At 42.3% G+C, this 53510-nt stretch overlaps 2 protein-coding genes and 2 long non-coding RNA genes across 9 annotated transcripts in view; 1 reads left to right on the forward strand and 3 right to left on the reverse strand.

Moving 5' to 3' along the window:
• Positions 1–5599: 5599 nt before the first annotated feature.
• On the reverse strand, positions 5600–13697 carry LOC109892336 (uncharacterized). Of its 2 annotated transcripts, XR_002255599.2 has the most exons (3): positions 12841–13697; positions 10286–10351; positions 5600–8783 (listed from the first exon to the last, which is right to left on the reverse strand). It is a non-coding gene; the product is annotated as an uncharacterized LOC109892336 (long non-coding RNA). The 2 variants fall into 2 exon arrangements; XR_002255602.2 differs by lacking the exons at positions 10286–10351; positions 12841–13697 and adding an exon at positions 9169–9290.
• A 7328-nt stretch (positions 13698–21025) lies between these two features.
• LOC109892337 (uncharacterized) lies at positions 21026–36036 on the reverse strand. Of its 5 annotated transcripts, none has more exons than XR_004210187.1 (5): positions 35479–36036; positions 34791–35018; positions 29195–33769; positions 28752–28966; positions 21026–21523 (listed from the first exon to the last, which is right to left on the reverse strand). It is a non-coding gene; the product is annotated as an uncharacterized LOC109892337 (long non-coding RNA). The 5 variants fall into 5 exon arrangements; XR_002255606.2 differs by lacking the exon at positions 21026–21523 and having other exon boundaries at positions 28546–28966; positions 29195–29367; positions 33596–33769; positions 35479–36019; XR_004210186.1 differs by having other exon boundaries at positions 28752–33769.
• Positions 36037–37469: 1433 nt separating this feature from the next.
• Positions 37470–48749, forward strand: LOC109892338 (GTP:AMP phosphotransferase AK3, mitochondrial-like). Its single transcript, XM_020484812.2, has 5 exons — positions 37470–37984; positions 41337–41456; positions 44643–44815; positions 46725–46843; positions 47592–48749. The coding sequence occupies exons 1-5, from the start codon at positions 37837–37839 to the stop codon at positions 47710–47712; spliced, it is 681 nt and encodes a 226-aa protein (XP_020340401.1). The 5' UTR covers positions 37470–37836; the 3' UTR covers positions 47713–48749.
• Positions 48750–50548: 1799 nt separating this feature from the next.
• The window catches only part of LOC109892343 (hsp90 co-chaperone Cdc37-like 1), a 52040-nt gene continuing 49078 nt past the window's right edge, over positions 50549–53510 (reverse strand). Inside the window, exon 8 of the mRNA XM_020484820.2 lies at positions 50549–52202. Coding sequence (XP_020340409.1) covers positions 52083–52202 — 120 coding nt within the window. The 3' untranslated portion in view covers positions 50549–52082. The remainder of the gene's footprint in view (positions 52203–53510) is intronic.

Raw genomic sequence — 53510 nt, forward strand, 5'->3', positions numbered from 1 at the left:
CCCCCTTGGGTTGTGCCGTGGCGGAGATCTTTGTGGGCTATACTCAGCCTTGTCTCAGGATGGTAAGTTGGTGGTTGAAGATATCCCTCTAGTGGTGTGGGGGCTGTGCTTTGGCAAAGTGGGTGGGGTTATATCCTTCCTGTTTGGCCCTGTCCGGGGGTGTCCTCGGATGGGGCCACAGTGTCTCCTGACCCCTCCTGTCTCAGCCTCCAGTATTTATGCTGCAGTAGTTTGTGTCGGGGGGCTGGGGTCAGTTTGTTATATCTAGAGTACTTCTCCTGTCCTATTCGGTGTCCTGTGTGAATCTAAGTGTGCGTTCTCTAATTCTCTCCTTCTCTCTTTCTTTCTCTCTCTCGGAGGACCTGAGCCCTAGGACCATGCCCCAGGACTACCTGACATGATGACTCCTTGCTGTCCCCAGTCCACCTGGCCATGCTGCTGTTCCAGTTTCAACTGACCTGAGCCCTAGGACCATGCCCCAGGACTACCTGACATGATGACTCCTTGCTGTCCCCAGTCCACCTGGCCATGCTGCTGCTCCAGTTTCAACTTCCACCTGACTGTGCTGCTGCTCCAGTTTCAACTGTTCTGCCTTATTATTATTCGACCATGCTGGTCATTTATGAACATTTGAACATCTTGGCCATGTTCTGTTATAATCTCCACCCGGCACAGCCAGAAGAGGACTGGCCACCCCACATAGCCTGGTTCCTCTCTAGGTTTCTTCCTAGGTATTGGCCTTTCTAGGGAGTTTTTCCTAGCCACCGTGCTTCTACACCTGCATTGCTTGCTGTTTGGGGTTTTAGGCTGGGTTTCTGTACAGCACTTTGAGATATCAGCTGATGTACGAAGGGCTATATAAATAAATTTGATTTGATTTGATCAAAGTCAAAGGAAATGAATAATAGAAATAAACTCAGCAAAAAAAGAAACGTCATCTCACTGTCAACTGCGTTTATTTTCAGCAAACTTAATGTGTAAATATTTGTATGAACATAATAAGATTAAACAACTGAGACAAACTGAACAGGTTCCACAGACATGTGACTGACAGAAATTGAATAATGTGTCCCTGAACAAAGGGGGGGGGGGGGGGGGGGTCAAAATCAAAAGTAACAGTCAGTATCTGGTGTGGCCACCAGCTGCATTAAGTGCAGTGCATCTCCTCCACATGTTACCACACTCTTCCACCAAGGCCCCTGCCATTTCTGGGGGGAATGGTCCCAGCCCTCACCCTCCGATCCATCAGGTCCCATGGGATTGAGATCTGGGCTCTTCGCTGGCCATGGCAAAACACTGACTTTCCTGTCTTGCAGGAAATCACGCACAGAACGAGCAGTATGGCTGGTGGCATTGTCATGCTGGAGGGTCATGTCAGGATGAGCCTGCAGGAAGGGTACCACATGAGGGAGGAGGATGTCTTCCCAGTAACACACAGCATTGAGATTGCCTGCAATGACAACAAGCTCAGCCCGATAATGCTGTGACACACCGCCCAAGACCATGACCGACCCTCCACCTCGATCCTGCTCCAGAGTACAGGCCTCGGTGTAACGCTCATTCCATGGTCAATAAACGCGAATCTGACCATCACCCCTGGTGAGACAAAACCCCAGTGAAGAGCACTTTTTGCCAGTCCTGTCTGATCCAGCGACAGTGGGTTTGTGCCCATAGGCGACATTGTTGCCGGAGATGTCTGGTGAGGACCTGCCTTACAACAGGTCCTCAGTCCAGCCTCTCTCAGCCTATTGCGGACAGTCTGAGCACTGAAAGAGAGATTGTGCGTTCCTGGTGTAACTCGGGCAGTTGTTGTTGCCATCCTGTACCTGTCCCGCAGGTGTGATGTTCGGATGTACCGATCCTGTGCAGGTTTTGTTACACATGGTCTGCCCCCGCGAGGACGATCAGCTGTCCGTCCTGTCTCCCTGTAGAGCTGTCTTAGACATCTCACAGTATGGACATTGCAATTTATTGCCCTGGCCACATCTGCAGTCGTCATGCCTCCTTGCAGCATGCCTAAGGCACGTTCATGCAGATGAGCTGGGCATATTTCTTTTGGTGTTTTTCTTTATTTAAAAAAAAAATCTTTTTTAAAATTTTACCCCCTTTTTCTCCCCAATTTCGTGGTATCCAATTGTTTAGCAGCTACTATCTTGTCTCATCCGTACAACTCCCGTACGGGCTCGGGAGAGACGAAGGTTGAAAGTCATGCGTCCTCCGATACACAACCCAACCAAGCCGCACTGCTTCTTAACACAGCACGCATCCAACCCGGAAGCCAGCCACACCAATGTGTCGGACGAAACACCGTGCACCTGGCAACCTTGGTTGGCGCGCTCTGCGCCCGGCCCACCACAGGAGTCGCTGGTGCGCGATGAGACAAGGATATCCCTACCGGCCAAGCCCTCCCTAACCCGGACGACGCTATGCCAATTGTGCGTCGCCCCACGGACCTCCCGGTCGCGGCCGGTTACGACAGAGCCTGGGCGCGAACCAAGAGTCTCTGGTGGCACAGCTGGCGCTGCAGTACAGCGCCCTTAACCACTGCGCCACCCGGGAGGCTTCTTTTGGTGTTTTTCAGAGTCAGTAGAAAGGCCTCTTTAGCGTCCTAAGTTTTCATAACTGTGACCTTAATTGCCTACCGCCTAAGCTGTTAGTGTCTTAACGACCATTCCACAGGTGCATGTTCATGAATTGTTTATGGTTCATTGAACAAGCATGGGAAACAGTGTTTAAACCCTTTACAATGAAGATCTGTGAAGTTATTTGGACTTTCACAAATTATCTTTGAAAGACAGGGTCCTGAAAATGGAACGCTTCTTTTTTTGCTTTGTTTATGTAGTGGGTATACTTTCCAAGTTACAGTATTTTATTTGTAACATTTTTTATGAAATCACAAAATAACAAATACAATGACATTAGTGTTCAATAGATCGCCTCTGACCATTCCCCATGCTCTACATTAGAAATATTGATTCAGTATTCGCTTTTGAATGTGTTAGAGTTTCAGCAGGAAAAGGTCTTGAGATAAAGCACAATCCTTTGGTGAATTTAGAGAGCACAGGCCTGGATCTTCTCTATTGATTTACAACAGGACGTGAGAGTCAAGATCCACTAGTTATTTCATCCCCCCTCTATGGGTGAAAGGGGTTCTGATTGAAGTTATTCATTGCAAACCTGATCTGACCTATTTGGATTCTCGTGGTCAGTCATGACACAGTTCATATGAGGAAATCAGTCAATTGAAATAAATTCCTTAGGCCCTAATCTATGGATTTCACATGACTGGGAATACAGATATACCTCTGTTGGTCACAGATATCTTTAAAAAACAATGGGACTCACAATGTGCCTCAGGATCTCGTCATGGTATTTTTGGACCGCGTTGTCCCATGGTGTTTATACTTGTGTTCTATTGTTTGTACAGATGAACGTGGTACATTCAGGCGTTTAGAAATTGCTCCCAAGGTTGAACCAGACTTGTGGAAGTCAACAATATTTTTTCTGAGGTCTTGGCTGATTTCTTTTGATTTTCCTTTCAATATCTGATAGTGTTTTTAAAAATGTGTTTAATAAAGATGAATGCATACTTGAATAAATTAAATGTAATCTCAACAAAAGAACAATAAAATAAGATGAATTGGTCTACGGCGTTATGATGCTGAGCAGGATGTTGTAGCCTACTACTTATAGACTTATTCTCATTTAGACAAAGGTCCATCCTCTGCCCTCTTCTCCGTGACTCAGAAACTGATAGAGATGTCAATTGGTTAGTAGGTGAACGGAAGAGTCCTCCCCTCCTCGATAGCCACCTTTCATCGAGGATAGTCATGTGTATCATAACGGAGTCCTTCCGAGAAGAGTTTTGAAATCAGCCACACCCCCCTTTGAATCCACTTTTTTTTAGTCTGTGGAGAAAAGCACACACGTGTTTAAAAACAATATGCTACTTATCATTTTATCTATTAAATGTCTTGCGCAGCTGATTCCATTTGTTTTTGTCATCCACCCCTGTATATGTCATTCACAAGTGGAGAAAGAAAGTCTACATTACCTCTCCTCGATTACCTTTGACCTTTTTCAAAAGTAGGTGAGAGAGGACAGAGGAAATCACTGAAGCTGGAGACTTATACAGTTGAAGTCAGAAGCTGACATATGCTGTCGTGGAATACACTGTTTACATACTCTGTTTACATACGCTGTCTTGGAACTTCTAATCAATAATGAGGGGAGACAAGTATAAACACCATGGGACCACGCAGCCATCATACCGCTCAGGAAGGAGACGCGTTCTGTCTCCTAGAGATGAACGTACTTTGGTGCGAAAAGTGCAAATCAATCCCAGAACAACAGCAAAGGATCTTGTGAAGATGCTGGAGGAAACAGATACAAAAGTATCTATATCCACAGTAAAACGAGTCCTATATCGACATAACCTGAAAGGACGCTCAGCAAGGAAGAACCCACTGCTCCAAAACCACCATAAAAAAGCCAGACTACGGTTTGCAACTGCACATAGGGACAAAGATCGTACTTTTTGGAGAAATATCCTCTGGTCTGATGAAACTGTTTGGCCATAATGACCATCGTTATGTTTGGAGGAAAAAGGGGGAGGCTTGCAAGCCGAAGAACACCATCCCAACCGTGAAGCACAGGGGTGGCAGCATCAGGTTGTGGGGTGCTTTGCTGCAGGAGGGACTGGTACACTTCACAAAATAGATGGCTTCATGTGGAGGAAAAATTATGGGGATATATTGAAGCAACAGCTCAAGACATCAGCTAAGTTAAAGCTTGGTTGAAAATGGGTCTTCCAAATGGACAATGACCCCAAGCATACTTCCAAAGTTGTGGCAAAATGGCTTAAGGACAACAAAGTCAAGATATTGGAGAGGCCATCACAATGCCCTGACCTCAATCCCATAGAAAATCCGTGGGCAGAACTGAAAAAGTGTGTGCGACCAAGGAGGCCTACAAACCTGACTCAGTTACACCAGCTCTGTCCGGAGGAATGGGCCAACATTCATCCAACTTATTGTGGGAAGCTTGTGGAAGGCTACCCAAAACGTTTGACCCAAGTTAAACAATTTAAAGACAATGCTACCAAATACTAATTGAGTGTATGTAAACTTCTGACCCACTGGAAATGTGATGAAAGAAATAAAAGCTGAAAGAAATCATTCTCTCTACTATTATTCTGACATTTCACATTCTTAAAATAAAGTGGTGATCCTAACTGACCTAAGACAGGGAATTGTTACTAGGATTAAATGTCAGGAATTGTGAAAAACTGAGTTAAGGTATTTGGCTAAGTTGTATGTAAACTTCTGACTTCAACTGTTGCTGTGGTGTGGTTTTTATATCAGCCATTGGGCTTCCAACCTGCAAACCGTTTTGATCTGTATTCGTTTTGATCTGTATTGTATTTGATCACTTATTTTCTTTGGTGCAAATAAATTAAACCTAAAACATTAAAATACTTGTTTCCAGTATGGTCTTCTGTTGAGCTGCCAGGCAAAAAACATCACAACCCACCCAGAAACCTCATGTTTTACACCAAGTGACCAGATCACAACAACAAAAAAGTGTGAACATCACACACTTATATTTCACAAATCAGAGAAACTTTATAAATGGCTAGTTACATATAACTAACTATAGGTTACAGTTTCATACCGTGCCACTGTATATCTTAACATGTTTACATACAACTACACAGTACAGTACCAGAGGACTGTTAGACAAATAGCTAGCTCCACCCTGTGGCTGTTGAAGCAGCCCTGTGTGGATACTGAAGGCATACAAGGTTTCTTCTTTCAGCACATTGACGACTACAGCTGGTCTCAATTCAATCTCTACCTACCCCTTCCCCTTGGCCCTAATATGGACATGTTTGCCGATCTGAAGGGTCTGGATAGATATTAGCAGTGTAGAGGTGAAGCTTCCGCCATACAGATCTGCAAACATCAAAGGTTAGGTCCATGGGAAGTAGGTGGAGGGAGGCCTTTTCTGAGCCACTGGGGCATTCTGATGCTGCTGCAGGGCACTGTTGGCTATGTAGAACAGCTACTGTAGCTGACAGCCTGTCACCATGGGCGGGCACCATAGACATATATATTAACTCTGGGCAGGCACCATAGACATATATATTAACTCTGGGCAGGCACCATAGACATATATATTAACCCTGGGGAGGCACCATAGACATACATATTAACCCTGGGAGGGCACCATAGACATACATATTAACCCTGGGAGGGCACCATAGACATACATATTAACCCTGTGCAGGCACCATAGAGAAACATATTAACCCTGGGCAGGCACCATAGAGAAACATATTAACCCTGGGCAGGCACCATAGACATACATGTTAACCCTGGGCGGGCACCATAGACATACATGTTAACCCTGGGCGGGCACCATAGACATACATATTAACCCTGGGCAGGCACCATAGACATACATATTGTGCTTCTACACCTGCATTGCTTGCTGTTTGGGGTTTTAGGCTGGGTTTCTGTACAGCACTTTGAGATATCAGCTGATGTAAGAAGGGCTTTATGAATACATTTGATTTGATATTAACCATGGCTGTGCGCCTCAGGGAGTCAGTGAAAGGGACTCCAAACGAACCCTGATTACAGTATCACAGGGCATACGGTATGCACATACCCATCTATTGACCCTGCTGAATTACTGAAATGGATCCTACGGAGGAAGGGATGTTCATTTAATGTTCTATAGCAGGAGAGAATCCAGATGATGAAAACTGGAAGGATCATTATCGGCAACATAACTAAATAAATATGAACACAACTAGTAACAACAATGAAAGGCACATTAAGGTACAAGTAAGAATCAAGACTCAATGCAATTTTGGAGGAGGGTCAGAGAGAGAACACTCCAACAACATAGCCTACAGACAGGTATCTTGGCATACCAAAGTGCCTCGGAGAAACGGGTGAGAGAGCCACAGAATCATACATGGTTCATTCTTGAATTGTGGTGGCATGTGTCCCTTTGCAACCATGAAAAACTGACAAATAGTTAGACAATAATAAAACAATTTGTATTTATTATGTATCCCCATTAGCTGCTGCCAAGGCAGTTCATACAACATAAAAAGCATTACATTCACAGACTGTGTGCCCTCAGGTCCCCTACTCCACCATATATACCGTACAAAATCCATGTGTGCGTGAGTGTATAGTGCGTATGCTATCGTGTGTTTATGCTCCAATGTTTGTATTGATTCACAGTCCCCGCTGTTCGATAAGGTGTTTAAAAGATTTAAAAATATATATATTTTTGTATCTAATTTTACTGCTTGCATGAGTTACGAGATGTGGAATAGAGTTCCATGTAGTCATGGCTCTATTTAGTACTGTGCGCTTTCCATAGTCTGTTCTGGACTTGGGGACTGTGAAGAGACCTCTTGTGGCATGTCTTGTGGGATATGCCTGGGTGTCCGAGCTGTGTCCTAGGAGTTCAAACAGACAGCTCGGTGCATTCAAAACGTCAATACCTCTCATAAATACAAGCAATGATGGAGTCAATCTCTCCTCCATTTTGAACCAGGAGAGATTGACATACATATTATTAATATTAGCTCTCTGTGTACATCCAAGGGCCAGCCGCCCTGCCCTGTTCTGAAACAAATGCAATTTTCCAAAGTCCTTTTTTGTGGCACCTGACCACACGACTGAACAGTCGTAGGCCTGTAGGACCTGCCTTGTTGACAGTGCTGTCAAGAAGGTAGAGCAGCGTCTTATCATAGACATACGTCGCCACCTCTTAGCTACTGTAATGCAAGTCCATTAAACAATGTATTAACAGAAAGTTTTGCAGTATAACGTACTTAGGGCAAGTAATCACATTGGCTTGTCCCAGTAGTGACGTGTGAAGTTGTAGTGACATTTTGGGGATTTAGAGCTAAATATTATTTTGAATGTTAGAAGATGAAAAAGGTATTTAATATATTGTTTAGATCAATGAAAACAAAGGCTATAAAAAATATATATTTTTTTTACTACTATATCTGTCCCTCAGTTTTATTTCCTTGGAGTTACCGCCTGAAAAACCACTCATTACAAAAATATACAAGGACCTCGACCATTCCCTCCAGTGGAAAACATCGGGGGAGAGGTCTTTATTAAAGAAAATTGTTAGCTAATCACACTTTTTTATTTTGTCATACATTTGAGGATTCCATCTAAATCCAGTGTCACTTGGGGTTAGTCCATTTAAAAAGGGAAATAACATTATGAGCTCAATTATTAATCATATCCCTTTAGTCAACTATTTTATGGGTTAATGATCTTAGATTTAAGTATCGGTGGCCTCCATTTAAGAAAATCCTCAATAAACAAAATTCTCATTGGTGTTACGACTCCTACTGGTGGCACAATGTTATCCTAATGGTCAATACATTACAATAAATACAAATCTAGAAAGCATGTTGTTTTTAATTACGCCATACCCAAATGCCACCGTAATTCAAGAACGACTCTGGTATAAAAATATTGATTTGCTGATGTTGGTAAAGCCGGCTCTCAACACAGGTCATCGGTTTCCTCCTTCTCTCTTGTCCTCCGATGATTTTTTTGATGTTACCTTTATTTAACTAGGCAAGTCAGTTAAGAACAAATTCTTATTTACAATGACGGCCTAGGAACAGTGGGTTAACTGCCTTGTTCAGGGGCAGAACGACAGATTTGATGATGTCGGAGTCTCCATCTTAAACCTCATCAGGAAGAAGTCTGTCGTGTCTGAGTATGTCAAACCTGGGAATGAGTGAGAAAGTGAGACCATTTCAGGTGGGTGGCTTGGCAACTCAAATACAGCAGTGCAACCAGCTAGCTCACAAAGAGATTATTTGTTATTTTACAACACAGTCAAATACAAAACACTAGAGCATCCTACAAACAGGCCGTGAAGGCCAGAGGGGAAGTCAAACACAATGGAATACTGAGAAGCACTGTGACCTCTGCCCCTGTGTGATGTCAGAGATGACCCAGGACAGTGTGTGCTTTGGGATGCCTTCAAAGAACTAAATAGCAGCTCAAAGGTCTCCATGATCCCCCATAGACAACAAAATATACACATCAGGGAAATTCTAAATAGGACAAAATCATTACTGAGAATTCAGAATCAGAAAACAGATAATACCTATAGTAGATTCTAGAATGTTGATAGTCAGAATTGAAAGAAACCAGTGATCTTTAGGCCTGGCTGCCTCAGAAGGTTGCACAGAGAACCACTGCGATGGCACTGCCAATCTTCAGTTATCATAGTACTGTACTTGACAGGCACACAGCACCGGTACCATGATAACTGAAAATGGACAGTTCATAGTCTGAGGTCTAACTCTGAGAGGATTGATGATCCCACTGTCCTCCTGACTGAGACACCTGATGAGAAACTACAAGGTATAACATGTCAACACACACACATAGAAATATCAATCTAACTGAAAACGGACCGTTCATAGTCGGAAGTCTGGCAGAGGAGTGATGTACTCCTCCTGAATGAGGGGATACAATGTAAATACATGTAGAAACACACACCAACATTCATATAGTCCTCTCTGTAGCTCAGTTGGACCAGCAGTACGTGAAATGTATGCACGCATTAGATAAAAGCATCTGCTAAATGGCATATATTATTATATATTATGTACAAATGTAAACACACACCAACTTACAGTATATGTAGAAACACACCAATACTCAAGTAGATTTGTTAAACAGAAGGTTACAAGCTATTTACCATTGTGGCTTGGTCTTAATTTATTAACATTAATATTAGGATATTAATTGGTTAGTTTACATTTCAAAATTTTCTCGCAAGATAATTAAATTCAAAATTAAAACAAAATGTGCTCTAAATATGAGTTATTTTTCAATATTTTGTAAAATGGCATTGTTGGTTAAGGATTGTAAGTAAGCATATCACTGTAATGTGAACATGTTGTTTTCCGTGCATTTTAATAAAACTATATTTTGAAGTTCGTAGAAGAATCCAAAGTATTCACCCTAAATGTTTTGCACAAACCGACCACCAAATGATTCTACAAAAATGCGACCAAATGTTTATCGGAAATGACAGAAAATATATTTGTTTGTGTTCCACCTTCAAGTTAGTCCCTGTTTTTTTGTTATGCTTTCAGCAGTTCCTGCTACAGGAGAGAACTTTGGATCGGACATCCTGCCAAGCCGACTGTGAAAAAAAAAAAAAAAAACGTACGTGTATGGAGAGAGAGGTGGCCGTGCAGCGCTTTACATACATGTTCTTGGCCCAGGGTCATGTCCATGAGTGCCAGGCTCTGAATGGTTGAGTCGATACAGCCGACCTGAAAGACAGAGTAAAGTGGTGGGGTGTTAGTGTATCAGAAACAACCGCACAACACACAAATGTCACAAGGGGAGCGACTTGATGTCCTCTAAGTGAAAGGCACCGCATGTGGCATTGTGGTCAAGCAGATTAGACTGATCATTTAGTGTTATACTGGTATTCAAAATTCAACATTGACATAACCCAACTAGGAATACTTACAATATTAGTGCTAGTGACACAACAAGTACAGACAGACAGGGTTTCCAGACAGACAGACAGACAGACAGACAGACAGACAGACAGACAGACAGACAGACAGACAGACAGACAGACAGACAGACAGTTTCCAGACAGACAGGGTTTTCAGACAGACAGACAGTGTTTCCAGACAGACAGACAGGGTTTCCAGACAGACAGACAGGGTTTCCAGACAGACAGTGTTTCCAGACAGACAGGGTTTCCAGACAGACAGACAGGTTTTCCAGACAGACAGACAGGTTTTCCAGACAGACAGAGAGACAGACAGGTTTTCCAGACAGACAGAGAGACAGACAGGTTTTCCAGACAGACAGACAGGGTTTCTAGACAGACAGACAGGGTTTCCAGACAGACAGACCGGGTTTCCAGACAGACAGACAGACAGACAGACAAGGTTTCCAGACAGACAGACAGGGTTTCCAGACAGACAGACAGACAGGTTTTCCAGACAGACAGACAGGGTTTCCAGACAGACAGACAGGTTTTCCAGAAAGAGAGACAGACAGGTTTTCCAGACAGACAGAGAGACAGACAGGTTTTCCAGACAGACAGACAGGGTTTCCAGACAGACAGACAGGGTTTCCAGACAGACAGACAGGGTTTCCAGACAGACAGACAGGGTTTCTAGACAGACAGACAGACAGGGTTTCTAGACAGACAGACAGGGTTTCCAGACAGACAGACCGGGTTTCCAGACAGACAGACAGACAGGGTTTCCAGACAGACAGACAGGGTTTCCAGACAGACAGACAGGGTTTCCAGACAGACAGACAGGGTTTCCAGACTGACAGACAGACTTTTTGGGGGTTTTTAGTCTGGAAGACACAGAGGGTGGGTAATCTGGAAGACACAGAGGGCAGGTAGTCTGGAAGGCACAGAGGGTGGGTAGTCTGGAAGACACAGAGGGTGGGTAGTCTGGAAGACACAGAGGGTGGGTAGTCTGGAAGACACAGAGGGTGGGTAGTCTGGAAGACACCGAGGGTGGGTAGTCTGGAAGACACAGAGGGTAGTCTGGCTGTGTGCATCACATGCCATGTCAGCATGCAGTGTCAGTGACTGTGGCCTTTATGCCTAAAATCTGGTCTTCAGCTTGAATATGATTCAATTACTTAACCACTTTATCTAAGAACTAAGGCAACATTGTCTCAAGTCATTCCGTGTTCCATGAGACTACTGGGATTCCAAACTCAGTTTTTTTGTCAGAACCAAATATCTAGGAAAGGTCTGTCCTGATGAAAACGTAACAGAATCAGGACATAAGAGCTACATTGAAAATCATATTATAAAAACACACAGTCTAGACCGAGCATTTACAATGGTCATTTTCAAACCGTAACATTGCATAAGGAGATCTTCACTCATGACAAGGTATCCCTCTCCCACTTCAACCAGTCTACAAACCTCCTAATGGGAGCCTAAGCAACTGCAGTCACGGGGCTTGGAAACAGCTGCTTTAGGTTAGAACCTCAAGCCTCATCATTGAATCATATCAGATTTTCAACTAAAGCCATCAACATAGATAAATAACCCTGACATCTGCTTCCATACGTGTAAACAAACACTACACAATATCAGTTTTAGCGTGAGGTTTTTGAGGTCGCTCTCATTAAACATGGCCCTGTTCTCAACTGTCATTGGGTGAGGCCTGAGGGGAAATGCCTAGAATCCACAACTCCAATGTGTTTTCAGTTGCAGCCATTCTAGCCTTTCAAATGATCAGACCCTGTGACCTAGACATCACACACTACAATGAGTGAGTGGAAAGACAGGGGGGAATGTTCTCAATTCAAGCCATTGACATTATATTTGGCATCTCCTGACCTGGCCGATATGAAATTGTAAAATTGAATTAGTTCACATTGGAAGCCATTAATTTGATAAATAATTAAGCCAAGAAATGAGGAAGCCAAGGGAGTGGTATAATCCCATGCCCAAGAAGCGAAGTTGTCTCTGAACAACAAGGAATATATATATATATATTTTTTTAAAGTATTCCACTATGTTGGTCTGTCATCATGCATAGAAAAATCATCAGAAGCGCAAGGAGACATATGACATAAGGTAACATATGGTCAATTACTGGATGGAACAAACTTGCAATCGGTCTTCAACCAGACATATAACAAACATGCAGATACTGTCAAATCATTTCAAACCGAAAAGTTCAAGCTCGCATACTTCATATCATATTTAACAATTTGCTAAATCAACTGAATTGAGTCAACTTTCAACAGATAAATAACTCACAAAAATAGTCCACCACTACGTACATCAGCTCTCCTCACCGGGCGCTCCTAAATGCAGAAGGTAACATAGCTCCCGTTTACTACGACCACTAAGCTAGCTGCCCGCCTGCCTGCCTGCCTGCTGCCAGTTCTACTCATTAGCCACTGAACAAACACACAGAGGCCTCAAAAATAAACCTTATATGCTTCAAATATTAACCATTCCCAGGAGACCCCAGTGACTCCTCTATCGCCCAGTCTTCTCCTTCCCTCCTCTCGGCCAATGAGCAGTCTCTCTCCACGGGCCTAGTTTAGTAGAAAAGAGAACAACAATACTGGGCATTCAAAATGATTCATCAAATTCTCCTGGCTAACTGGACTCACATGCTCTTATGAAGGGGGTGACCAGTGGGAGTCAGGAGGAGTAAATTGGTGTCAGACTCAGTAGCTAATTTAATACTTTTTTTATAAAGTGCATTTTGACTCTTTTAAAAGAGGAGAGTTCTGCATCACATTCACATCGTTATCATATCGCCATATAGATACAGTGACTTAACTTTCAATTCTAATTATAAAAATGCGAAATAGGCATTGGTCAGAAGCGGGAAAAAACGAAGGAAATTCACATGAGCACCACAATGCCTACTCCAGCCATGCTCTACCAAGGGTTTCCACCACACAGCTTTCACCTACTACAGTAGCTGTGTTACTTCAAACAATGTGTAGGCAGGATTCAAACCTTCACAAAAGCCTAATTCATACTCTTGGACGAGGTGCTCCCACAATAATGTGATTTGTGCCTCATTCAAGTATTGTAATCTTCACACACACCACACTAATCCCATTACACTACCTTTTCAAACTTTTTATTTTTTGAAAACAATATTTGCTTTTATACTTACAAGATGCTTGATTGATTGAGCTGTTTTGTATTTTAGTAATGTGGTGCCTGCCTGTATTTCCCTAAAACTTTATTTAGCAATTCATGTCATTGATAAAATAAAAGTCTAAATGTTTTTGGGGACTTTTTTATTTAACTAGGCAAGGGGTCAATAGCTACCCAACATAACCCCAACTCCATATCCACATACTATACCTCAATCAGCCTGACTAACCAGTGTCTGTATGTAGCCTCGCTACTATTATAGCCTCGCTACTATTATAGCCTCGCTACTATTATAGCCTCGCGACTGTATATAGCCTGTCTTTTTACTGTTGTTTTATTTCTTTACTTACCTATTGTTCACCTAACACCTTTTTTGCACTATTGGTTAGAGCCTGTAAGTAAGCATTTCACTACACCTGTTGTATTAGGCGCACGTGACAAATAAACTTTGATTTGATGTGGATGGAGTGTGTTGGACACAGTAACTCATACAGTGCCTTAACACCACCTTTCCAACATGTTGTTGTGTTAAAGCCTGAATTTAAAATGGATTAAATTGAAATTGTGTCACTGGCCTACACTTCATAATGTCAAAGTGGTATTATGTTTACAAATGAATAAAACATTTAAAAGCTGAACATGTCAAGTCAATAAGTATTCAACTCCTTTGTTACAGCAAGCCTAAATACATTCAGGAATAAACATGTGTTTAACAGGCAGACGAAGGCAGTCTTGACTGACGGGATCCATTGGCACCTGTCAATATCCGCTGTTCAGATCCAGATGACTGAAAATAGTTGCTCCAGCCAGAGATTCCTGTATGACATTGATGTTCGGTAGAGGAAAGACATCGCTTGAGCCTGAAATCAGTGCATTTCCAGGTTGAAGGGTCAGAGCGCAGCCAATGGGATGGTTCTGACATCGAAACCGATCAGTGCAATGAAGAACATAAAGTCCAGGCCAAGGACCACAGCAAATGCAAAAGCCGGGATCTGGAATTAGTCACAGGAAGGGTGATAATCTCCTCATGCAGCTTTATCTCCATATCAATCCAGCCCTAGGGATTGGTCGGTTCTCCATTGGCCAAGGACAATGGTCTTTCCTCCCAGGTTCGAAGCTCCTCATGCAGTAATACCATCTTTCTCTAGAGGGGCTCCTGCATCAGGGTGTAAGTTAACCCTGTGTCCATTATGGCTTTCCCTCTCCAGTTCCTAACAGTCAAGGGGACCAACAGTTGTTGAGGAATAGGAATAAGACAGCCAGGGGTCTGAAGGCTTCATGGATGGCATTGAGGCCGACCCAATTGAATGAAAGCCACCATGCCTGTCGGTCTTCTGTCCTTTGAACATTTTCTGTATCCTGACGCTGGCCATAGAGAGGGCAGGAACCTGGAGGATGTTGGATCTTACACCTCCAGCACATTACTGGACTCTTGTCTTGATTCTTGGGCACAAACTGTTGAGACGGTTTAGCCCCAGGAAATTTGTTGGGATACCGGGATGAGCGAACAAGATTGAGTTTAGAGGTGGGGCTTCCAGTCCTTCTCAAACTGGGTCCCAAGACACACCAGATCCTCCACATTCTGCACACGTACGTGAAGTTGGCTGACAAGGTGGGGAGATTCCTCAATCATAAATCGCATTTCCCCTGTGAGAGAGTTTTTCCATGTCATCTTTCAGGTGAGCACACACTTCTTTCACAAGAGGCCAACGCCTTTGCTTTTTGTTCCCCCTCAAGACAAGTCATGACTAAATGATGGTTAGTTTGAGTGTTTTGAAACTTAGCATTTTCCCTTGAACATCCTGTTTAAGAGAGTCTTGCTCATTATTCTGTCTCTGAACATTTTGTTAACCTCAGCCACACATCTTTCTGATGGGCCTCCACACTTCCACTAAGTTTTGCAAATGGCATTCTTCTGCATTATAAAACTATACTGAACAAAAATATAAACACAACATGTAAGTCCCATGTTTCATGAGTTGAAATAAAAGATCACAGAAATGTCCATACGCATCAAAAAAAGCTTATTTCTCTCAAATGTTGTGCTCACATTAGTTTATATCCCTGTTATTGAGCATGACAGGTGTGGAAAATCAAGAAGCTGATTAAACAGCATGAGCATTACACAGGTGCACCTTGTGCTAGGGACAATAACATGCCACTGAAATGTGCAGTTTTGTTACACAACACAATGTCTCAAGTTAAGGGAGTGTGCAATTGGCATGCTGACTGCAAGAATGTCTACCAGAACTGTTGCCAAAGAATTGAATGTTAATTTCTCTACCATAGGCCACCTCAAACATTGTTTTTATAAAATTTGGCAGTATGTCCAACTTGCCTCACAACCACAGACCATGTGTAACCATGCCAGCCCAGGACCTCCACATCTGGCTTTTTCACCTGTGGGATCGTCTGAAACTAGCCACCCAGACAGCTGATGAAACTGTGGGTTTGCACGACCAAAGAACTTCTGCACAAACTGTCAGAAACCGTCTCAGGGAAGCTCATCTGTGTGCTTGTCATCCTCACCAGGGTCTCGACCTGACTTCAGTTCAGCGTCGTAACCGACTTCAGTGGCAAAATGCTCACCTTCGATGGCCACTGGCACTGTACCGGGCAGATAGCGTGTATAGCATTGTGTGGGCAAGCGGTTTGCTGATGTCAACGTTGTGAATAGAGTGCCCCATGGTGGCAGTGGGGTTATGGGATGGGCAGGCATAAGATACAAGTGGAACAACACAATTGCATTTTATTGATGGCAATTTGAATGCACAGAGATACCATGATGAGATCCTGAGGCCCATTGTTGTGCCATTCATCCGCTGCCATCACCTCATGTTTCAGCATGATAATGCACAGCCCCATGTCGCAAGGATCTGTACAAAATTCCTGGAAGCTGAAAATGTCCCAGTTCTTCCAAGGTCTGCATACTGACCAGACCTGTCAGCCATTGAGCATGTTTGGGAAGCTCTGGATCGACGTGTACGACAATATCCAGCAACTTAGTACAGCTATTGAAGAGGAGAGGAACAACATTACTAGGCCACAATCAGCAGCCTGATCAACTCTATGCGAAGGAGATGTTGCGCCTCATGAGGCAAATGGGGGTCACACTTGATACGGACTGGTTTTCTGATCCCTACCTTTAAGGTATATGTGACCAACAGATGCATATCTGTATTCCCAGTCATGTGAAATCCATAGATTAGGGCTTAATTTATTTCAATTAAGCGATTTCCTTATATGAACTGTAACTCTTTGAAATAGTTGCATTTATATTTTTGTTCAGTGTATTAATGGTGTGTCCATTGTTGTTCCACTTGTTCAGTGAGCACAGAGACACCTCTCCCAGTCTGTCTGGGCGGAGTAACAGGAAGAGGTTGAGGGGAGGGTAACCTTGGAGAGGTTATATGCGATCCAGAAGCCTGGGGATAAGGGAGAATTCTCTCCAACTCCTGAATCCTGGTCAGAATTTCCATTGGGCATGTCCACATTGACACTGTATGGGGTTCCAGTAAAACACACAATTCAACAATATTGTGTGTATGTTGTGTGTTCATAGGTGCTTTTCTCCAAAGCTGTTTGGGCGCCAGTTGTGTAGCGGTGTTAGAGATGGGCGCTAGTTCTGTAGCGGTGTTAGAGATGGGCGCTAGTTCTGTAGCGGTGTTAGAGATTGCCGCTAGTTCTGTAGCGGTGTTGTTAGAGATTGCCGCTAGTTCTGTAGCGGTGTTAGAGATTGCCGCTAGTTCTGTAGCGGTGTTGTTAGAGATTGCCGCTAGTTCTGTAGCGGTGTTGTTAGAGATTGCCGCTAGTTCTGTAGCGGTGTTGTTAGAGATTGCCGCTAGTTCTGTAGCGGTGTTGTTAGAGATTGCCGCTAGTTCTGTAGCGGTGTTGTTAGAGATTGCCGCTAGTTCTGTAGCGGTGTTGTTAGAGATTGCCGCTAGTTCTGTAGCGGTGTTGTTAGAGATTGCCGCTAGTTCTGTAGCGGTGTTAGAGATTGCCGCTAGTTCTGTAGTGGTGTTAGAGATTGCCGCTAGTTCTGTAGCGGTGTTAGAGATTGCCGCTAGTTCTGTAGCGGTGTTGTTAGAGATTGCCGCTAGTTCTGTAGCGGTGTTAGAGATTGCCGCTAGTTCTGTAGCGGTGTTGTTAGAGATTGCCGCTAGTTCTGTAGCAGTGTTGTTAGAGATTGCCGCTAGTTCTGTAGCGGTGTTGTTAGAGATTGCCGCTAGTTCTGTAGCGGTGTTAGAGATTGCCGCTAGAGATGGGCACCATGCAGGTATTTACCCTACCGATATGAAAAGAGTAGGAGAGAAAGTACCGGTACACACCACACACCCACACACCCACGAGACTGGCTAGAGTGTAGCCTGTTTGCTAAATATCCTGTCTCTCCATTGGCTAAGACACACCATATGAGCATAAGTACACAGCACAGAAGGAAACCAATCAACAACACCTCATACAATAATAGAACAACTCACAGGTGACTTCATAGAGGCAACTGACAACAAAGAACCCAGACATCAGCAGCTGAGAATTTGAAATAATCGGTATTATTTCCAGAGGGATGAGTGAGTGGGACATGAATGTGTGTGTCTGCCTGCGTAGACCAAAACAAAACAGGCCTTAAAATGTCCGAAAGTGTCCGTGGCCAAATCACAAAATTCCCACTTAAACTCAATCCAGTTGAAACAATAACAAACTTAATAACAACCTCCTCCCTTAAACACAATGGTCAATAAATTCTGCAGTGCAAAACCAGAAAAACGGGGAGAAAGAGTGCAAGAGAGAGAGTTTGGCTACTCCAGTGTTGAAGTTATATTCGTCCCTCTGACACACGCTTTGGTTTGTTTGAATGTCTCCCAGAAGCTTCACAACAATGTTGCTAATCATCCATGAGATCTATGGAAAGAGCAGTCCCAACAGGTTTCAGTAACACTGGCGACCTGGTTTAAAACTTAAAAAATAAAGAATACTTCTGTAAGAGTTGTATCCAGAGTCAAAACTGCCGCGCCAACCCCGGGAGCTATCACACAGAAACGAAAGAGAGATACTTATGTCATCCTTCCTGACAACTGGTGCACTTTTAAAGCGGCAGCGCATGGTGAAGGCTCCGTGCAGGATTTTGCCATAAAGTCACATACAGTAGCAAGAAAAAGTATGTGAACCCTTTGGAATTATGTGGATTTCTGCGCATAAATTGGTCATAACATTCTATATGATCTTAATCTAAGTCAAAACAATAGACAAACACAGTGTGCTTAAACTAATAACACACACATTATTGTATTTCTCTTGTCTATATTGAATACATAATTTAAACATTCACAGTGTAGGTTGGAAAAAGTATGTGAACCCCTAGGCTAATGACTTCTCCAAAAGCTAATTGGAGTCAGGAGTCAGCTAATCTGGAGTACAATCACTGAGATGAGATTGGAGATCTTGGTTAGAGCTGCCCTGCCCTATCAAAAACACTCACAAAATTTGAGTTTGCTATTCACAAGAAGCATTGCTTGATGTGAACCATGACTTGAACAAAAGAGATCTCAGAAGACCTAAGATTAAGAATAGTTGACGTGGATGAAGCTGGAAAGTGTTACAAAAGTATCTCTAAAAGCCTTGATGTTCATCAGTCCACGGTAAGACAAATTGTCTATAAATGGAGAAAGTTCAGCACTGTTGCTTCTCTCCCTAGGAGTGGCCGTCCTGCAAAGATGACTGCAAGAGCACAGTGCAGAATGCTCAATGGGATTAAGGAGAATCCTAGAGTGTCAGCTACAGAAAGACTTACAGAAATCTCTGGCACATGCTACCATCTCTGTTGACAAGTCTACAAAATGTAAAACACTAAAACAAGAATGACGTTCATGGGAGGGCATCACAGAAGAAGCCACTGCTGTCCAAAGAAAAACATTGCTGCACGTCAGAAGTTGTTCCACAGCGCTACTGGCAGAATATTCTGTGGACAGATGATACTAAAGTTGAGTTGTTTGGAAGGAACACACAACACTATGTGTGGAGAAAAAAAGACAAAGCACACCAACATCCAAACCTCATCTCAACTGTAAACTATGGTGGAGGGAGCATCATGGTTTGGGGCTGCTTTGCTGCCTCAGGGCCTGGACAGCTTGCTATCATCGACAGATTTCCCAAGTTTGTCAAGACATTTTGCAGGAGAATGTAAGGCTATCTGTCCGCCGATTGAAGCTCAACAGGACATCACCCAGAAGTTGGGTGATGCAACAGGATAATGACCCAAAACACAGAATAGCATGAACAGAAGAAAATACGCCTTCTGGAGTGGCTCAGTCAGAGTCCTGACCTTCTGGAGTGGCCCAGTCAGAGTCCTGACCTTCTGGAGTGGCCCAGTCAGAGTTCTGACCTTCTGGAGTGGCCCAGTCAGAGTCCTGACCTTCTGGAGTGGCTCAGTCAGAGTCCTGACCTTCTGGAGTGGCCCAGTCAGAGTCCTGACCTTCTGGAGTGGCCCAGTCAGAGTCCTGACCTCAACCTGATTGAGATGCTGTTGCATGACCTCAAGAGGGCAGTTCACACCAGACATCCCAAGAATATTGCTGAACTGAAACAGTTTTGTAAAGAGGAATGGTCCAAAATTCCTCCTGACCGTTGTGCAGGTCTGATCCGCAACTACAGAAAACATTTCGTTGAGGTTATTGCTGCCAAAGGAGGGTCAACCAGTTATTAAATCCAAGGGTTCACATACTTTTCCCACCCTGCACTATGAATGTTTACACGGTGTGTTCAATAAAGACATGAAAACATATAATTGTTTGTGTTATTAGTTTAAGCAGACTGTGTTTGTCGATTGTTATGAATTAGATGATCAGATCAAATTGTATGACCAATTTATGCAGAAATACAGGTAATTCCAAAGGGTTCACATACTTTTTCTTGCCACTGTAAGTTTCATGGACTCACTCTTAGTGCAATAATAGTGTTTAAAAAGAAAAAAATATATATATATTTTAGATTCTTCAAAGTAGCAACCCTTTGCCTTGATGACAGCTTTGCAGAATCTAAAATATATTTTGATTTGTTTAACACTTTTTTGGTTATTACATGATTCCATGTGTTATTTCATAGTTTTGATGTCTTCACTATAAGTAAAATAGTAAAAATAAAATAAAAAACTTGAAGGAACAGGTGTCCAACCTTTTTTATATATATATATAATTTTAATAGCAGGACACTGTAAAGTCCATTATCCCACCGAGGAGTATAAATCAGGCTGTTTGAGAAGGTTTGAATTCTAAGCAAACTGAATACACTTTGTTTGAAATACAATAGACGAACATAGCTGCTGTAGTAGGATACTGTGCCTATACGTATTTTGTCTGGTGATAATGGGGATACCATGGTAACATGTCAGAGTCGTCATACCTTCCTGTCTGGTGGTAATGGGGCTACCTTATCAAACATGTCAGTGGTCATACCTTCCTGTCTGGTGGTAATGGGACTACGTTATCATACCATCCTGTCTGGTGGTAATGGGACTACGTTATCATACATGTCAGTGGTCATAACTTCCTGTCTGGTGGTAATGGGACCATGTTATCATACATGTCAGTGGTCATACCTTCCTGTGTGGTTTCCTACATACAACAAGAGTTCCCTGATCCTGGTGCAAATACACAGGATTTACCACTCCTCATACTGACTGATAAATTTAATAATTTAAAAAAAAGACAATACAGGTAAAAGTTGTCTAGTAAAATTTTAATGCCGAGTACCAGGTCTCTCTCCATTCAAAGACATCAGTATCAAGTCCGTCTGTCTCCATGTGCTGGCTCTAAACATGTTTCTGTGAACACACACACACACACACACACACACACACACACACAGTCACTGTTCTATTACCAAAGGCAGTTATGACCTATCCTATCTGACACACAAACAGGTACAATGTTGACATTTGAACAGGTCCTAATTCTGTTCTCATCGATGACCATTGGTGAGTAGGCAAGAGGTGAGGCTGGAGGTGAGGTCTTTGCCAGAGCCCCATTGATGGGAATAGCAGCATAGATAAGCTCCTGGCCCCCCATCAAAGATACTGGTTGGTTGATCACACACACACACACACACACACACAGATTACATTATCAATGGTGGTTATGATTAGCCTGGTGAAACCAACCTGATCGATGTGTTCACCTTTCTATTTAATTTCAGATATCTTAAAATGTAACATGAAATAGAATAGAGAACACAGGGATCAGGCTAGGTTCTTCCAGGCTAGATTATGACCTGGCCATTACAGTGCTTTCGGAAAGTATTCACACCCCTGGACTTTGTACACATTGTTGTGTTACAGCCTGAATTTAACATGTGTTAGATGTATATTTTGCATCACTGGACTACACACAGTACCCTATAATGTCAAAGTGGAATTATGTTGAGACATTTTAACAAATCAAAAATGAAAAGCTGAAATGTCCTGAGTCAATAAGTATTCAACCCCTTTGTTAAGGCAAGCCTAAATAAGTTCAGGAGTAAAAATGTGTTTAACAAGTCACATAATAAGTTGTATGGACTCACTCTGTGGGCAATAATAGTGTTTAAAATAATATTTGAATGAGTCTCATCTCTTTACCCCACACATACAATTATCTGTAAGGTCCCTTAGTCGAGCAGTGAATTTTAAACACAGATTCAACCACAAAGACCAGGGAGGTTTTCCAATGCCTCGCAAAGAAGGGCACCTATTGGTAGATGGGTAAAAATGTAAAAAGCAGACATTTAATGTCCCTTTGATCATGGTTAAGTTATTAATTACACTTTGGATGTTGTATTGATACAACAAGTCACAATGATACAGGCGTCCTTCCTAACTAAGTTGCTGGAGAGAACAGAAACCGCTCAGGGATTTCACCATGAGGCCAATGGTGACTTTAAAACAGTTACCAAGTTTAATAGCCGCGATGGGAGAACATTGAGGATAGATCAACAAAATTGTAGTTACTCCACAATACTAACCTAACTGACAAAGTGAAAAGAAGGAAGCCTGTGCGGAATAAAATTATTCCAAAACATGCGTCCTGTTTGCAATAAGGCACTAAAGTAAAACGGCTAAATAATTAACTTTGTCCTGAATACAAAGTGTTATGTTTGGGGCAAATCGAACACACCACATCACTGAGTACCACTCTTCATATTTCCAAGCATAGTGGAGGCTGCATCATGTTTTGGATATGCTTGTCATTGGAAAGGACTAGGGATTTTTAGGGGATAAAAATAAATGGAATAGAGCTAAGCACAGGCAAAATCCTAGAGGAAAACTTGGTTCAGTCTGCTTTCCAACAGACACTGAGATTAGATGATTGTCCTGTTGAAAGGTTCATTAGAACACAAGGCCAAATAGAGATAGGGTGCAGCCTGCCAGCTTAGTGGAGACTGCCACTAGCACAATCAGTGTAGTCAGCTCCGCTATCCCCACTGAGACCGTGTCTGTGCCTCGATCTAGGTTGGGCAAAACTAAATATGGCGGTGTTCACCTTAGCAATCTCACTGAACTAAAGACCTCCTCCATTCCTGTCATTATTGAAAGAGATTGTGATATCTCACATCTCAAAATAGGGCTACTTAATGTTAGATCCCTCACTTCCAAGGCAGTTATAGTCAATGAACTAATCACTGATCATAATCTTGATGTGATTGGCCTAACTGAACTATGGCTTAAGCCTGATGAATTTACTGTGTTAAATGAGACCTCTCCTCCTGATTACACTGGTGACCATATCCCCCGCGCATCCCGCAAAGGCGGATGTATTGCTAACATTTACGATGCCAAATTTCAATTTACGCAAAAAAATGACTGCGTTTGTCTTTTGAGCTTCTAGTCATGAAATCTATCCAAGCCTACTCAATCACTTTTTTTATAGCTACTGTTACAGGCCTTCTGGGCCATATACAGCGTTCCTCACTAAGTTCCCTGCATTCCTATTGGACCTTGTAGTCATGGCAGATAATATTCTAATTTTTGGTGACTTTAATAATCACATGGAAAAGTCCACAGACCCACTCCAAAAGGCTTTTGGAGCCATCATTGACTCAGTGGGTGTTCTGGACATGTTAGTTATTTAGCACCCCCTAGTGGCAGTTTAAGTTCAGCAGGCTAGAATTTACCTGTTTGTGTCATGTGACAGGAAGCAGTTTCAGAAGTAAAGCAATGCGTAAGATGTGCATGAGGGTAGTTACAATCCATCTTTATAAATTTCGTATGATGCAATGTCTGTAAGTACATTTGTTTATTATCACAAGATAAATATTTATCACATAATTTTCATGTTTCTGTAAAAGATGAGTAATTGAGTTAGCTAATGCAAAGTGGCTTCAATGCTATATCTCCCTAGGGATATCTAACTGAGTAATATCAAGCATACCGTTGCATTCTGGTAACTTTAATATATATATATATATTTGGCTCTAGATTGAGTACTCTTATTCCTTATTTCATACATTTAGGGCAGTTATTGTGGAAGACATTCTTTATGTTTGACAGAGAAATTTCCATTAAAGAAAATCTTTTGAGTTCTATTAGATAGCTCTGAATCCACGATGTTGCAGAGGTTGAAAAGCCATAACACATGCGTTTTTTCAACAGGTTATGGTCAATAATGTCAAAGGCTGCACTGAAATCTAACAGTACAGCTCCCACAATCTTATCAATTTATTTTAATCAGTCAGTCATTTGTGCCAATGCAGTACATGTTGGGTGCCCTTCTCTATAAGCATGCTGTAAGTCTGTTAATTTGTTTACAGAGAAATAGCGTTGTATTTGGAATACAGAAGATAGCCCTATTTAGTAAAAGACCAAGTCCATATTATGGCAACAGCAGCTCAAATAAGAAAAGAGGAATGACAGTCCATCATTACTTTAAGACATGAAGGTCAGTCAATCCAGAACATTAAGAACATTGAAAGTTTCTTCAAGTGCAGTCACAAAAACCATCGATCGCTATGATGAAACTGGCTCTCATGAGGACCGCCACTAGAAAGGAAGACCCAGAGTTACCTCTGCTGCAGAGTATAAATTCATTAGTTACCAGCCTCAGAAATTGCAGCCCAAATAAATGCTTCACAGAGTTCAAGTAACAGACACATCTCAACATCAACTGTTCAGAGGAGACTGTAAATCAAATTGCTGCAAAGAAACTACTAATAAAGCACACCAATAAGACGAAGAGAGTTGCTTGGGCCAAGAAACACGAGCAATGGACATTAGACAGGTGGAAATGTGCTCTTTGGTCTGATTTTTTGTTTCAACCGCCATGTCTTTGTGAGATGGAGAACGGATGATCTCCGCATGTGTGGTTCCCATCGTGAAGTATGGAGGTGGTGGTGTGATGGTGCTTTGCTGGTAACACAGTCAGTGATTTATTTAAAATTCAAGGCACACTTAACCAGCATGGCTACCACAGCATTCTGCAGCGAAACACCATCCCATCAAGTTTGCGCTTAGTGGGACTATCATTTGTTTTTCAACAGGACAATGACCCAACACACCTCCAGGCTGTGTAAGGGCAATTTGACCAAGGAGAGTAATGGAGCGCTGCATCAGATGACCTGGACTCCAATCACCCGACCTCAACCCAACTGTGATGGTTTGGAACCAGAGTGAAGGAAAGGCAGCCAACAACTGCCCAGCATATGTTCTTCAAGACTGTTGGAAAAGCATTCCAGGTGAAGCAGGTTGAGAGAATTAAAAAAAATATTTACATTTCACCTTTATTTAACCAGGTAGGCCAGTTGAGAACAAGTTCTCCTTTACAACTGCGACCTGGCCAAGATAAAGCAGAGCAACGCGACAAAAACAACAGAGTTACACATGGGATAAAGAAACATACAGTCAATAACACAATATAAAACTCTGTATAGAGTGTTTGCAAATTAAGGAGGTAAGGCAATAAATAGGCCAATAGTGGCGAAGTAGTTACAATTTAGCCATTTACACTGGAGTGGTAGATGTGCAGATGAGGATGTGCAAGTAGAAATATTAGTGTGCAAAAGAGCAGAAAAACAAAAATGGGGATGAGGTAGGTAGTTGGTTGGATGGGCTGTGTTCAGCTGCAGCGATCGGTAAGCTGCTCTGACAGCTGACGCTTAAAGTTAGGTGAGGGAGATAAGTCTCCAACTTCAGTGGTTTTTGCTATTTTGTAAATGACATCGCCGAAGTCAAGGATCGGTGGGATAGTCAGTTTTACGAGGGTATGTTTGGCAGCATGAGTGAAGGATGCTTTGTTGCGAAATAGGAGGCCAATTCTAGATTTCATTTTGGATTGGAGATGCTTAATGTGAGTCTGGAAGGAGAGTTTACAGTCTAGCCAGACACCGAGGAATTTGTAGTTGTCCACATATTCTAAGTCAGAACCGTCCAGAGTAGTGATGCTAGTCGGGCGGGCGGGTAGCGATCGGTTGAAGAGCATGCGTGTAGTTTTACTAGCATTTAAGAGCAGTTGGAGGCTACGGAAGGAGTGTTATGGCGTTGAAGCTCGTCTGGAGGTTTATCAACACAGTGTCCAAAGAAGGGCCAGATGTATACAGAATGGTGTTATTTGCGTAAAGGTGGATCAAAGAATCACCTGCAGCAAGAGCGATATAATTTATGTATACAGAGAAAAGAGTCGTCCTGAGAATTGAACCCAGTGGCACCCCCATAAAGACTGACAGAGGTCCGGACAACAGGCCCTCCGATTTGACAAACTGAACTCTATCAGAGAAGTAGTTGGTGAACCAGGCGAGGCAGTCATTAGAGAAACCAAGGCTGTTGAGTCTGCCGATAAAAATACGGTGATTGACAAGAGTCGAAAGCCTTGGCCAGGTCGATGAGGACGGCTGCACAGTACTCTCTTTTATCAATGGCAGTTATGATATCGTTTAGGATCTTGAGTGTGGCTGAGGTGCACCCGTGACCAGCTCAGAAACCGGATTGCATAGCGGAGAAGTTACGAATGCCAAGAGAGTGCAAAGCTGTCAAGGCAAAGGGTGACTACTTTAAAGAATCGCAAATATATTTTGGATTTGTTTAACACTTTTTTGGCTACTACAGACGTGGCCAAAAGTTGAATGACACAAATATTAATTTTCAGTCTGCTGCCTCAGTGTCATTAGATATTTGTCAGATGTTACTATGGAATACTGAAGTATAATTACATGCATGTTATAAGTGTCAAAGGCTTTTATTGACAATTACATTAAGTTGATGCAAAGAGTCAACATTTGCAGTTTTGAACCTTCTTTTTCAAGACCTCTGCAATCCGCCCCCTGGCATTCTGTCAATTAACTTCTGGGCCACATCCTGACTGATGGCAGCCCATTCTTGCATAATCAATGCTTGGAGTTTGTCAGAATTTGTGGGGTTTTGTTTGTCCACCTGCCTCTTGAGGATTGAGCACAAGTTCTCAATGGGATTAAGGTCTGGGGAGTTTCCTGGCCATGGACCTAAAATATAAATGTTTTGTTTGCCGAGCCACTTAGTTCTCTTTTGCCTTTTGGCAAGGTGCTCCATCATGCTGGAAAAGGCATTGTTCATCAAACTGTTCCTGGATGGTTGAGAGAAGTTGCTCTCGGAGGATGTGTTGGTACCATTCTTTATTCATGGCTGTGTTCTTAGGCAAAAGTGTGAGTGAGTCCACTCCCTTGGCTGAGAAGCAACCCCACACATGAATGGTCTCAGGGAGCTTTACTGTTGGCATGACACAGGAAAATGACTTTACCCCAGTCCTCAGCAGTCCAATCCCTGTACCTTTTGCAGAATATCAGTCTGTCCCTGATGTTTTTCCTGGAGAGAAGTGGCTTCTTTGCTGACCTTCTTGACACCAGGCCATCCTCCAAAAGTCTTTGCCTCACTGTACATGCAGATGCACTCACACCTACCTGCTGACATTCCTGAGCAAGCTCTGTACTGGTGGTGCCCCGATCCCGCAGCTGAATCAACTTTAGGAGATGTTCCTGGCGCTTGCTGGACTTTCTTGGGCGCCCTGAAGCCTTCTACACAACAATTGAGCCACTCTCTTTGAAGTTCTTGATGTTCCGATAAATGGTTGATTTAGGTACAATCTTACTGGCAGCAATATCCTTGCCTGTGAAGCCCTTTTTGTGCAAAGCAATGATGACGGCACATGTTTCCTTGCAGATGACCATGGTTGACAGAGGAAGAACAATGATTCCAAGCACCACCCTCCTTTTGAAGCTTCCAGTCTGTCATTCAAACTCAATCAGCATGACAGAGTGATCTCCAGCCTGGTCCTCGTCAATACTCACACCTGTGTTAACGAGAGAATCACTGACATGTCAGCTGGTCCTTTTGTGGCAGGGCTGAAATGCAGTGGAAATGTTTTTGGGGATTCAGTTCATTTGCATGGCAAAGAGGGACTTTGCAATTAATCGGATCACTCTTCATAACATTCTGGAGTATATGCAAATTGCCATCATACAAACGGAGGCAGCAGACTGAAAATATATATTTGCGTCATTCTCAAAACTTTTGGCCATGACTGTACATGATGTGTTATTTCATAGTTTTGATGTCTTCACTATTATTCTACAATGTAGAAAATAGTGAAAAGAAAAGAAAATCCCTTGAATGAGTAGGTGTGTCCAAACATGACTGGTACTGTATGTAAATTACATTCATTATGGGGTATTGTGTGCAAAAAACAATATTGGCTTTGAATTTTTTATTAATTTTAAATTCAGGCTGTAACACAACATTTTATTTTTTAATTTCACCTTTATTTAACCAGGTAGGCCAGTTGAGAACAAGTTCACATTTACAACCGAGACCTGGCCAAGATAAAGCAAAGCAGTGCGACAAAACACAGAGTTACACATGGAATAAACAAACGTACAGTCAATAACACAATAGAAAGTCTATATACAGTGTGTGGAATAAGTCAAGGGGTATGAATACATTCTGAAGGCACATTATACGCATCTAAGTAGAAAACAAGTAACAAATAATGCCAGTTTATATACATTATGTTTCACTACTGGGTTTTCAAGTGTATCAAAGTAATGAAGTGTTTTACCTTCTGTATTTGTACAAATGATGAGCCTGTGAAAGCTGTTGTCGATGACAGGTTTGTCTAACCGGATACTTGCCAACATGTGGCTGACTGATCCATTCATAGTTATGCTCACAGTGAAGTCAAGTCTTCACTATGCTGCATGTTCTGCTGCCATCTGTACATCTCTCCAACAACTGCAACAGGCAATCTGATGAGGTGGTGTTGGCTGGGAGGGCCTGTGACAGGGTGATATAATAGACAGCCAAGTGGTAAATTGCATTTTTTTTTTCTAGAGAAAGGACAAAGCTTTCTGCTAGTGCACTTCACAACCAAAATCACTCTACTAGCTATATCTGATTGGCTGGGGAATTAGCCTACTAGTTCATCAAGCCAGGTATTTTTGAATGCAACTTTTCAAACATACATAACCAGATGTCTATTGCTCTAGCTACCGGTATACTCACCACCACTGCACTGGGGACCAATGAACTCCAACCACCTATTCTGCATGATAGGGTCCTTCGGAAGAGCATGCAAACCATAGTTGGTCAATCCGTATAGGGATTTTCAGTCTCAAAATGGCTCTGAACGCGTTGGGGCGATGGAAGGGATTAGTTGGTTTTTAGGGGCAGTCACTCTTAAAAACAAAAGGTATATTATTCAACATTTCCACATGCAAAAAATGATTTTTGGGGGGGGAGAAAGCAAAAGTCTGTAATTGTCAGTCTTATTGGAACCTTTAATTCGGCCTCTGCCAAAACGTCTGTGCCTTAATGGCACAGGTGATGTGCTTGCATAACTGCAAACTGGCTTCCCTTGACTCTTTTCTTTGGTGCGCAAGGACCATTCACAGCTGAGCTCACGCAGTATAGCTGTTATTTTAGAATTATTTATCAAGGGAAGACAATTGCTTGCTGGCTTCCCTTGCATTCAATGCCATGTTCGCTCGGATGCTTTCTCCAGTGAGATATATTTAGCCTCTTGCGAATTGAAGGACATTTATGAAACACAGAGATGAAAGATAAAATACATGTTTTCCCTCGGCACCCATGAATACACGCCAATGTACGGTAGCAGCGTGGCAATTTGCCCAAAGCTGATGTTGGTTTTGAACTGATGTACATTAGCTAGCTAGCTATGTTTTGTGGAATGTAGGACTAGCATTTGGATGTGAGCTAGCTAACATTGGCTAGCTGTTGTGTTCTGGCTCTATCTAGCTAGCTAGCGAATGACTGAAGTAATCTGTGTAAAAACTTCCCATAACCAAATATAGCTAGCTACATTTCTTACCCTGTTCAGTAGCTAGCTAGCTTTTAGCTGACTGATGTTACCTAGCTACAGAGGCTAGCTGTTGGACAAGCCAGCTAACATTACTTAGCTAATCAAAATATCTGTTTGCATTTATTGATTAACATCAGCTTGAATACCACATATACATATAGTAGCCTAGGTCTGTTCCATACACTTCTGATTGGCAGCCTGGTGCAAGCAGTGGTGTTGTTGCAACAGAGTTGATCGACACGGTGTTAGAACTCTGAGCATTGGCAAAAAAAAAAAATAAAAAAAAAATAAGTTAGCATTGTCAGAAATGATACAAAAAAAAAAGGTAGCACATCATTGGTTCTTAATGGACAGAAATTAGCATGTGAGAGCGATAAATTAGACATTTAATCAAAACTATTGCCCCTAAAAGGGTCTAATGGTCACTTTATGGATGCTGTAGTCTCGTTCTTATCTGACGCCTAGATGTTGAGCTAGAATTTTCTCTCTCCCCTAATGCTAACAACCCTGTTAAAAATCAAGTATGTGGTTCTCTAATGGCCGGACGGCTCACAAGAGGCAGGGAGTGTATTGTGTACCTCCAATCAAGATGATTTGAACATTTTCATCGACATTGGTGTCATATTGGCTTAGATATCATGGTAGGGAGACTTTAATTGAACATTGAGCTTCAATGCAAATTATTGGTCAGCGCAACAATAACATAAATTCATGGTCTTTTTAAACCAACCACTTAGCTAACCAACATTAACACTTATTGCATTCCACTGGTGATTAAAGACGTGGAACACATTTCTTCACACGTTAAATCACAAACCTACAGTGCCTTGCGAAAATATTCAGACCCCTTGGATTTCTTCACATTTTATTGTGTTACAAAGTGGGATTCAAATTGATTTGTCATTTTTTGTCAACAATCTACACAAAATCCTCTGTCAAAGTGTAAGAAAAATTCTAACACTTTGTAAAAGATTAATAAAAAAAGGATATTAACTCAAATATAGTCGTATTCAGCTCCCTGAGTCAATACCTGTTAGAAACCCTTTGGGCATTGAGTCTATGAGAGGCTTTGCACACCAGGATTGTGCAATAATTGCCCATTTTACTCCTGAACTAATTTAGGCTTGCCTAAACAAAAAAGGGGCGGAATACTTAGTTATTCATAAATTATATCTATTTTTAAAGATAAATAAAATATCTTCCACTATGAGTGTGTCCATATAATGAGATGAGTGTGTCCATATAATGTGATGAGTGTGTCCATATAAATGTATGAGTGTGTCCCAAAAAAAAAAAATATATATTTTTTTTAATCCCACTTTGTAACACAAACAAATGTGAAGAAATCCAAGGGGTCTGAATGCTTTTGCACTCTCGTATAAACTTTAATGAACACTCCATAGAACATGCAGTGTAATGTGTCCCTAGATTGGTAGTCACTATAGTCTAGACTGACATCCTAACATAGTCTTAACATTTCTCACACCACAAGGCTTATATGGACATGGGGGGAGGGGGGGGGGGGGGGGGAAGAGACACTGATTCTAGATCAGCATTCCTACTTTGACAAGCTTCGTAAATACCGTCCCAGATGTCCGCAGCACATAAGGGTCTCTAACACAGTTGAGGGCCTGACTCAATCACAACATGTAAAACACAGCATCCAGCCTGTTTATCTGTATCTGAGGGACAGCTGTCTGTCTGTTTCTGTCTGATGGTACATACCACACACTGAGAATGGCAAACATTTGTTTTATACATAAACAGATGGAGATTTAAAACGTGTGAATTAAGGAGTCCAAGTAAAGCCGCACTGTGCCTGGCATGCAGTGTACTGTACACAACAGCTGTAATGAGTCATACATAGTCCAGGGCCCATGTCCACAAAGCATCTTTGAGTAAGAGTGCTGATCTAGTATCAGTTTAGCCTTTTAGATCATAATGAATAAGATTATATGGACAGATCCTAGATCCCAGATCCTAGATCCTAGCGCTCCTACTCTGAGATGCTTTGTGGATACGGGCCTGGGAAAAGAAGTCTTCTGACCTCTATGGGACATCATGGCTAAATAAATAGTCCTTTCACCAACAATAAGAGCTTAAACATGACTTAAAAGAGCTACAAACGAAGAGACAGTTTTGTTGCTATTCTTAAAACAAAATTTTCAAGCAAATATTCTATAATCTCCACAAAAACAACATGCACATTTTCCCACCAGAGGTGTTTCCATCAAACCGACTTGTTGTGGATAAAAGGCTGTGAGTGATGGCGTAGTGCACAAAAAAAAATATTTTGTTGGATGACGCTGGGACAATTGGCCCCATGGGTCTCCTGGTCGTGTCCGGCAGAGACCGAGCCTGGACTCGAACCCAGAATCTCTAATGGCACAGCTAGCACTGCGATGCAGTGTCTTAGACCACTGTGCCACTCAGGAGGCCCCTACATGCTTTTTAAGCAAATAGTGGCTAACCAGGGATGGGATAATGTAGTAGCCAGGAACTTTATTTTTATGACAGTTTGCAATGGAACACGTGAAAAATGCATGTACTTTCAGAATTGATTAGCGAGATGCTCATTGGTGGGCTACCTGTTGGAGACCCATGGGCTAAAGCCAGCAACAGGTCAGTGGAGCAGGCAGTGCGCTCGCGCTATAAGGAGACATCTGTTGGGCTGATAAGACTTGATCTTCTCTCAATCAGTAGACCGACGTCAGTTCAATTACTTGAATTCTATTTCATGAATTTTTTTGATTTCAGTGAGCTCAATGTGCAGTTTCTGTAGAGATAAATTAGATCAAGCCTGAACTGTGCGATGTAGTAGGGAGCTGTATTTTCACAGTTTAGCGCAGAAAACGTGGTAATTAAAATAAGATTTTATCCAAGGTCTACCATTTTCCATTTGTAGAAGTGGGAGATTACGTTGTAGTTTACTCTCACATGACCACGTGGTCTAGAATGGAATACAATTGCAGCCCACAGGTGTAAAATGGGAGGACACATTCAACATGTCAAATCGTAAGTATTGTTCCTAGAGATAAAATTATTTATTTGTATTAATTAAAGGGAAACCAGTTAAAAACAAATTCTTATTGACAATGATGGACTACCCTCCCCCAGGCAAATCCTCCCCTATGCCAGACAACCCTGGGCCAATTGTGGGCCGCCCTATGTGACTCCCGATCACGGCCGGTTGTGACAAAGCCTGGGAACAAACCAGGGTCTGTAGTGACATCTAGCATTGCCTTAGACCGCTGCGCCACTTGGGTATGCCTCTGTTGACTGGAAACGTTATTTTGGTGATACCGAACAGTTTAGATATGGTTGATCAAGGACACCAGGCTACAGAAGTTTCCGCAACGAATCATCTCTAAACAATTTTTTTGTTGCGGGACAGAGCAAAAATAATAGCTGCAGTCCAATTCTCTACGAGTGCACACTTCTGAGAGAAGAGAAGGGGGAAGAATTGGAACATAACCAATATCATCCTTTCAGCAGGCAGATATAATCAATCTATTTATAAAGACATTTTTACGGCAGCAGTTTTCACAAAGTACTTTTAAGGTAGGAAAGGGACATGGTCTCACCGAGAAGTCAATGGGATCGTTGGTGATCCCCTTCAGCACAGCCTTCAAAGGGTGCTTCATGAAGTGAGCCCACATGAGCAGGGAAACCAGGTAATAACCCAGAGAGCGCTGGGTGTTAGTCATGTTCCACCACAACGCCATACAGCAGGCCTGGCTGGTAGAACAGCACCGTTCCTACAGGGGCAGAATCAGGATACGGTTGTGTTCAGTAGGGACAACATTTTTTTGAAACAGGGAGTTTCCACTTCAACTTAATCTGTGTCCACAGACGCAACTAGCATGTGCCTTGCAAATGCTGTGTTTCAACATCTATGACAATGTGAGGGGGTCCAAGGCCTCCAAAATAGATTGGAAACATTTCCCAACTTAAAATACAGTCAAGAGCTGGCGGGCAACATTCATGTTACAAGGAGAGATCATTACTGATAATCAATAATATTACAGGGCCAGGGTTACAAATGATTATGCATGTTTTAGTAATAGCAATATGAGCACATGATGAGTTCATGTGTGTGACACTGAAGTGTGAACTGCCATGGACAGTTTGATATACATGCATGCATTCACAGGTATGTGGCTGCAGAGTACAAACAACACCAATGACAGTCTTTTGGGGGTGTGATATGCACTGGCTGTAGCCATTCATCCAGTGTTGCCAATTTAGCGACTTTGTCGCTATATTTAGCGAGTATTCAGACCCCTCTAGTGACACATTTTCAAAAAAAGCGACAAGTCTAGCAACTTTTTCTGGTGTTATTGGAGACTTTTGGAGACTGACGTGAAAGAACATATCGTTCTTACTCTTCTCAACGAACAGCGGGTGCTGCCGTGGGCCCACCCCCGTCCCAAAGCACTCACAGGCGGCCCAGTCAGAGCAGGAGATGTTCACCCCTCCGCATCCAGACTGCAAATGAATCACGCATGCGGGAAGCCGCCGCTTCCTGATCCCGCCCTTGTTTACATTTTTTAAAATCTATTAACCTGAATTAGGGCCAGACTAGTTATAATTCTCAAAATGCCATTGCCCCCAAAAATTATTAAATTAAACACTAAGTAACTCCGCCAGAGCGTCTCTTTTGCCGGTCCCAAGCCCGGATGAAGGAGGGTTGGAATTGTGACATAAAAAAAAAAAAATCAAGAATCGACAGAAGTTCATTTGCAGTTCTAAACATATTTCGGGTGTTTTTTTACTCACCTTTTGTCTCTCCACGACGTTATTCCTACAGCATCCATACTACGTCCATCACAATTACATGCACATGGCCAATTATGCAAATTGGGCGATGACGTCATTTAGGACAGCCAATAGCTACTTTCCTTACTGAGGAGTTGGCAACACTGCATTCATCCTCTCATGACTTGATTTCAAGTTTGGTCCCTTAGGTTACCTTGTCCAGAAGCCTGATGAAGATGGCTACAAAATCTAGAAGATAAGAGTCATTACAATCAGTCAATAAAGGTTTAGCTCCACCCCAGAGACAACCACATCTTGTCTATGGCATATGCAGCATTAAATGGACTGTGCGTCTACAAATAACTATGGGCTAATTTGCAGGATGAAATGTGTATGTGGTGATAAAAGCATATTCTACAAAAGAGCATTGACATCGTTAGTCTTTGGTTGAACACAAACAAAACAGATTATAAACTAGAGTACAAATGACATGTCATCAAAAAGGATCACATACATATGTATTATTATGTTTATTCATCCTGCATACGATGTTGTTCAATAACTTGTCCGGTTGACTAATGTCCATGTTTTTTGTGCCAACAAGCAACAATTCAGTCTACTTGGGCGTGCTGGCATGGGTGAACTTGTAACTGCGTAGTAACAGCTAGCTATCGTGTAATACTGCGACGATATTTTGTAGCCCACTTACCTCGGAGTCCTGGGTTATCCTTTTCAGATCGTACGTTTTGCTTTTGCAATTTAGCGTTGATAACACTGGTGTTTGTCTGAAAAGATTACAACCATCGTAGGTGAGCTCTCGGCTCGCCGTGTTGTTATTTCCACACATGTTGATAGTCGTCACTAGTTACCACAACTACAAAGGCATAATTGGCTAACCCCCGCCAACTTCGACATTTTATCTTAAAATAAGACTTTAAACCAAACCCTAACCACACTGCTAACCTTATGCCTAACATTAAATTAAGACCAGAAACCATTATTTGTAATAATTCATTTTTACGATATATACTTTTAATTTCGTGGCTGTGGTAACGAGTGACAACCCAAAAGCAAGACGAAGCAGTATTTCTCCAGGTGGCGCTCCAACACTTCTTTCTTTTCATTATGTTATACGACCATAGGCAGGCTATATCAAACTGCGTAGCGCACAAGGTTCAGTAAGAGAGAGTCAACGCTGCCACAGTGACAGAAATGCTTTCTCACAATATTGACAAACCTGTTGACCGTGCAAGGGGTAAAAAAAATAAAAAAATATATATATATATATATCAGCAATTTGTTCATTCACTTATGTAGCCTAAATCATTGGGCGCGTTCGAGCGGATCACTTTTGTCAAGTCCTCAAAGTGTGTTGCATTATGGTTATAAAAATCTTCCCCCTGGGGACTAGGATACTGCCGCGTTCAAGACAACTTGGAAATCTCTGACTTCCGACTTCACTGCGTTCAATTTTTAAAAAATAAGCTCAGACTGGGAAAATCGTTTTGAATGGTCATTCAACTCAGAATTCCAAGTCAGAAACGCGGACTAGCAACACCCACTCTTTTCTGTACTTCTGGCTGTACAATTTTGATTGAGACATATTGATTGAAGTAAGTTCTGTTCAAGATCAAACATTCGTGAGCAACTATATTCATTGGGTTTGGCTCGTCGAAGCCGTACTACTGCTGCAGTCAGCCATCAATGATCTGCAATTTACTGAAATTCCTGCTGGCCTGCTGCTGTCCGTGCACGAGCTGAGCGCTTGCTGTTGACGTCACTCAATGCCAGGCACGTGTGTTGTGACTGAGTGTGTGACAGAGAAAATCGTTTTTGTGTCATTTAGAGGGAAAATGCGTGCATTTTAGCGTTTGAGTCACTTTTCAAAAGTTGCTAAAAGTTCCAAATACATTTTTAAAAGTAGCTACATTTGTTAGTTGCTGTTTGAAAAAAAAGTTGCCAGGGTAGTCTGAAAAGTTGCTAAATCTAGCAACAAAATTGCTAAATTGGCATCACTGGATGCACCTCCCCCGACTTCACTCGCTGACTTAAACATACCTACATATCTGATAACAAGTTGTCTCTTGTTGAATGACAAAAATAACAATCATTGACAAAGGGGAATACACTTCGGCTCCGGAACTTCGGTTTGCCATGAGAAAAAATTTTGTGTGACAGAACATCCGAAAAAACCCTTACCGAAGTCCAAAACGAACAAAAACTTATTCTGACGTGTTTCTACTGGGAAGCATATGGACATCGCTTGAACCTACCCATTATCTCTCCACATGGTATTTTATGTTATTGTGATTTTTATTCGTATCCTCGGTAGCTGAAGCAGCAGCTATTCATCCTGGGGTCCACACACAACATGACAAAATAAAGAACACTAATGGACCAGAACAGCAACACAAATTTAAACTAGGAACACTATGACTAAAGAACAATAGGCCTACGACTATTTTGGTCTAAATAAAAGGCCATAAATCCACACAAAAAAAACATGTCCTTATTTAGAAAACACCAAACAACAGAAAATAATGTGGTGCATATCTAGGGCAAAGGGTATTATTAATTTAATTCCTACAGAGTAGGCAATAAATTGTGTTATACAATTCACAGGACAACTTCGAAATTTGACCTTTGAGAAACATGGGTGAACGTCTAATTCTGATGTAAAACTGTGAGCGATGGTAAAGCAGCCGGCGAAACAGTGGATGTCAGACCCAAAGACCGCCAGAGTGCGCTATTATTCCTGACGTCGTTAGATTGGGGCTGTGTGGATGCGAGCGTCCTCACCGAGTAGCGAGACAAAGCAGTTTTCTTGTTATGAACTTCTTCCTCCTCTATCCGCGTCAAGGTCTTCGAAAAAAGAGCTCATTTCAAGAGCCAAACTAGAACTGCTACAGGAGTCGTCCGCAGTAGGCGATTGCACTTTTGCACACAGTGGATAGACTTGGCCACCAATGGTGCATGGAGAATTCTGATCGAACAGAAGTTCTCGTCTAAACGCACAAATTACAGTTTTATGGGAAGGACGTGCTGATTACAACAATAACATTGGAAAATGGTTCAACAAAGGATATTCCGGGCGGTTATCATGGGACCTCCAGGTTCAGGGAAGGGCACAGTGTCGGGGCGCATAGTAAAACGTTTCGGATTATCGCATCTTTCAAGTGGAGACCTTTTGAGAGCCAACATTAAAGCCCAAACAGGTAAGATTAGACCATGGTGCAGTTCTAAACCTCTCCACATAAAGCAGATAATGGAAATGGCTGCTATGGCTGATGAAAATAAGCAGAATGTGAAGTAAACCATAACCTAGTCAGTTTTCTCCAAGTAGTCAGATTGTTCCCACTTGCTTGTGTTAGGTGTTTCTCATGCATGAACAGCAGCAGTTGACACATTAGATAGCGTAGATGTTGCTACCATGTTCAGACTCACTGGACACGGACGTAAATTCAACGTCTATTCCACGTTGGTTCAACAAATTACGTGGAAAACAACGTTGATTCAACCAGTGTGTGCCCAGTGGGTAAATTGTAGGTGTGATATTAATACTTGTAAAAAAGAATCATTCATAAACTAAAATGAATATGAAAATATCGGATGCAATCAGATTCTTTTGGATGTTATGCACAAAATGTAAACATTGTTATCCACAAGGTGATGCAATGAAGCATGCGATGTCTTGAAAACAACGATGGTGGTTGGTCATTATCCGACTCCCCTTGGGAGAAAGATAAAGATCAAGAGTTTATTTTTATTTCTTTAAATCAAAGATTACAGAGATGGTAATATACCGATACATTGCAAACAAAATTCTCCCCAGCAGTAACAAAAAAAGTGTTGTTCTGGTCTGGCTATGATAAGAGAAACAGTTCAAGTCCAGTTCCACAATCAAATTCTTATCTTGCTGCAAAATGCTCGAGTCTGACTGGAGAGCAGACAAGACCCCAATCTTATATTATTGAGTGGAAAGAAGAGTTGTTAAAAAAAAAAGATTTCTACAGCAGATCTACAGCTATAGTAGACCTGTGCACAGGTAACCTGATATCTGAACTACCTGCCACCTGAGCTTTCTACAGTGAAGGTCATGTGGTCCGGTATGTAACTGCAACTTATTATCACGCTGCTCTAGCTCTTATCTTGACTGAAGTCCCATCAGATGTGAGGACCATCATAAACTGAGGAGTAGCCTATAGCAGACCACTGACTTTCAAGGACTTTGTTCCCACACCCCCTTGCTCCCTTTCCCCCACACTGGAATGAAATGAAACCCATAAAGGACTATAGAGTTCTTTCAGAACACCCACATTTAAAACATGACAAAAGACTTTGTTTTATTGCCCATACAATCTGTGATCTAGTTATCAGTTTAATAGTACATTTAAAAAAGTACACACACACTTGGCACACAGCAAGCCATGTGCCAAGTCCTCAAAGAATGTAATAGTTCAAAGAATGCAAGCCTGATTTTGTTTCAGTGTGGTGTGTAGCTTCTTTGTTCAAGCCTGAGATGAGCTCCACTGTGCACAGTAGGCTAGCATTCTATGCTGCTCCTTATATGGCCCAGGCCTGCAAAACCTCCTCCCCCGACTGTTACAGAAATTATTTTCTGCATTATAGTCAGACAAAGACTCAAACTTTTTTGGGGCCGGGGACCGCTTTTATGATAGCAAATGAATCAAGGACCCCCTCATAATCAGAACACAACTCGAGTGAGATGAAAAAATAGCATACAAGGAGGTATGACTTCGGCAGTGCATTGCCCTCGGGCCCTGGGAATTAACATTTTAAAGGCCCGCCTCTTGGCATTGGAGAGAACATTTTGTACTTTTCAAGCTAATTTCCTGCAGTTCTGCACATTTTTACATGAGGCAGAGAGAACTTTGCAATTTTAATCATTTATTGTATTTTTTATTTAACCTTTTATTTAACTAGGCAAGTCAGTTAAGAACAAATTCTTATTTACAATGACGGCCTAACCCGGACGACGCTGGGCCAATTGTGCACTGCCCTATGGGACTCCCAATCACGGCCAGTTGTGATACAGCCTGGAATCGAACCAGGGTGTCTGTAGTGATGTCTCTAGCACTGAGATGCTGTGCGTTAGACCGCTGCGTCACTCGGGAGCCCCCAAAGCTAATTTAAAGCTTAAATTACAGTGCATTTATGTAAAAAAAAATCGAACACATTGGAGAATACATCAAGTATTCAGTTTAAAAAGATACAATTGGTGGAGTACTGTGGATACCAATATTCATGTGAGCCTCCCAGAACATAAATTGTGGATTCATAATATTACATTGTATTGTATTACACTCTAAACTTATTCCACAGATCGCTTGGCCAAAACATTTAAAGTTGTTGTTAGTCATATTCATTGAAAAAGATTAAGGAAAAGTATTATTCAAAATATATATATTTTTTGAGACCTGGCTGGGGACCGCCTGCAATTTGGGCGGCAGGTAGGTCAGTGGTTACAGCGTTGGGCCAATAACCGAAAGGTTGCTAGATCGAATCCCCAAGCTGCCAAGGAAAAAAACTGGCATTCTGCCCCTGAACAAGGCAGTTAACCCACTTTGTTCTTAACTGACTTGCCTAGTTAACTAAAGAGGAAAAAAATAAATACCTCAGACCCCACTGTGAACCCCTGAATTACGGGGAAAAAGGCCAAGGAGAAAAATAATTCTGACCTGGAAAAAATCGACTAAAGTTTTTATAAACCTATCAGAAGTATAGTTCATTTGAGTTCATATCATCCATTGGGGTGATTTTGTCAGTCTTTTCTTGACTTGGTAAAGATACAGGATATTTTTGTCTTTAATGTACATGTTATATAAGAAACTATATTCTGGACTGGATAAGATTTGGTAGAATATGTTCTCACTAGAGAATGCATAATTAAGATGACAGAGCTGAGCTCTTTGTGTTCCTGTATCTCTTCTTCAGGCAGAGCAGGAAAATATATATGACAGCTTTATATGACAGCTTTGTGCAATCCTTTCAGAACGGGGTCTTCTGAGATAATAAAAAGTTCAGATCACAGATCTGATCCTTGTGTTATTCTGCATCCTCTCCTGGCAGACCTAGGTCTTAGCTTTATGTTGCTCTGTGTATCTCCTCTCCTGGCAGACCTAGGTCTTAGCTTTATGTTGCTCTGTGTATCTCCTCTCCTGGCAGACCTAGGTCTTAGCTTTATGTTGCTCTGTGTATCTCCTCTCCTGGCAGACCTAGGTCTTAGCTTTATGTTGCTCTGTGTATCTCCTCTCCTGGCAGACCTAGGTCTTAGCTTTATGTTGCTCTGTGTATCTCCTCTCCTGGCAGACCTAGGTCTTAGCTTTATGTTGCTCTGTGTATCTCCTCTCCTGGCAGACCTAGGTCTTAGCTTTATGTTGCTCTGTGTATCTCCTCTCCTGGCAGAGCTAGGTCTTAGCTTTATGTTGCTCTGTGTATCTCCTCTCCTGGCAGAGCTAGGTCTTCTGATGAAGTGCATAATGTGTACATGTTTAAATACTAAAGATGACAGCTCTGATCTTTATGTTCCACCGTGAATTCTTGCAGAGCTGGGTCTTCTGATGAAGTCATGCATCGATCAGGGTCAGCTGGTACCTGATGACGTCATCTCCCGTCTCGTTCTGACAGAGATGAGGAGCATAGAGCAGAGCAGCTGGCTGCTGGACGGTAAGCAGTAAGCACCTGCACCACACGCATTTCGCCAACAGCGAGCGAGAGGGAGGATGACAATGGGGAAAGATAAAGGTTGTATCAAAGGGCAATATAGGTCGGACTTAAACAATGAAGTGTGTCGGAGGCTGCAGCATTAGCGCTAGACCAGCCAGGCCACCCGTTACTCAGATTTAGACACATCAACATAGACAAGGCAATAGGTATATGTTTTAAAAAGGCATTCCGTACACTCCAGACACCTTCAAGTGAGTAGGAATATGCTTTGGATTTGTTTCTAAGAAACATTTACATTATTTGAACAGCTTGCTGCTGAACAGTAAGCAGCACCTGCACTCGTTAAGCTATTCTTGATAATGGTGCCAGAAGGGATGGCTGTCAGTTTTACGGGCACCTAACCAACTGTGCTATTTATTTATTTTTTTGCATTGTTTGCAGCTTATTTTGTACACAAATTTGCTGCTACCGTCTCTTATGACCGAAAAGAGCGTCTGGACATCAGAACAGCGATTACTCACCACGAACTGGACAAAGATTTTTTTCTTTAATAAGTCCGACACAAAGGATATGCTGCTTTCCGGAGAACAGGCCCAAATCTCCATCATTAGCGTGAAGAAAGGGGCGGAGATACCGAGGGAGAAGGTCGGGGTGCCTTGTTAGGATTTGTAGGCGAGTGAGTAAATTTACATTACCATTGCCATTACAATTATTGGCCAACGTGAAATCACTGGAACGTGAAATCACTGAAAACAAACTTGATGATCTACGGTCGAGCTTATCCTATCTACGGGACATAAAATCTGTAATATCTTGTGTTTCACTGAGTTGTGGCTGAACAACGACACAGATAATATAGAGGTGGCTGGGTTTTCCATACATCGGTAGGACAAAGCAGATACGTCTGGTAGAAGAGGAGCTGGGGTGTGTATCTATTTGTCAATAACTGCTGGTGTGCGATGTCTAATGTTAAAGAAGTTTCTAGGTATTGCTCGTCTGAGGTAGATTACCTCATGATAAGCTCTACCAAGAGAGAACTCATCTATATTATTCATAGCCGTCTATTTACCACCACAAACTGATGCTGGCACTAAGACCACCTCAGTCACCAGCTTCATCATTAAGTGTATTGACGACATCGTCCCCACAGTGACCAATACGTACAAATCCCAGTAGCCATGGATTACAGCCAACATCTGCACCGAGCCTGTCGAGCCCGCAGAGGCATGGGAGCCTGTCGAGCCCGCAGAGGCATGGGAGCCTGTCGAGCCCGCAGAGGCATGGGAGCCTGTCGAGCCCCCTGAGGCATGGGAGCCTGTCGAGCCCCCTGAGGCATGGGAGCCTGTCGAGCCCCCTGAGGCATGGGAGCCTGTCGAGCCCCCTGAGGCATGGGAGCCTGTCGAGCCCCCTGAGGCATGGGAGCCTGTCGAGCCCCCTGAGGCATGGGAGCCTGTCGAGCCCCCTGAGGCATGGGAGCCTGTCGAGCCCCCTGAGGCATGGGAGCCTGTCGAGCCCCCTGAGGCATGGCAGCCTGTCGAGCCCCCTGAGGCATGGGAGCCTGTCGAGCCCCCTGAGGCATGGGAGCCTGTCGAGCCCCCTGAGGCATGGCAGCTTGTCGAGCCCCCTGAGGCCTCCCAGGTATCACCGGTTCTGACACCCGGACCCGACATCACCTCCAACACCAAAACAAACAAACATTCCCTGATGCTTCCCTTTGTGGAGTCGTCATTCTGTAACGATGTACGCTGAGAGTCAGGAAGCAAGTTCAGGGAGTGACTACATAAATAAATGAACAAAACTCCACAGAGGAACTCTAGTCAGTGACGATTGGGTTCTTGGTCAACCCCCTGACAAAGGCCCTTCCCCCCGATTGCTCAGTTCGGCTGGGCGGCCAGCTTTAGGAAGAGTTTTGGTGGTTCCAAACTTCTTCCATTTTAAGAATAATGGAAGCCATTGTGGTCTTTGGGGACCTTCAATGCTGCAGACATGTTTTGGTACCCTTCCCCAGATCTGTGCCTCGACACAATCCTGTCTTGGAACTTTACGGACAATTCCTTCGACCTCATGGCTTGGTTTTTGCTCTGACATGCACTGTCAACTGTGGGACCTTATATAGACAGGTGTGTGTCTTTCCAAATCATATCCAATCAATTGAATGCTCCACAGGTGGACTCCAATCAAGTTGTAGAAACATCTCAAGGATGGTCAATGGAAACAGGATGCACCTGTGGTCAAATTCAATTCTCATAGCAAAGGGTCTGAATACTTATATTAAGGTATTTTCTTTTCTTATATATTTGCAAAATGTTCTTTTGTCATTATGGGGTATTGTGTGTGTGTGTGTGTGTGTCTGTATATTGCTGAGGATTTAAAAATAGAATAAGGCTGTAACGTAACAAAATGTGGAAAAAGTCAAGGGGTCTGAATACTTTCTGAAGGCACTGTAAGTAGGGGTAAAGTGACTATGCATAGATAATAAACAGCGAATAACATTAGAATAATTGTTCTGCAGTCTCATGGCTTGGGGGTGGAAGCTGTTTAGGAGCCTTTTGGACCTTGACTTGGCTCTTTGGTACCACTTGCCTAAGTAGTCTAAGTTGACTGGAGTCTTTGGCAATTTTTGGGCCTTCCTCTGACACCACCTAGTATATAGGTCCTGTATGGCAGGAAGCTTGGCCCCAGTGATGTACTGGGCCCTACGCACTATCCTTTGTAGTTGCCATACCAGGCGGTGATGCAACCGGTCAGGATGCTCTAGATGGTGCAGCTGTAGAACTTTTTGAGGTTCTGGGGACCCATGCCAAATCTTTTCAGTCTCCTGAGGGTGAAAAGGCGTTGTCGTGCCTTCTTCACGACTGTCTTGGTGTGTTTTGTGACAGTTTGTTGGTGATGTGGACACCAAGGAACTTGAAATGCATTGAAGAAGAAGGTACGAGGGAAGGGACCTTGGACCTTTTCCACCTATACGGTTAAGGAGGAGGCGAGAAGAGATGAGAGGAATCGCAGAAAGATTAACTGGAAAAGAGCCATGTCTCTGGGCCTCTACTTTCCTGTCAGGGTTCCCCCTTGGGAAGATTGTGAACATAAAACTCTAGAATGGACATTCTCAAGCTATGAAGGTTTATAACATCAACCACTAGTGTATTATATATCTCTGTGCTTACACTGGTCTCTCCTGTCTGGAAGGTTTCCCCCGCACCGTGACTCAGGCGGAGACTCTAGACGGCGTGTGCAGTGTGGACACAGTCATCAACATGGACGTTCCTTTCCAGACCATCAAACAGAGACTGACCTCTCGCTGGCTCCACCTGCCTAGCGGACGCGTCTACAACATTGACTTCAACCCACCCAAGATCTCTGTAAGTATAGTCTGAGTCACAGATGTATTTGACGGATACATACTACTGAGCTATATTGAAGCTTCTGCTCCAAATGTATGTGGCCAAGTTTTAACACACAGGCCTTATTACAACATAATTAAAATGATTACACATGTAATAACCATGCAACAGGATAGTAAAAACACACGTATACACAAATAAAAACTATTTGATAAGACCTTTTTTTTTTTTATTGTTCCATCTCTCCCACCACACAGTTGCTCTTGTCGTTAGCTAGCTTTAGCTGAATATCAAGCTGCTCTTTCACCATGCAACCACCTGACAGCGCCTGGCCCACTTACAAGTCATGCTTTCTAAATATGGGTATTAAAATAAAATAAAACAATCCTTAAACGTTAAAGTAGGGCACAGACTGCGTGTACCTGCGGCATGGAGAGATTTAGAGGAGAAAGAGAGACAGATGGCGGAAGAAGGGATTAGACAGATAAAACGACTGTACATCCCAAATGACACCCTATTCCCTATATAGTGCACTACTTTAGACCAGAGCCCTATGGCCTATACAGGGAATAGGGTGCCATTTCCGAACGCATCCAGGGTGGCATTTGTTTGCTGTGGCAATCCAAGTGGGGACCTTTTGCTCTCGTCCATGCATTTTAAACTGGAGCAAACAAGCCATTGTCACCACACCTGGATTCAAATAGTATTTGGAATCATTTCATATACTTGAGCTGTGTTTGATTGAACTTGCCTGGCGCAATGAAACCAATAGAAAAGTCCTAAAATTGCAAACCCTGCCCACCTGGCACTCCAATCAGGCTAAAGCCCGTGCTCAAAGCATTACGATTTCAAATAGGTGGTTGTATGGTGAATTAGGAGCTTTTAAAAGAGCAGCTTGATATTTAGCTAAAGCTAGCTAATGACAAGAGCAACTGTTCTTAACCATGAAAAGAACACTGATTGAAATCTCCTTCACCTCTCCCAGCAGCTTTCTGTATTCTGCTCTTCAGAGCCTGTGCATTGTGAGCCTGTGCATTATACCTGTGTTAGTGTTGCTTTTTTGCAATTACAAACATGCTGGTAGGAGGTTGAATGCAATTTGAATAGTAAGACTTTCAGGTTAAACACTTATCTACAGTAGTGTTTGTATTCCAACGTGTTGAGTCTGAGAGGACTAATACTTCATACAATAGAGGTGCAAATGTAGTCAAAAAAGCAGTGTTTCATGTGAATTGTGCAAACAGGATGAAACTTCAGTAGAAGACAGCCTCTTACTAATCTTTGCACTTCAGAGGCTGCTGGATCTGGGAGGGAGGTGTATATGGTCTCCTCTCTCTTTCTCAAGGGTCTGTTCAAGTTTGCTTTCTGCGCCACCTAAGGCAAGGTCGTCAGGTTTTCTTTTTCTTCAACTAACCATACAGGTTTCTGCATGAATGTTCACTTCCCCCTCCATGCAGTTCTTAAAACAGGCAGTACTGGCTTAGGCTGTGTGGTTTACACTTTACGTACCACTATGTCAGTATGTTGGACTACTAAATCGTACAATATATATATATTTTTTAAATTTAATCTTTGTTTAACTAGGCAAGTCAGTTAAGAACTAATTCTTATTTACAATGACGGCCTAGGAACAGTGGGTTAACTGCATTTTTCAGGGGCAGAACAACATATTTTTTACTTTGTCAGCTCTGGGATTTGATCTAGCAACCTTTCGGTTACTGGCCCAACGCTCTAACCACTAGGCTATATACCTCAGTGTAGCTCAGTTTGTGTAAGATGCTAGCAACGCCAGGACCGTTTGATTCCTGCTTGGGCCCCCTATATGAAAATGTATGCACGCACCATTGTAAATTGCTTTGGATAAAAGTATCTGTTAAATGGCATATCTTAACATGCTCACTGTTTGGGTTGGTCCTCCTGGCTACAGGGCCTTGATGATGTCACTGGAGAGCCTCTGATTCAGAGAGACGATGACACACCAGAGACCATCACCAGGAGGCTGAGGTCTTACGAAAACCAGACACAACCCGTGTTGGAGTACTACAGGTAATGTCCCAAATCTTATCTATCTATCTATCTATCTATCTATCTATCTATCTATCTATCTATCTATCTATCTATCTATCTATCTATCTATCTATCTATCTATCTATCTATCTATCATTACATTATATCAACTGTAACTGTGTAATAACGTTGCAGTTTATCTTCTTACATCATAGGCTTTAAGGCTTATATCTGCCCTTTCAGAGTTGGGACATAACAAATGGACATTCATCTCATTTAGACATCATTGTGAATGACTGAATGTCATGATTGATTCATATCACATCTATTTCTGTGGCCAATTAAAGAAGGAAAACATTAGTCCATAGCTCCTGTGTACATAAGATGGCTTCTGGGGCTCTTTGTCACTGGTAACTGGACAACGGGAAGAGAACTCTGAATTAACCCTACTACAGGGGCCAGTCGGAGAACTGAAACAGCTTGGGACTGTAAACAAAGGATTCAGGCTCAGACAGGAGATCAGACAGTGAATTCAATCCAGTCTTTTCTTTCCCTTTGTTAAACAGGGAATCTTTGTTGGTAACCTTGAAAGCATTATGTAGTTGAGTACTAGGTTTTATTCAGTAGACTAGACTGTAGCAAAAACATTTTGCAATGGAATGCGGAAATATGTGTTCTTATTGGAGACAATCAGGGAGTACCTACCTGTTTCAAAATGTTTCAAAACTAGTGCTTATGTTTATTATGATGACTGTCATGAGGTACTAATGTCTGTTTCTACCAACAGGAGCAAAGGGATGTTGGAGACATTCTCAGGAACGGAAACCAACAAGATCTGGCCTCACATTCAGGCATTTCTGTCCAAAAAACTCTTCCCCCAAAATGATAAGGTTGTTGGGAAAGCCTAGAATCCACTCTGGGAAAGGATGGATTAGTTTAACACACCTTAAATGGAACTTAACTCTTTGGTCCAAACCATAGCAGTATCTCTGTGCCTATATAAGACCATGCCACTTAGTACAACATATTGTAGTTGGATAAGGACCACTTGTTCAACCAATGTCACATTCTGTCTGTTCATTCCATATGTAGCCTGATCCCAGATCTGTTTATGCTGTCTTGCCAACTCTTATTGTCACTGTCAAGCTAAACATCGATCGTAGTAGTTGGCAAGACGGCACAAACAGATCTGGGATCAGGATACTCCATTTGTAACTTGTTGCTAGGTGATGTGGACTTGTGTCCTTGGTCTCTGTGTGTGTGTGTGTGTGGGTGGGTGGACAGGACAGGACTTGAGGCTAAAGTGCCATTATGTGAAGTGGTCTTGAATTAATCAATGTTTGTAGGGCCAAGTGCCTGTTGTCGACTGTACTTTATCATGTAGTAGAAGTTTTTAAATGATCGAAAATGTGAATCACCATGCAGTTATTAATACATTAAAATACTGATTTTATGCCTATGACTGACGACACTGATTGTAGGGAAACATTTGTCACCATTTTAAGCTGACATTTTAAATTGTTAAAGTGAAACGTAGCAATATTATTACCATAGTAACCACATTTCCATCCAGTTTTATTTGAGTGAAGTCATATCCTATAAAATTTCATAAAATGATCACGACAGCTGTGATGGAAACAGGTTTCGGTGTAATTTTGTAAATGCTGACAGATAATTTGTTGGTTCGACATGGTAGGATCTTTTTGTGTCAGTAAAATGTATTATGCGGTAAATAGTGGTGGAAACGTCTATGCGCAAAATATTGAAATAACCATATGAAAGTACATTTGGAGTCACGCGATGATATAGTGTGTGTGATCCTCCAACTACAACTCAGTAAACCACACAGTTTATTAGGCTACAGATGAAATAAGTTATGAAGGGTGGTGGAACTGCACGGTGATAAGATGGATGCTGCTTTCCAATAAATAGAGGGTCTTATTCTGGTGACATGGTGATCGATGCGTGACTGCCGTTTGACAAATACAAATACTCTGGCTCTTATCCATCATCATCTCATGTAGATAGCCTACCTGCACAGCCTACCCACATCGTATATAGGAGATGTGGGGTAGGTCACAGGTGCCAAGACCAGAGTATGCACATTTCCTACATAACACAATAGTTAAGATTTTTATTCAGTACATTTTGTGTGCTCTGTGTCATCGATCACTGATTTTTATTCAGTACATTTTGTGTGCTCTGTGTCATCGATCACTGATTTTTATTCAGTACATTTTGTGTGCTCTGTGTCATCGATCACTGATTTTTATTCAGTACATTTTGTGTGCTCTGTGTCATCGATCACTGATTTTTATCCGGATTCTAAATTTATTGACATGAAAATCTGTCGCCAAACGAGGGAGATTTTATTTGAAAAGCTGTAATATGATATACAGTGTACAAAACATTAGGAACACCTTCCAAATATTGAGTTGCACCCCCCTTTTGCTCTCAGAACAGCCACATCCTAACTTGACTTTATCTGGTAAAGACCCTGCATCAAAACTCAATAGTACAGTGTCTTCTCTGTTTCACCACACTCTTCACCGGGTCTACATCGCACCAAACTTCGGGCGTCACAGACACCGGGTAACTTCAACTTCTGTTAATCCTTCAACACTTAAGGCCAAGCCAGTGTTCTTGTTCCCATTGGTGTAGTGCGGAGCACACGCCCTCTTTGAGAAATGCAAGAGGGCCAATTAGTCACTTTCATTGACCCAACCTGACACCAAATAATGATCAGCCAGAAGGCAAGGATCCAGTCTCTCCAAAATTCACACCGAGTCAGAATCATCAGGACAAGGCTCAAACTCGGTCTTCGCCGCACCTGCCATTGCAGTTAATTTATCCTCACTCATGTCACGTTGAAGTTCCTTCTGTAGCTCTTCCAAAAGCTCTGTGATCCACCACTCCATATTAACTCAAAACATGTTCCACTTTTCTCATTTCCCCCCCTCCATCTTACCCACTCACCTCATGGCCACACCGGCGTAAATATCTTTCCCCCTCAAATTGTCTCAAGGCTTAAAAATCCTTCTTTAACCAGTCTCTATGTAAAGTGGGTTTAGGATTTAACAGGTGACCTCAATAAGGGATCACAGCATTCACCTAGTCAGTCTGTCATGGGAAGAGCAGCTATTCCTAATGATTTATACACTTTGTTTATGTGTATTTGGTCTGAGTATAGATTTGTCATCTAATGGCTGTGTCTATACTGAAAAAGCTATATTGAAAAGCTATTATATGCAGTATTGTTGTAGCACATTATGACCTGTTCTTTGATAATCTCTCATAGGCAGAATACATAAACACATAATGCAATCTATTATGAGCACTGATAGATAATGAGCAGCTATAGTTCTGGTGCCTCATTTGTTTCCATCACTGGTTATTTGGACAAATCACAACTTCTGAGGTGTTACCATTTTTTTTCAGATTTTGGAAAGGCAAGTCATTCAGGACCATAACTTGCAGAGAGAGGATGGAGCTCCTCGTTCTAGCATCTCACGGACCCAGAATTTAATCAAGCAGACTTTAGTTCTGGGTTACCCCGAGATTAGCTCTTTGATAATCAGAGATAAATGACTGTTAAATATCCATAAATGTATGAATATACAGTACCTTAAATAATATACTTGTTCTGTAATAAGTTATTATCGAGTCTCACTATCTGGAAGAGACTGATCAGGCCGATAAGATTTTATTATAACTTTATGAAAAAAAAAGTGAAAAGCAACAAAACAGATTTCAATTCATTTATTTCATTAGATTTTTGCAGAACGTTTAAAATGTGTTCAGGTAGACCTAACGTATTATAGCCATTTACCCTGCACAGTTGTTTTAAAGCGGTTCTATTTCAAACAGCACAGACTAGTACAGGATGTTTTCACGTTATGGCAGCCAAAGTAAGTTCTACAGGTTGTTTCCAGTGTCACAATCAAATATGTGAGCAGTTGAGTTTAGCAGCCATACATTGATATGTTGAGAAGCTTATTCTTCTGTGATGGACAGAGCAAGACATTTTATGAGTGTTGGTTGAGGATGAGTGACCAGCAGTAACAAAAGTAATAACAGCAAACTCATTGCTTTGCATAGTGAAGTCGTCATTATACTACCATGGTAGTATATCGCCATTAAATATTGTCCTAATGACAAACTGGACACACAGGAGCTGAAAGAGCACAGGGCCCTCATCCAGAGTGTCAGAATAGGAGTGCTGATCTGAGATCAGTTTAGCTTTTTAAACCATTATGAATTAGAGGGGGGGGGGGCAGACCTTTAAAACCATTATGAATTAGAGGGGGGAGGGGGGGGGGGGTAGACCTTTTAAACCATTATGAATTAGAGGGGGAGGGGGCAGACCTTTTAAACCATTATGAATTAGAGGGTGGAGGGGGGGCCAGACCTTAGACTAGCACTCCTATTCACGCTTTGTGAATATGGGCCCAGAGCGTTTGCACGTGTCTAAGACAGTTTTAACCACATGCACTAGTGGCTCAGTGGTGTTGGACAGAACGTTAGAGACTGCAGAAATAGGACTCCAGGATTAGGCCTCTTGTTTCTTCAACCAAAACATGGTGCACTTTTATTTACGACAAGAGCAAGTTTGATTGTAATGCTCAGGCTTTTCCCCTCCTACTAAAGGAAGGAAAGGGGGATACCTAGTCATTTTCCCAACAATTCATTCAACCGAAATGAGTCTTCCGCTTTTAATCCAACCCCTCTGTATCAGAGCGGTGCGGTGCGGGGGGGGGGGCTGCCTTAAATCAACGTCCATGTCGTTGGCGCCCGTAGTTATTGTTGGGGGTTAACTGCTTTGGTCAAGGGCAGAACGGCCAATCTCTCTGTTACTGGCCCAACGCTCTTAACCACTAGACTTCCTACTTGTGAAGCCTAATGTAGATGGACTGTTCTCTCCCTTCTTCACACCCATAAGGTTGATTAAAGGAGTCACAGGAATACCCCAAAATATATAAACAAAAACAATTCTCAAAAGTTTGAAGTAGTTCATGTGTAAAGATGACTTCCTTACAAAGCAAGGTTCACTCTGCTAAAACATTCGAGATATGACATGAGTAGAGATACTCTAGCTATCTGAGAAAAGGTAAGTGCCTCAAAATACCTACCACTCACCTTCTTTAAATAGATTGTTTTGAACAAATATAAAGTGCAAGACACATTCAGGCGCAGATTCTGCTGCATACAAAAATAAGTCTCTGTGGGGAGCTCAGCCCTTTTCCTATTGGAGAGATGGAGGGAGCGTGCACCACAGTCGTTATGTCTCCATCATGCGCAGGTCGTCTGTTTCTGGATTAACTTCCTCCTTGGACCGTCTCCCTTCTTTGTTCGTCCACAAGCCAGACTCCAGACAACGCTTCACATGGTACTCTGCCACCTGGTGGTACAACCAAAACAGCAACTTCAACTCACGAGAGAGAACCAAAATAACTTCAAATGCAAGAAGCCATAACTGAGTAATCTAAAGAAGAAACAGACACCCGTATACAATATGATTAATGCATCTTTATGGGTTAGTTCTAAGCTTGCCTGTTCCAAACACCATTTCCCCTGGGAAGTGTGTAGTTTGGGACGATAATCCACCTGCTCTGTGGCACTAACACTGATAATTCCCCATTTCATCAGCATTCATCAGGACCAGTATTCAACAACCCTCTCAGAATAGGAGTGCTGGGCCCGTATCCACAAAGTGCCTCAGAGTAGATAATTGGTTGTAAGTTCTGAGGAGACATTTTACTCCTACTCTTAAGGGTAAAAATAAAAGCTATGCATGAAACATTTTTTGTCATAAGAGTCTCACCTTGTCGACAGATATTTAGGAGACGTCACGAGCTGTCCTAATCAGTTAACCCTACACACTTCTCCAAAGTGTGCACAGTACATGGAGAGTCTACAATTCTAAAATACTTATTTGAGCCCTCATAGCTGGACCATTGAGGAACTACAGCAAGCACACTTGTAATAGTTGTGTTTGGAATGCAACCCCGCATCCCCGCAATCACAGAATGACTTGATGTTTATTGCACTCTAAAAACGGTCCATTATAAATCACAATCCGGGTCAGATGGGCATCCTTTAAAAGCTTGTTATATTGCCAACGAGACTAGCTTAGTTATAAAATAGGACATATGTGTTAGGCTTTCACAATGCAATTCAGGGAAAAATATCCTTTTGGAGTGCACACAAAGGGGTCATAAGTGCATTTAGGTGCGTGTACCGCGGAAAACCCTCTTTACATAAAGAAACATGGGCTCATTCTGTTCAGAACAACCCAGGGTATGACGCCATGTCATCTTGTAACTGTACATCAAACGGTGATTATACATGTTGACACTGTATATGACCGGAGTTTTATGATATGAAATGTGAAGTGCACATTAGGAATCATGGGTATTTGGCTTGCTTCTATTGACATTAATGCAGTATTTATCATCATCATTGTCTCATATTCCTAAATTTACAGCATTTCCCCTCACTAAGACAACAAAAACATTTGCTAAAGTTGCCCAATTAAGTTGGAGGGATGGGGGGGCAACTTAATGTAGCGTGCAGTGCTCAAGTTCAGAACGGCTGTCAGTCAAAAGCCTAGTGCTGTGAGGCAGAGCATGTTACTGTACAGTCACTGTGTTCCAATGTATGCATTTATCAGTGACCGAATCTTCCATTGGAGTGTAAAGGGGTTAGA

The sequence above is a fragment of the Oncorhynchus kisutch genome, linkage group LG6 (genome assembly GCF_002021735.2).
Source record: "Oncorhynchus kisutch isolate 150728-3 linkage group LG6, Okis_V2, whole genome shotgun sequence".
Lineage (NCBI taxonomy): Eukaryota > Metazoa > Chordata > Actinopteri > Salmoniformes > Salmonidae > Oncorhynchus > Oncorhynchus kisutch.

Coding starts and splice junctions, on each gene's coding strand:
- LOC109892338 (XM_020484812.2), top strand. CDS start 37,837: ATGGTTCAACAAAGGATATTCCGGGCGGTTATCATGGGACCTCCAGGT. Junction 37,985..41,336: donor CAACATTAAAGCCCAAACAG/GTAAGATTAGAC, acceptor GAATTCTTGCAG/AGCTGGGTCTTCTGATGAAG. Junction 46,844..47,591: donor CCCGTGTTGGAGTACTACAG/GTAATGTCCCAA, acceptor TTCTACCAACAG/GAGCAAAGGGATGTTGGAGA.